The following is a 72,089-nucleotide window of genomic DNA, read 5'->3' as shown; positions in this document are numbered from 1 at the left end:
GTTACATTTTTTTTTAAGGATAAAGTTTTAAATAACATAAGATTGTTTAGTTTTGTTTGATGATGAGAGACGAAACACGACTTTGGGTTTATTATTGGAAAAATTATAGATTTTTTGGAAAATGGAAATGATTATTTTTTTAATGAAAAATTGTGTTTTATCTGATTGAAAACCACAAATCCAAAAAAAATTATAAATGCATTTTGAAATCAGCTTTTAAGAGTCTAGTTTATTTAAAACTTTTATTTGGTTTGCACATGTACTTGCTGAACTATTTCAAGAAATAAATTGCAATATTTTAGGAGTAATTAATTAAATGAATTAAAACCACAGTATTTCATTTATCAGAAACAAAAATAAAACATTACAATGAATTCATTATTGTAATGAATATTATACAAGATTTGGTGTGGCCTCAAATGGCCACCCCTAAGAAAGTTTTCTGGGGGCGCCACTGACCTCAAGACATAGGCGATTTATAAATGCAGCAAACTGTTTGGACGCAATAACTTTTACATGCAACAAAAGAGTATTTAGACTGCATGTCACTGATGAAAAGATGACTGATGTTTATGTATGATGGCAGAAATGGCCTTAAACAATAACTAAATGCACTACAGAATGTTACGTTTACACACACATCCACAAATTACATGTAAATGGATCAGTTTTTTACAGTATAATACTCACTACTAACTACTCTTTAGTACTTTTAAAAGGGCTACTTTTAACATACTATTTACATACTTTAAGTAATATTTACAGCAGATACTTTTACTCTACTTGGACTACATTTTTGGGTAAGTAATGGTTCTTTTACTTGAGCATGATTTTTCAGTACTCTTTCCACCCCTGATGCTCATTAGTTTACATGAACCTTCACCTATCATTTTCATTTGAAAAACATGCAATGTAAAATCAGTTGCTGCCTCATTTAATCAAATTAAGTAACATTTCACCATAAACTGATTTAAAACTCAAAGTCAAAGGGATAGTTTACCCAAGAATGTAAATTCTGTCATCATTTATTCTCCCTTCATTTGTCTCAACCTGAGTTGATTTCTTCTGTTGAACACAAAGGAAGATATTTTTTAAAAACCCTGATTGCTGGGACCCATTGACAAAAGTACTTTTTCCTTCTATGGAAGTCAATGGGTGCCAGTAACCAGCATTCTTCAAAACATCTTTATTTGTGTTCAATAGAAGAAAGTAACTAATAAAGGTTTAAAACCAAATGGTTTTTGGGTGAACCATCCCTTTAAATCTCTTTACATCTAAACTTAATATAAACTGGATTTAATTAGTTAATGTAACAAACACACAATATGTTATGACTTATTAATGACATCATTTTGTACAGTAAAAGTGTAAGCAAAACAAATGTAATGCATTGAGAAATCTGCATGCCATTGTTCATTTAAAATACTGTCCTCAAGACAAAATAATAAATGAAATGACACATATAATGCTGTTCAAAGGTTTAAATGCTGGTTAACTGATATCCTCAGGCACCAGTGATGGTTTTGATCTTTTATAATAGCTGATTATGAGTGTGCCTTAGTTGTTCTGAGCAGCAAATAACATAAAGTGGCTGCAAAATGAACTTAAATGTGCAAGATTAAACCACAGATCTCGTGAACAGTTTTTAATAGCGTGCAGATTTTCCACTTTAACATGCAAAATTGAGACTCGTTGGATGCTTAAGTTTAAACAGAATATTTAGTGTAATTGTTTTGTGTAATAGTTTTCCCAAGGATTTTTTTCCCATGATGATTATTTATTTATTAATGCAAACACATTCTAGAATGAATAAACTGAATAAAAGTTGAGTAAAAGTTTTTAGATAATCAAGTTATGATAATAAATAAAACAGAAATGAAACTATTTAAGAAGTGTCATCTATTTATACTAAATATATGTTTATTGTTTGTACAATATGGCAAAATTAAAATCAAAATACAATTATACTTAACCCTCTACCGCACGGTGTTACCATATGACAACATGATATTTATGTTCATTTCACTGAAAAGAGAGGACCTTAGTGTAGCAAATGATGTGCTTTGGTTAAGTCACATGACATGCTGTGTTTTTCTGTAGCGTGATCTCTGACTAACTGATGTTTATTGTGAGTAGATGTTGAATGCAATTGTAAACGTCAATAAAAACAAAGAATCAACTGATGTCAGATCCAAAAAAAATCTGAAACATCACCTTCAGTAAGTTATGATGACATATTCACAATTTTTTTGTGAATTTTTGTTATCAAATTAGTTTTTGTAAATCGATCACATGTGCAATATTGGAACGTGCAATATTGCAATGGGTAAGCTAGCAAGGTCAGCTGTGATCTTATAAGTTGTAACAATTACAACATGAATGCTAGCAATATAATGTTGATTAGTTGTGTGTTAATAGCATTTGCATTATGGATAAAATCTAGTTTTAATGGGAATATTACTTTTGAATAGATATGAATAGAGGGAACAGTGTATTAGTGAGCACCACCATGTTCTATGGTAAGTGAAAGAAGAAAATGACAGAACTGACTCTTCCTGCAGATGAAAGTGAGGATGAGATGGGTTTTAGTGACCATGAGAATGATGAAGAGTGGACATTTGACAGAGACAGTTCAGGCAAGTTAGCTCAGACGCAGATAAGACAGATAGTATAGAATAATATAGAAACATTGTTAGCTAGTAGCTACATTATTCTGATGCATCTGGATATACTAGACTTATTATTTATTTGTTATAATATTTACTGGAGAAAATATTTATATACACTTTATGTTGTATACATGATAATACAATATTATGAATGTTTTCAATAATATTCAGCAAAAAAGAATGGAATAAATGAGAGTTTTTGGAATATGAGTTGTTGGAAAGTATGTATAAGGTGTCATTTATAAGTTCTGTATTAAAGCTTATAATACTGCAACACCAATTAAATCATTTCAAACAACAAAATTATTAATTATTAATTATAAGGAAAGTTAATATTATAAATTTCTAAGTTAGATCCATTGTTGGACGTTGTTGCCATGTGGCAACACATCATAAATTACCTTAAAAAAAATTATATATTTTTTTTCTACAACACTTCAAGCTAAGCCATTTTGAGAAAAGAAAAAGTCAAATATATTATTTTATAGATTTATCATAATGCGTGCAGAAGAGGGTTAAATTAAATTCATAGTTTTATGCAAGGTTTATGTAAGTTCTAGAGTAAATTACAATTTTAATTACAAAATTACAAATTAAAATTGTGCTATCATTTACATACTCTTATGTCACTCCAAATCTATTACATTTGTAAAACCATGGCTTTTGAACTAACAAATTCTTTATACCGTTGCATTAATGTAATGTGATGATAAAACAGAAGGTCTTGTCGTTTACCAACATTAACCCTATGAATGCCAAAGCACAACAAACATTAAATGGCTTCATTCAGTTTTACTGCAGAGCTATACAGTATTATGCAAGAGAGAGAGAAAGAGATCGACAGAGAGAAGGTGATTTAATCTCTGTATTCATTTTTGAAGGCAAACTTATTTTCAGATCAATCTCATCTTAATACAGCACTGGTTTGTCTTTTCTGCAGTTAAAGGTCCCATGAAATTAAAATAAAGTTTTGTAGATGTTAGTATCAGTATTATTAGTTTTTCACATATCCATGCTAGTGTGCTCCAAAATAGTGACAAAATTCACATTTAGAAGACACAAAACTGATATAAACATGTAAAGCTTGTAGTTTGTCACTTCCACCTAAACGGATCAACAGTTTTATTCACGACACTTCATACTTCAGTTTTTCATCAAATCATGACCAATCAGATACTCTCTAGTATCTGACATGCCCCACCCCCTTCAAGATGCTTCACATTTGCTTTTCATTTGAAGCACCTGAGCTCAACCACTCTCTTTGGGTTTCGGTTGAGATTTCGTCAAACATTGAATAAAAATGCACAATTCAAAGCACTTCATGGGACCCTTAGAAGGATTTCCTATTATAATGCTTCTTTGGGTACCTTTTAGAACAAAAGTCTTTACTATTTAACAAAAAGGGGCCGTTAACACAGAATGTGCTTTACCTCTCCAATGTGTTACTTTTCTATTGTTTTTAATGTTAACACGTGCTTGATGGACGTGTGACCATTACACTCTGCTGCATTTTTTAGACCGATCCTCAACTTTCACATGCAGCAAAACTCATCACTGTCAGGTCCAAAAGCAGTGGACCAATCAATCAGAAGATCTCTGAGGCAGGGCAATCATTGCAAGCTTCTGTTTATAGAAGGTTGGCATGACAACACTTTTTATTTACCATTAAATTATGGCAGATTTGTTCTTCATCTGCTTATCATAATATTATTTTCATATTTGTAATGGGCCTGTTATTGTCATTATTACATTACATTCATTATATTGCATCCTGAGAACCTCTCATTCATTCCTGAGCTCCGTGTCAAACGTTTTTTATAAGCAAAGACACATTCAGAGTAAATGAGACCTAAGACAGTCACTGTCTCGATCTCATGGAAGAACAATGCTACATGAAGTGACTATCAACTTTATACAAACAAAATATTTTGCATTACAAAATGTGCTTATTCATTTAAAATATAATTTATCAAACAACAAACACTAATACCACTGCTAAGCAAATTAGTCAGAACCATTTATATTTAATTTCAAGATAAACCACTGTAGAGACATACAAGCAGAATCCAGAATAAGTGTCTGTGGTAAAGCAGCTTTCAACAGGTTCATGAGAAGCCACTGACACACTGAAACTACAACATCTGCAAAATCCCCATGAACCGGAAGCTGCGACTGTTATTTTTTACGTATGGTGACAGTTCCTAGAGAAACAGAATATTAAATGGCACAACAGTGGGCGTGGCTTGTTTTTTCTACTGCAAGCTGATTGGATGTATTAATGTAGGCATTTCATTCAGAAAGATGGGCAAAAGGGTTTGGGGAGTTATCGCAACCGAACAGACTCCTCCTGCTCACTATTTATTTGTTGTCAAAACTGACAGCCGGAGGGGGGTGGTTATGTATGTTAGCCACGCCCAATCCTAAAATATACGTTATCTGACAATTTAACTGAAATAAACAGGAAGTGCATTTTCAGATTTCAATATTAGATTACAGGGGCAAACTGTTTATTTTTTTCTCAATGACATACACAGATGAATTGTTCACCACAAAACTAGCAATGTGAGTTAACAAAATCATATGGTTAGTTTTGTTTTTTAAATCAATATATTAAACCACTATTCTTATAAACAAACAACATATTTACAGTCTAAACAACTATTCTCATGTAGAAAACTGTTTTACATTGTACGAATACATAGTATATGTTTAGTCCTTCTTCATCACGCACGCTTGCACTGTAAAACCCAGTGTAGTTAACTCAAAATTTACTGAAAGTTAATTCTACTCATTTGAAAAGAGTTTCGAACTAAGTGTTGAAGGTAATAAGTTCACTAAATACCTCATTACTTCAATGTAAATGGAATAAGTTCACAGTACAGTAGATTAGTGTTTTAAACTCAAATGGCTTGTTGCAATCGGTTTCCTCAAACAATTTGAGTTGCCTTAACTTTTTGGGTTTTACAGTGTAGTAAATAATGAATGCTGCAGCCAGAGTGAAAGGTTTTGTATGAGATGTGTAAGAACTAGTACGATACACAATTAGTTAAAACGTAATGCACAACACATCTTCAGTACACATTACCACCTTGGGTGTTTATTATTTTTCTAATAATTCAGTAGACTGTTGTCAATTAGTCCTTCCATATAAAGTTACATCTTAATATACCAAGGTATCTTTTCTAAAGTGACCGTAAAAGCTCACATTTTTCCTCATTTGCTTTTCTTTCATTCAACCTAGCTATAAAACCGCAAATCTGTATAAAAATAGACACAATTTTGAAGCTGATAGCTTATGAGTGAACCACATCCAAAGGCAGCTGAAGAGTGTCCAGAGGGAAACATGATCCGGACAGAGAGGAAAGGCACTACGTATGCAGTTTGTCAGAGATCTCTGTGGTCTTTATCAGACCGCTAGTGTGTGTGTGTGTGTGTGTGTGTGTGTGTGTGTGTGTGTGCGTGTGTGTGTGTGTGTGCGTGTGTGTGTGTGTGTGTTTCTCTCTCTCCTGATCTATTCTAGGGCACCAACTTAGTAAGCACAACTGAGTCTGTAGAGACACATCACACAAGCACTAAGTGTCTCTCAAACACGCACACACAGAAACACACATCACATCCTACAGTTTGAATCACTGCTAAACTTGAACACCTGCCAGTTGGGAAAATACTTGCTTTTTCATTTACACTTAAGCAACAAATCATTTTAAAGTATAGGGGCTTCCATTATTTTCTTTAAATTCAGTCTGGTAAACAACATTCAGTTAGTTTGTGACCGAGAGGTATGATGAAGAGGCCATTGACTTCACTGAGGATCACAGAACTGAACCCTCTCACTCATACATGTGACACATAGCCACCGTGCTACAATACTAATGATGTTTTTCAGAAATCAGCTAGTTTCAAAAGCAGTACAATCTTGTTTGCCGTCAGACAGGAGTATAAAATAAGTGGACTGGGCATTTCCTGGAAGAAGTCATAAAATAATCAATGCATGTCCGTGTTTGATCAGGGTAATGAAAGCTTTCTTGAGCGACACTGAAGAGTATTAATAAAACTGTTCCTTCACAGATATGTTTGCATTGGTCTGTAAATGTGTATAAACTATATTTAAAAGGTGCTATATTCACTGTATGATCAATATATTACTATGTGCTGCTTTTAAATAATATAATATTTTTGTGCCACAGGGCATATATATGAGGCACACCGTAAAATTTTTTGTCTCAACACAATTCGATTAAGCTAACTTTATTGTTTTTACAAATTTAAGTGGATTTAACATATAACAATTAAGTTGCCCCCCAAAGAACTCAAGAATTGTGTTGATTCAACTCATTTTAAATAAGTAGTTTGAACAAAAAGCATTTTTTGTGTGTGTTTGCATGTAAGGGATATCTCCTACCTACTTTTACATTGGTCAGTTATGTTCATGACCAGTGTTGGGGGAAACGTATTATAAATAATGTGCGTTACGTAATAATATTACTTTTCCAAAGAAACGAGTGAAGTAAGGCATTACTTTAAAAAAATAAGTAATATTATTTGTTACTTTAAAAAAATGTAACCTTGTTTAATTGGCTTTTACAAAATATATTGCGAAATAAAAATGACCTTAGTCAGGTTGAACCACACACTCAATGAGAGAGCGAAAGAACAGACAGTCAGCTCGCACTCATCATCATCAGGTCTCTTTTTTTTTTACAGCAGATGAGTCGGTGTACTAACTGAATCTACTAACTGAAATGGGTTTATTTTGAGTCAGAGGGGGTATCCGCTATGTTAGTACTTACTGAAGACACAAAACATTTCACGACAACTCAATTTAATGAACTGGTTGGACCGGCTCACTGGATCTGGTTAAAACAAATGATTCATTCGTGAATCACTCGTCATCACTACAGACAGTCAGAAACAGAAACAATGGAAGGCCGGAGACTTAATTTTTTTGCAATGGATTCAATGGAGTGTACATTATGTGTAAGTAAAACTCTTGACAACTGCAAGAAACTCGACATCGAAAAAAAACAAAAAACAAAACTGGTTGTGAAGCACTACATCTGCACCCCACCTTCAGCTATGATTGACATCAGTTCACGTAAAAACAATTATTTGACTTAACAAAAAAAAAATTATTGCTTTTATTGTAAAGGAGGTGCAGCCACTGTCTAACGTTACTGAGGATGCGACTACATTTTGTAATATAGTACGATTTTTTCACTTTTGGGAAAGATTTACACATTTATTAAGGCCACGTGTATAAAACTCAAGGATGTATTTTGATTTGGGGATGTTTTTTATCGTCTTACTGTTTATTTTGTTATTAAACATTTTAAAAGTTTAAAATCTGTTTTAGCCTTTATAAATGATTTCATGTTAGTACTCATTGCAGGCTTTATCTCAATGGACAGTGAATTTACTAAACTAGTAACACAAAGGTACATAAGTAGCAAACACATTACTTTACATGCTTTCATTAATCTGTATATAAAGCATGCATAGCTGTGAGCTCAGAAAGTTCTCAAAATATAATTTCATCCTACATTTTTTAAGTAAAATGAATGTGTAGGTTATATAGGTGTTAAATGCAGAGCTTCTCTATAAAAAAGGTGAAAAAAACACCTGCAAGTTCTGAAAGAGATCCAATCTCAGCCAGGTATGGAACACAAAAGTAACACATAACACATTACTTTCCATAAAAAGTAACTAAGTAAAGCAATTAGTTACTTTTTGGGGGGAGTAACTCAATATTGTAATGCACTACTTTCAAAAGTAACTTTCCCCAGCACTGCTCACAACATGTTGAGTTCTTTTCAGAGCAAATGCAAAATGGCTTAGAATTCAAAAAGACATTATGGTCTATTGACTTTATTCTTCATGTAAGTGTAAACTGCAATTATATTACTTTTTATGTGTGGTCATAAAGGAAATGGCATGTTGAGCAAGTAGTTTGACTGTTTTTCTGCCTTGTGTTATACTATGTTATACATTTCTCCCATAGGCAACTGAATTGGAAGTTTTAAAACAAATAAGAAACTGCGGTAACATTTTAGAATAATGCTCCATTAGTTAATGTCAGTTAATGTATTTACTAACATTAACAGAGTATGAATAATCTTGTAAAGCATTTATTAATCATACTTTTATAGCAACGTTTATTAATGCATTAGTTAATGCACCGTGAGTTAACATGAACTAATGTTATTTAACTTAAATAACATTAACAAATATGTAATAAATGTATTACTAATAGTTTGTTCATGCTGGTAAATACATTAACGAACATTAACTAATGGACCATTATTTTAAAGTGTTACCGAAAGTGCTTATACTTTTACATTGCAGATTAAGGTCAACACATGACACTGAGGTTTCCATGGCAATCAGTTACTCACTTGTCAGTCAGGCCTTGTATACGCTGTACATTTTCATAGAAGTACATTAGATATGAGTTTAAAGCAAAAAAAAATCTTCACTCCTTTACAAAATAGACAAGGAGCGTATGCTGGCATGTGGTTTTAATGACTTTTTAATTAGATTTCTCAATAATGCACTGTAGGCTATTATAGAACAGAATAAAGTATGAATGTGTAAGTATTCATTATGCAATGTACCGTATATACAAAAAATCTATTAAAAAAAACATAAACAATGCAATAAAAAAACTAATGATGTGAAACAAAAACAAATTAAGCAAAAGGGTATTAGGGTCCAGGGTCTGTGTGTCTCGCTGGCACATCTGTGACCAAAGTCTTTGTGATGTATCAAGAGCCAAGAGATCCAGGCTAATGTCAGCATACCACCAAGAAAGATGAACCACATGTAACAGGAGTAAATGTGGATGCAAGAGGAAGCTGTCTGAAACCCAGCAGGCACAAGATGTCTACATGATGTCAGGTTGACACTGTACCCCAACGTTGTGGGATGTTGAATTTTATTTGGTAATGAAAATCAGGTTGACGTCAGGCCGACGTCAATGTTCACTGTCGCACAGATGTTGAATTTTGGTTACTTTTTAATGCAACCTAAAAACAACCAATGAACATCTAATGATGTTACAGCTTGACGTTGTGTGGACTTTACCAATATGACATGTATCAGACATCGGATTTTGGCTGCCATACCTGACGAGTAAATGTCAGTATTTGACATCAATTTGATGTTGGTTTAAGATGTTGGCTCGACGTTGGATTTTGGTCACTTTCCAACACAACCTAAAATCAACCTAATATCAAAGTCATTTCACGTCATTATTGGACATCAAAATAACATTGTCCTTAGACGCTGGTGACCTAAATCTAATCTAATAGTAACATCTGATAACATTATGTGTCTGCTGAGAAGGGATGTTCAGGTGCTTGCCAGACCGGGTGCAGCTGCAAACTGAGCTGCATGCAATGCTAATATGTGCACCTAACCCTGCCCCTAACAGTGATGTCACTAGTTCCATTAAGTGCATTCTGGCTGACATTGCATATCTGAGACTGTGTGGCTCAGCTAGCATATTCAAGTATGCATCCATAAACTATCAAATAAACGTAAAACCAAAGAACAACTCAATGCAGAATTTAAATGTGGTCTAAATCCAGGTGTTTCAGTGTCTAACCCCTGTATATTCCCTGATTTATTATGAGTTTTGCATCACCGTTTGGTTATTTTAAACACTAAATATTGATGAAATATGATATGAACACCAAGCCTCGATGCTAATAAAAAAGGCTGTTTAGTGGTCACTTTCATCATATTATCACTGTCAGTGACGCGATACTTCATGATTGTGTCGATAGTTAAGAATCAGCGTGTTGAGTCGGTGCGTGGGCGAGTGGACTGACAGAAGGGCGAGGTTTGTCTGATAAACTCGCTGCTGTCTCTATAATGAACGCTACAGTTGAATGAAGAAGTGCTCTTGGTCCCAGCGGCCCGTGAAATGAGCGCGGGTGCGGGTGCGAGGTGACGGCCGAGTGGCAGTGCGCGCAGTAAGCACATTTTCCTGCGAGGCTAATTAAACCTCCACAGAATAAGTGGCGTCCTATTAGCGCTTCAGAAGCCCGTCCCGTTAATAAAGCAGGCCGGATCGATGCCCTTCATTACCTTGTATGCGGTTCCTCTCTAAATAAATGCTTAAAATACAGGATAGCCCAAAGCTGTTGCTGGTGTATTGGCCTCCTGCGAAGATATCCAAGAGCGCAGAGCTGTTCATTCCGTTTACGTTCAATTTTAATAATTGATGACACAGCACGTGCTGATATGAGGTGTGAGCAGTCAGAAAAATGTTCTCCAGTAAGGTTTTAACTGGACCTTTCCTCTTATAAAATATGAAAACTGTGAAATCACTGTTAGGCTATAAAATAGTTAGTCATATAGTCAGTTATTAAACATCAAATTAACAATTTACAAAATTAATCACATTACAAACTTAAATATATATATAGTAGTGTGGCAGGTCAGGAGAAAAGGGTGACAGAGTGCATATATGGCAAGTTAAGGGCATGATGGGCAGCATGTACTCACATACATACATAAAGAAAATTGTATAAGTATAGGCTACAAGTCAGAAAAACATGTAATTTTTTTGTGTAGCTGTAATTACGCTTAGAGTAGATTTATTAAGAGTTTGTTGTAATTATATTTTTAATAAGATTTAATTTTAAAAGATTTAGTATTTGTATGTCTGTCATTTTTATTTTTAGAAACATGTTATAAATATATATATATATATATATATATATATATATATATATATATATATATATATATATATATATATATAACATGTTTCTAAAAATATAAATGACAGACATACAAATACTAAATCTTTTAAAATTAAATATATATATATTAAATATATATTTAATATATATATATATATATATATATATATATATATATATATATATATATATATATATAAAATTAATGTTAATGTATAAACATGTTATATACTATTTAAAAAAAGAAAGATAATTCAAAGGGGGGCTAATAACTCTGACTTTAACTGTATGTATGTGTGTATATATACATAGTTTTTATTTGATTTATTTAGTTTAAGTGTTTAAAAATAAGCTAAATTAAAATAGGACATATTTCTTTGGCATCTAAGTTTAATATTTGTATTTCAGTTAATGTTTATATTATTTCCCACCAAAAATGATTTTAGCTTTGTGTGTTCACTTTTAATTTAAAAGTAAATGACACAAAAGAAACAAAAAAGAACACAAAAAATAATATTAGGCTTAATAATAATACTAATATATTTAAAAATATCAATATATAAAAGAATATACAGTAGTTGAAAAAAAGCTGATGTAGACACATAGCCACACAAGGAGGGCTTGGACCTTTCTTTATAAACATGCGTATGACCCTCTCGTGGGTAATATCTTGCACTAAAGCCTTTCTAAGAAGGACTGTAAGCAAAAACGTATGGAGGAAATTAATAACACACAGTGTCATCAGGGGATAACATTGTGTTAACACATGCAGGCACTGCGCGCATTTTCTTTTTAATGCCCTCCACATCAAAAGAATAATTTATTCATTGAGAACGAATTTACCAGAGTACAGGCAAGAACCTTATTTTCCTATCCTCCCCTGAGGCCGTCACGGCTGACTTGTGTCATATTTACTGTGTAATTGATTTTTAAATGCATTCTTCATCTCGTTTGCCTCCTGTTTCCCCACCCAGAGCAATTGATCTCCCTGCACAAGTCTCCCTCGCTGCTTTCTTCTTCATAAAGGAGAGGAGTTTGATAAAGAGCAATTTTTGCTCTCCTTTTCATTATCACCCGTTCTCTATACCTCATTTGCCACCGTGGAGAGGACACTCTTAGGGGTCCGAGCTGGAACCAGAGAAGGAGAGGTCAGTAGGAAAGCAGGCAAAGGCTTCTCATTCCCGGGAGGAATGGCAGCGGATCAGAAAATGCCGGCATGTACAGGACTTCCAGTAGGAGGTGGAGGCTGCGCAGAGAGAGAGGCATTGCTAATCAATCCATGGATGCATTGTAAAATCAATGCACTGTATAATTAGGGCAATCCAAGGGTAAAAAAAAATTGCTGCTTTGCAGTTTAGTCTCTCTGCAGTCGCAGGCCTCTCTTTCAAGGTGGACGGCACAGTTTACCCAGAGCGTGCAATGCTATATCTCTCTTTATTTCAGGTATTTTTCCTATGGTCCATGATGCTTTGCGTGGGTTATGGGAGTAAATTCTGGTAAACTGTAAACAATCAGTGAAGTGTTTTAAAAACTGGAAAGAATTAACAAATTACTTTCAGCAGCCCTGAACCACACCCCCACCCCCCACGCCCCCAAACTCTAAGCAAGTCTTTCCCTCAGCAATATTATAACATACAATTGAAGGTAAACTTATTAGCCCTACTGTGAAATTTGTATTTTTTCTAAATTATTTCCCAAGCTATATTTACCAAAGCAGGGACATTTTCACAGTATTTCCTAATTTTTTTTTTCTTCTGCAGAAAGTCTTGTTAGTTTTTGGTAGAATAACAGTATTTCAAATTTTTTAAATTCGAAGGTCAATATTATTAGCCCCCTTGGGAATTATCCCCCCCAATTGGCTACAGAATAAACTGCTATCCAATGACTTGCCTAATAATCCAACCTGCCTAGTTATCGGTATTCACCTAGTTAAACCTTGCACTTTATGCTGAATACTAGTATCTTTCAAACTAACTACAAAAGTATTATGTACTTTTCCTAGTGTTGGGTTGCAGCTAGAAGGGAATTCACTGCATAGAACATTCAATTCAATTCATTTTTATTTGTATAGCGCTTTTACAATGTAGATTGTGTCAAAGCAGAAGATTATAGAAGATTATAGTGAATTGAAACAGTGTAGTTCAGTTTTCAGAGTTCAGTTCAGTTTAGTTCAGTTCAGTTCAGTTCAGTGTGTTTTAATATTCACTGCTGAGAGTCCAAACACTGAAGAGTAGTCAATCGATGCGCAGCTCTACAAGTCCCGAGCTATGCAAGCCAGTGGCGACAGCAGCGAGAAAAAAAAAACTTCACCAATGGGCGAAAGTAAAGACAAAAAAAAAAAAAAATCTCGAGAGAAACCTGGCACGACCATTTCTCACATGGTGGAGAGCTGCAGTCTAGGCACCGGAGGCTGGAGAACGCTGGACGTCAGCGAAGACTCCTCTGTCCCTGGAGTCCCACAGGAGTCAGGCGCATGCTCTCTACTTCATCCATGACCACCACAGCAGCTGCTCAGGATACAGCCTGGTCCGGGAGTGTGGAAACCTTGGGATCATCTCTTCACAGGTCTTGGACCGCTTCAGTGGCACTGCATAACCTCTGGGGGCCTCGGGAAGAGTATCCCCAGGTGGAATTAGAGAATAAAGAGAATAATTAGCGTAGCTGCGGTTCATAGGGTATAGAAACGAGATGCAAAAACCTGCATGGGGCACGTTCATGCATCATACATCTATGTGATGCATTGAGTGTCTGCCTTGCTAAAAAGATTGTGAGTGTGTCTGAGCCTCGGACATTATTAGGAAGGCTATTCTAGAGTTTAGGAGCCATAAATGAGAAGGCTTGACCTCCTTTACTCAACTTTGCTATTCTAGGTACTACTTGAGTTTTGAGATCTTAAAGAGCGAGTGAGATTGTAGCAAGACAGGGGGTTGGTTAGATAAACAGGAGCTAGATTATTTAAAACTTTATAGGTAAGAAGCAATATTTTAAAATCAATACGAAACTTAACAGGAAACCAGTGTAAGGAGGATAACTGGCTGCTTGTTATTATAGGTAATCGGGTAATGGCCTACCGAAGCTTTCAATATGCTGAATATGCTGGCAACTCCGGATTAATAAAAGGACTAAGCCGAAAAGAAAATGAATGAATGAATGAATGAATATTATGTACTGTCATCATGAAAAATACAAAACAAATGAGTTACTAAAACTATTACGTTTGAAAATGTGCCAAAACCATCTTGTCTTTTTTAAACAGTGCCTGGAAAATATTTTTTAAAACACCTTACATTTTACAGGAGAGCTAATAATTTTTGACTTTAGTTGTATATTCAATTATTTAAATTAGAAGTTTCCTAAACCTGAAGTGCAAAAAGACACAAAAGACATATATACTCCATCTACTGCCCTATAATGTGATCATTGTGAGGCATGTTGTGAGAAAATGTATCATACTTCACTATGTTTAACCAGAACACACATATTATGATAAAAATGAAAACATTTTGTTGGTATTTTAGTTTATCCCAATAATATTTATGTTATTTTTGTAAAATAACGTGCAGATTTTAGAGAAACACTTTATTTATGTGTCTTCATATTTGCTATTGCTATTAACAATACATGTAATGTGAATGAGATGGCATGGTAATACAGACCCACTATAATATTGAAAGCTTCAGTAGGCCATTACCCGATTTCCTACAATAACACGAGAGGGGACAACTTATTTACGGTTACTGTTAAGACCTTGATATACTTCAAACTAAATCGTAAAATGATCTGATATTATGTAATTTCATAGTAAATCCAGACAAAAGGCAAATATGCACTTATTACTGAATCGTTGAGTGTGTATCGTTACTCAGCCTTTTCAAACTAAGTTTTATCTTCAAATGAAAAACAGCATTGTTTAAAGTAGACCAGGGCCTTTGGAGTGTAGCTGCTTCTAGAGTTGAGCTAATAGATAAAGGAGAACACTTAAAAGTTTAAGAAACCCTTGAGTACTTTTTTGAAATTTTAACAGATTGAGCATCAGTTAAGACAACATTAGCACCTGTCAGCTTTATTTGTGGATAAACCTGGATCATTTTGAGCTTGTGAGACCTGACAAGCTGTGACCGAAGCTGTTCATGAAGGGTTGTATGTGTTTGTTTCCGTGATCCACGTTTCCATGATTCTATGATCCACGTTGTTTGTTGCACGTTTTTTTTCCAGCAATGTTGTCAGGGCCGATAGAGCAAAGCTGTTTGTGTGCAGCAAGCATTATTGCCAAGAGAACGGTATGAGATTTGGAGAATAGCGGACTTTGTCTTTTATCGGTTGAGTTCTTTACCATTCAGACACATCGCCTATCCGTGCTGCTGTGTTTGTTCATGTTTAAAATCATCCAGATTGCCGGCAAGGTTAATGGTCAGATTAGTTATGGCAAGAGACCTGCTGTACTGCTATCCACTGTGTCTGCATTCAGACCTGGGCATTCAGCAGTAAAAAGTCCTCCTCATTTATAGTGTTTATATTTTAACATGATTATCTTTATAATGGTATAACAACTTGTGGTTAAGTGTATATATTATATGAAACTATGAAGAACCTATCATATACAGTAGAGGTCAGACTTATTAGCCCCCCTGAATTATAAGCCCCCCTGTTTATTGTTTCCCCAATTTCTGTTTAATGGAGAGAAGGTTTTTTTTTCCAACACATTTCTAAACATAATAGTTTTAATAACTCATTTCTAATAACTGATTTCTTTTATCTTTGCCATGATGACAGTAAATAATCTTTTACTAGATAGTTTTCAAAACACTTCTATACAGCTAGGCTAATTAGGTTAGCTAGGCAGGTTAGGGTAAAGTTATTGCAAAATGATGGCTTGTTCTTTAGACTATTTAAAAAAAAAAAAAAAAAAAAAAAAAAAAAAAAAAAAAAATATATATATATATATATATATATATATAGCTTAAAGGGGCTAATAATATTGACTTTAAAATGGTTTCTAAAAAATTAAAAGCTACTTTTACTCTTGCTGAAATAAAACAAATACAAAGAAAGAAAAATATTATCAGACATTCTGTGAAAATTTCCTTGCTCTGTTACATAATTTGGGAAATATTTAAAAAAGAAAAACAGTTTCAAAGGGGGGTTAATAATTCTGAATTCAACTGTATGTAGCAGGGCATTAAATTACTTACTGTTTATTTCTTTGCATTTTAACTTTGTAAACCATAAAACCATGGGTCTCCTTACGGTTTGTGTCTCATTTTGTGAGCTAACAGATGATTGTTCACCCCCCTCTTTTTCCCCTGCTCTGCCAGCCACGCCCACCCCTCCCTCTGCTCTCAGCGCTCCACGCCCATAATGAAGCATTTTTTTTTATTCTGAGGTAGACTTGAACTGAAAGAGGGGGGTTTCATAACCCTTTAATAAACAACACAAGCTTAATATTTAATTGCATTAATAAAATCTTTGAAAACAAATCAAACCACGTGAATACCAAAAACTACAGCCATGACATTATTTTAAGACACTTTGTTTGCTGCAGCCAACACAATCTCACAGCCATTTGTACTTTTTTTAAATTTAGTGGCTAATTTGTGTTCGAATGATCTCATTCTTACAATTTAGTATGATTTGCTCATCCCCCAATGAAAATTGGATTTAGGGCCGGGGTTGGGTGCCACACCTCCTTTTAAAAATCGTCCATTTTGTACCACTGAACTCATAGGAATTAGCCACTTAACTGACAAAACGTAAAACAGTTACGCTTCCTTGTGCGATCAGGCTACAGCAATAATTCAGTTTTTATTTTATAGCAAATTCTAAAAGTTTCTTTCTGTTTCTTGCTCTTTCTTTCTTACTTTTACTGTCTTTCCAGGTGATGTTTGGTCAGGTAGGATGTAAGGTATCTAATGTTTGCATAAATTTTACTCTCGTTCAGTCTAGTGTTAAGAAATGTGCTGACTCTGATGACGTGTGATTATTTGTGTGAGCAGTGTGCACAGAGCTATGCAAACACATAGGTTGAAACTGACAGGCAGTGAGAACTCCTATCATTGCATTTGTATCAGAATTCACACAGAAAATTCTTACACATTATCATCGTCAAGGGTGGGTTACAATTTGCAAAGGCTCCTGGGCAACTTGTTCTAATTAGCTTTGAAAACAGGAGACAAGGCTGCACCTCAGCCCTCTTCCTGCACCCCTGGCATCGCGCAAAATAAATGAATAAATAAAATTAACCAATTAAGAAAATGCAACACACATTTATGAAAATAATTACCAAAAAAATAAACATCTGCAGGGTGTTGCTTGACATTGGTAAGCCTCTAAAAATGTGGATTTTCTTTTTAGAAAAAATAAACTTTTCATGTATTGAAGTGCATTTTTGCTGTTTCACAGAAATGTAGGCTGAAGTGTGTATTTCCAATATAGCCTTTACTGCAGTGTGTTGTAATTTGATTTGCACATAATAGCTAAACAAAACTACTAAATAAAGCTATGTTTACACTTGGTGTCTTTTTTAAGCTGGCAGCATCTGTTTTATATTGTAAGTCAATGAATTAAACGCCCACCACTGGAATCAAATTCTGCAGATCAGTCTTCATTCATTCATTTTCTTTTGGCTTAGTCCCTTATTTATGAGGGGTTGCCACAGTGGAATGTAACGCCAACTATTCTGGCATACTGTATGTTTTATGCATCAGATGCCCTTCCAGCTGCAACCCAGTACAGAAAAACACCCATGCACTTTCACATACACTACGGTTGTTAATATTCAATTCACCTATGTCTTTGGATGGGGCAAACTGGAGCACCCGAAGGAAACCCACTCGAACATGGGGAGAACATGCAAAATCTACACAGAAATGCCTGACCCAGCTTGGACTTGAACCAGCGACCTTCTTGCTGTGAGGTCTTTTCAAGTTGAAAAAAGTTTTTTTTTTTTGAGAAAAATGTCAAGTGTTTTTTAATGGCTTCCCAGCAGGCACTTAATGCCAAAATAAACCCAAAACTGTTCAATAAAATAAAAAATCTATTTGTTGTTGGAGAAGGCGTGGCTTTGGACAGTGATTATGGATGGAAAGCAGAATGTTTAGCTTTAGCAATTTCAGCCTTCTGAAATCAATCGCCCTACACTCTGGGGCAGTAGGAAGATGCTGAGACTTTTATTTCAGTATGTTGATATACAGTAGAGCTGAAGGTTTTAATTTCTATAATTTTAGACGGGGTCAGGTCGAGCCGGGCTTGGCTTGCGCAGTAAATGAATAGTGATGCATTTCAATAAGCATGAGAAAGTAATCAAATCGTTTGTTAAGACATTAAAATCCCTCCCTGCAAAGGTAAAACAAATGATGATGGAGAAGTTAAAAAAAGCGGATATTGACTGTGATCAGGCCAGCCGCCAGTTCAGAGAGAACGGTCATTCTTGCCACCAAGGTATTTCAACAGTCACTCATACACTGCGTATTACGGTAGAGCGCTAAACAGCAATGTACAGATGTTACTACTTCAATGTGTTCCTTATGGCGCCATTCATACCGCGGCGACAGCGGTACTTGGTGCGCCAGCAGCTTTTGACCGCTGGGTGGCAGTTTAACCACAGATATTCAGCTTTGCCTTTCCACAACACTAAACAGACTTTTCTGTGCGTACCTTATGTGATCAGATGTGTTCAATTAAAATATAATTTTGATTTAGTTTTTCTTAGTAATAAACATGATCTTACCAGGGCTTAAAGTATTCCGGCACCATGCCGGATCTCCGGCGTGCGGCCGTGAGAGAAAAAAAAAAATAGAGCTTGCACATGCGGTTTAGTTGGGATGCTCAAAATAACCGATTAAGCAATAACCGAAAGGGCACGTTTGTAACCGATGAATGGTATCAGTTAAACGATTAAATATGCTTTATACATTTTTAAAGTTTGGCTGCAGACGGGGCATCTGTTAAATTGTTTACTGACTGCAGCCAGTGTTTTACGCTCTGCTTATGCTCGCTCAGCGCCAATCTGGAAACATTTTGGCGAACGAGAAAGGCGAATCAATAATTAGGATGAAGCTATTTGTTGGGCTTGTTTAGAAAAATAAGTGTTAATGGACAAACACGTCGAACCTCCAGAGCTGCGGTCATGTCACCCAGCCCATGGAATGCGGAGCCAGCTCCGGTGTCATCTACTGAACGCAAATGCCCAGCTAGTCCAGCCAGGTATGGCAGAGAGGCCTTTTCAAAAATGGCCAAATACAAAAGAGAAACTGATAAATAGTAGACGTTGATGAGAAATGGAGCAGCATATTTGGTAGTTGAGAACGCGCCGCTCCGCGATGTAGAGCTGGTTTCCGAGAAATGCAGGCGGCGGAGCAAGATACCCTCTTTGCCACAGTATCTGCATGCGCTACAGGAACACGTCTCAGTGCTGCTGGAAACATTGTAATCTCAAATAATCTCCGTTTAAACCGAACAAAGTCAACATGTTAGTTTTTCTGGCAAAGAATTTAAATATGAATAGAAAACAAAAGGCGGAGAGACGCAGTTTTTTTTTCAACATCTGACTTATGTTGTTACAAGCCTAGGCTAATATTTTTGTTCTACGTTACTATTTATATTATTATTGATTAGTATTTGTGAAGTTTCTAAAATGTAACGTTTACTGTTTCAAGCAGTTAAAGTTATTTCTATTTAACTAGCCTTCATTATTATAGGCTGTATTGTGTTGTTTTATCAACGAAAGTTAAACAACAAACATGTTCGTTTGTACGGATATTTAGCATAATACTTTGGTCTTTTTTGATTTCTTAATTTTTACATGAAATGTAAATTAACTTAGGTAGGCTACTTGGGTACAGGGGCGTAATTTGTTGGTAGTATACCGAGGAATGCTTAGACAGTGAATATTGTCATCATTATTTAAAAAATTATAAATAAATAAATAAATAAATAATAAATAAATAAATAAATAAATAAATAAAACACCTTACGAAAGGATGAAATAAAGGAAAAGCATGCTCTTAATCATTCTTCATAATCTGATTCGTAGCTATACATGCAATAAACTTATATTGCGCCGACAAGAACAAGCTCTAAAAGGTAAAGTCTAAAGCCAGAGGAGTTATTGATATTAATGTTAGTTGTTAATATGATCGTAAACACTGCGTTGTATAATTAACGCCGTCATTGTGTCGTGTCTGCGATTTTTTTTTCTCGTTGAAGAACAGAAAATTCATGTTATCGCCGTCTTCCCAGCCAGGTTTTTCAACATCTGACTTATGTTGTTACAAGCCTAGGCTAATATTTTTGTTCTACGTTACTATTATTATTATTATTGATTAGTATTTGTGAAGTTTCTAAAATGTAACGTTACTGTTTCAAGCAGTTAAAGCTATTTCTATTTAACTAGCCTACATTATTATAGGCTGTATTGTGTTGTTTTCAACGAAAGTTAAACAACAAACATGTTCGTTTGTACGGATATTTAGCATAATACTTTGGTCTTTTTTGATTTCTTATTTTTTACATGAAATGTAAATTAACTTAGGTAGGCTACTTGGGTATAGGGGCGTAATTTGTTGGTAGTATACCGAGGAATGCTTAGACAGTGAATATTGTCATCATTATTTAAAAAATTATAAATAAATAAATAATAATAAATAAATAAAACACCTTACGGAAAGGATGAAATAAAGGAAAAGCATGCTCTTAATCATTCTTCATAATCTGATTCGTAGCTATACATGCAATAAACTTATATTGCGCCGACAAGAACAAGCTCTAAAAGGTAAAGTCTAAAGCCAGAGGAGTTATTGATATTAATGTTAGTTGTTAATATGATCGTAAACACTGCGTTGTATAATTAACGCCGTCATTGTGTCGTGTCTGCGATTTTTTTTTCTCGTTGAAGAACAGAAAATTCATGTTATCGCCGTCTTCCCAGCCAGGTTTTTCAACATCTGACTTATGTTTTACAAGCCTAGGCTAATATTTTTGTTCTACGTTACTATTTATATTATTATTGATTAGTATTTGTGAAGTTTCTAAAATGTAACGTTTACTGTTTCAAGCAGTTAAAGCTATTTCTATTTAACTAGCCTTCATTATTACCCACCAAACACTAGACGTTGTGCGGACGTGCAGATCACGTATATTTTGCGTCGGTCCGTCCGAGACCATATCTGCACGTCGGTTCGACGTGCAAATCTGGTCGACATATTGACGTCGGACTACGACCACTTTTGGACATGAATTCAACGTTCAAATCTGACCTGTTTTGGACGTATACGGTTGATTTAAAAAAAAAAAAAATTAATGCATTATTGTATTGAGTGAAAGTCCGATTCCCTTATTTAAGTCAGCACAAGGTCTAAGCGCAGAATACATTTTGTTGAGGAAATTATATATATATATATTATATATATATATATATATGTGTGTGTGTGTGTGTGTGTGTATGTATGTATACATACATATTTATAAAATAATGCATATGAAATAATATATAAAATAATGTTTTTTTTTTTTTTGCAAACTCTTTATTCAAATGTATTAGAAAAGTAAAGACCAAAATAGAGATCAAAATAGTGAAAGTATTAAAACACTTACTCAGATCACAGCAGCAGCAAATCAGACGAAAAACTATATAAATATATTGCCAACTCTCAAAAGATTTTTTAAATAGCCAAATGTAATAAAGAGAAAATTTCACTGGTAATAGGTTTTGCATTAATGATCAAATGCAATTTATGCTGCATTATCTTTTATGACAGATTTAAAGAGCACAATTTAGACAGTTCTTTTTAGATTGTGCATATAGAAAACGTTGAAATAATGCAAGCATAGATCGCTATTGAACAAAATAACGAATTAATGAAAAAACAGTAGCCTATAGGGCCTCCACACACAAATATATGCAAAATGCAAAGCAGCATTTTTATCTGCATATTACTGGTTGATGCTTATTGCCTGCTATTTTGGTGAAAGAATAGCTTAACATGTTTACTGCTAAATTATTTTAAGCCTGATTTACAAGCTTGACAATTAGTAATTCCGTTTATAATGAGGGGTGATCCAAGGTTTTGACATTTAGATCTGACCCCAAGTCACTGATTGAAGTGTACTACACATCTAACTATTTTTATATTTTAAAACAAATTAAATCTCCAATAAACGTGGCGAAAGTGACAATTGCTTAAATTACAAATAAATAAATGAATAAATAAATAAATAAATACCTGATAAATGTAATCGAATTGAGTAAAATAAAAACATTACACTATACAAATGGTACAACTCAATGCACTTTATTACTAACTCTACACATATATAACCAACTTTATATGTTGTTGCAAAAGAAAACGATTCACTGAATAAATAATCACATTTTAAAGCATTATTCACAATATTAGTCTCATTAAAAATAAAGTGTAGCAAAACAATTATTGCAACAAAACATTTAGCAACTTGCACACAATGCTGTCAAGGTATTGGTGTTTTTATTGTACAGATTGCACAGCCAAAGAAATCAGACACATGTACATGACTTATTTTAATGAAGCTTCTAGAAAATAAAGAATAAATTTGTTTGACCACTATTTTAAACAAAACAATTGCACACTGTGAACGTATTGCATTTACTCATTTGAATATAATAAATTGCTATTCAAATTTGTTTTATATGTAACAATTATAGTAATTATGTATATAACTTTTACAATTTATGTTTTCATAATTTCAAAATAGAATATTAAAATCTAAAGATTATAGCAAAATTGCTATTTTAGTTAGGATTATGGTGCTCCATTCTCTGATGCTCCTCTCAAGATAAGAGCACACAGTCTCAAGTCCACATATAACTGTTGAAGCATCAGACAGGCAAAACCTCAATTTATATGCTTGGTTATTTGATAGCTTTTCTATGCTCCTTTCAAGTTCAAATTCAAATAAAAAAAACAAGACAAATTAAAGAGATTGAATAAAATAATCCTATTTACTCTAAATGCTGTTGTTGATAGAATTTTGACATGGTTACACCTCAACTGCACTCATCATCAATTGTTTAGACTTTTGCAGTAAGGATGTTGCCAGCTTTGATGTTTGATGTTGTTTAGTTGGCCATCATAATAGTTAGTCAAGTTCTAAATGACTTCACATTAAATACTTACTGGAAATGGTGTTGTAAGTGTAACCTAATCATAATACATAAAATAAAATAAGGCATTTGATCTAATTACATTTTTAAATGTGAAATGACCTGACATGTGGCCAAGTATGGTGACCCATACCAAAACATCATTTGTTCTCTGCATTTAACCCGTCCAAGTGCACACACAGCAGTGAACATACTAACCACACACCCGGAGCAGGTATAAAAAACTAAATAAAAATAAAATAAATTTAACTGCATATCCCCAATGTGACACTTACAGTAGTATTAAAATAATACTCTGCAAATTAACTACAAATCAGTGTGCAAAAATAAAGCACTTAAGAACAAGATGTAAGTGTATTTATATATGTATTTTAATTCACTTTTTGGTTAGTAGTAGTCTAGTGTTGATGTTGTTAATTCTTTTTTGCAAAGTTGGCTATTTATTTTATTTCTTGGATTTGATAAAAATGTAATCATTGCCTCATAACTGGTAATGTCATATGTATTTAATTACTTTTAAAGAATACATTGTTAAAAATATAGTAGATTTCTTTTATTTTGTAATTGTGGAGTTGAATTCAAGTGTGCTTGAATGGCACTATTCACAATAAACTGAAGCAAAGTATGCAGAAGGAGCCCTGCCCAATTCTGTGATGCACTGAGGCAATTTTGAGTCAAAAACGCAGCGCTGTGAGGGGTCAGCTATCACGGTCTAATCGTCAAAATAAAGAGAATACATCCAATAACAAATTCTCCTTGGAAGACAGAACTTCAGAAGCCGAGGATTTTGAAATCAGAACGACCTAGGACTGACCTTCCAGGTAACCAAATTGCATTTATGTACAAACATTACTGTTGATATTAGCCTGTTGTCTAATAATTTATTTGAATGTCAGCATATTTCTGTCAATCATCAGAAGCCAGAAAAAAAAAAGATAAGCTAATGATGGCATAAAGACTGCCTTTTGATGACTGATAGCCACCCCTCTTGTTATCATGTTGAGCTAAAGAAAAAGTAAATACGGAACTAATGTTCAAAAATGAATAAATGTTGAACGAAGAAAAAACATTCATTTTCATATTTTATCTATATTAAAATGGATTTATTTACTTAGTTATGGTTTTTACAGGTTTTGTCCTCCATGCATATGATAGGTGTGTAAATTCAATTTATCTGACTTGTTTCTCAATCTCCTTGTCACAGAGATGCCCAACACTGATCATGACTTCTGTGTGGAGCCCATGAGAACAGAGGAGCAGCTTGTGGATTATGTACAGGTGTATGTAGATTATACTGTTTACAGAGTCGGACAATAACAAAAAATTACTAACAAATTAAAATTAAATTCTGTCTTAAATTTTACTCTAGAAAAAAATCAGATTTTACTTTAGCCTGTGGAACTATTGGTGTCATAATCTGTATGCAAGTATGTGACTTAATTTGTGAAATTCTATGTTTTAACTTTTGTGTCTTCATAGTTCAATTGTTTTGGACCAGGTGTGTCCAAAATAAGGTGAGATTAAAAAAAAAAGTTCTAGCATATTTTGTTTGTATGTTAATTTTATACTGTGAATGAATAACAAGTGTATTTTTGTACCGGTAAAATTTTTTAAAAGTTTAAAAGTGCATAGAAGACTTTGAATTGTACTAAAATGCTAAAAAAAATATTTTGTAGCATATTTTAGTTTTTTAAAAAAACAGCACAGTTGAGTACACTTGATCTTGAGCTTAACTACTATGAACTACAAGTATATTATAAAGTGCTCTAAGTGGACATGTAAAGGCAAACTTGTAAATATTTTAAATAATTTATAAGTATATTTTATTTGTAAAGATAGTATATTTAAAAGTGCAATAAAGATGGTTAGCATTCTATAAAAAGTGTTATCAAATATATTTTTCGAAATAGGTAGTGCATTAAAAGTATATTTTAATTCAATTCAATGGTGTGTCGAGTAAACTTAGGGTGTACTCACACTAGGCACGCTTCACTAAAATCGTGCCAGGACGCGCTTCTCCCCCCCTCCCCTCAGCTCGCACTCACATTGCAATTTTACTTTCCAAGCCAGAACACGCTTATGTCATCGATGATGGTACTGTTTAGTTAGGAAGAGAAGCACTGTTGCTCACAGGAGGTTGGGAGGGTTGCTATTAGGAGGTTGCTGAAGGTGCAGCTGACGTGCAGTGAGGGGTTTGCGTCTTTAATAAACTATGACAGTTCACATTCATTGAAAAGTAACAATGATTAATTAATCCACATGAAACTGACATCCCTTAAAAATTATGTCACGTTTTAAATTTCGCAATTTGCAGTCACACTACAACCTTAGTGTGTCCGAGCCTAACCGAACAACAGTTTGGTGAAGTGATGCCATGTGATGGCAGTATTGCAAGCGGTAAAGTTAGTCTAATTCTGGAACACACTCTCGGATATTAAAATGCACTTAACCGTCAATGACTGAAAATGAGTCAGGCAAAAATAAGAAAAATTGACTCTGTATGTTGTGTGTTTAAGGAAAAATGAACAACAAAATACTTCACCAATATCGGACAGAAAGCAGTAGGTCTACTATGCCAAGAAAGTATTGCTGTTTTTAAAGACTACAATCTAAAAGGATGATCACACGGAAAGCGATTTATGCGTTAAGAGGTGCCTATTTTGAACGGTTTACTATCGGCTGCGACGGTTTTGCACGCTGCTTATGTGCTCTACACACCTCGCGTTTTAACCACCGGCTGCGCCTCACGTTTTTAATCGTAGCCGACTCCAGACTTTGACACCCTTGCGAAGAGAGGGGACCAGGCTCATTGTTCACATTAACACACTCATAATAACTTGACTTAGAATAAAAAAAGACTAAGATTCTTCCTTCATTTTATCTCATAGTTTTATGATTGATATGAGCATATTAACACAAGCTCAAATCAGATTGTTGTAAATTTGACTCAAATTATATAATAATAGCTGGTTAAATGAGTTTTTTGTCAAAGAATATATTTTCCATGCACAAATCCACTTTAAAAAGTTATTTTATCAAAGTTTTATGGTTTTATCAAGTTTTATTATGATTGATATATTCTAAAAGCAGTGCAAATTAGATTATTGTAAACTTGACTGAATAGTAAACTTTAAGAATTATTTATAATGTGTTAATATGAGATTTGTTTTCTATCAGACAATATCTTTTCTATTTTCCACAGTAAAAATTATTACATTATTATATTATTATACTTTATAATGGATATTTTATTGTTTTATGATAATTGATAAGTAATATAAATATCAGTGCAAATTAATTTGACTTGTAAATTTGACTTAATAATATAAAAAGTCTGTTTTGTGTTAATGTGACATGTTGCTGTCTGATATTACAGGTTTCATGCATACTGCCACTATAAATAAAGTTATTTTTTGAAGAATTTGACAAGTGGCCCTTCACTTAGTTTGCAAAACTTAATGTGGTCCTCAGGTCTAAAAAGTTGCCCACCACTGGTATAGAGTGTGTTGAGAGTGCTGGTTATTCAATCCCAACATGTACAATCCCTGCTAGTACTGAGACTGAATCTTCATCCATCTGAACACAAGTCCACTTCTTTAACCATTAGTGACCCTAAACAATAGACAGGAGGTTTAAACCCATAATATCCAATGCTGATGCACCCAGGGGTTGGGGTGAGATGGTTGCAGTCAATCCTTCCCTGAGCCAATCCTTCTCAAGAAGTCTAATGGTCCTCATTGAAAGTTTGCAGAGACCCCCTAGTAGTCACTGGACCCTAGTAAAGATGAACACAAAAAACTATCATAGTGTTGGGCTGTAATACCATTCTGGTTATGACAAGATTGTCTACACAATCTTGCTGTATTGTTTACTCACAAGTAATGATTGGTCGCCAACATAAACAAAAAACAATTAAAGGTGCCGTATGTAAGTTTTTGATTCTTCTAAAGCATAAAAATTCCATAACATAATAAACATGTCAAGTAAACATACATGTTTATGTGAATAATAATGTGGTTATTTTAATAATAATTTCAACGTGTTGTCAAGCCTAAGTAAAGCAAAAGCATAATTCTCTTGAACAGCTCTTGCAATTATAGCACATTTGTAATCGGCCCATTGATACTTTCACTTTTCATAGAAAGATTAGAAATAGGGGAAATACTTAAACGGAATGATCGCTGGACAAAATTGTAAAATCCAGGAGAATCCTGGTAAAAAAACGGGAGGGCTGACAGGTATGAATTAAACGCATCAATACAGTGCTTGACCAATTCATAGGCTACGTGATTTATCCATTCATACGAGTGGCAATAGCCTACCGTGATTAGGTGCGATTAAGATCACATCTTAATAAGTTCACAGTGGAGTTTGCATTAACCGCACACAGAGACTAACTTTAATTATATTCTAGCTCCAAACTTCAAGCATGGAAAGTCTCGTGACAAATTAGCCTAAATCTGAGGTAACAAACGAAAATGAAAGCCACGCAGCTTTACAAAACAAATAACTATATATATCGAAAACACACTTTAAACACACATTATTTTTAGCATCTGATGACCCGATGCACTAAATTTTCTAAGCATAGCAGTGTGCTTGTACACTTCAGAGAACAGCCGGAGCTGGTCACATTGGTGTTATTGTACACGTCAAAGGTTTAAACATTTTTTCTTTTATTATTTAGTAATTGTTCTGCGTACCACTAGACGGAAGTCCGCATACCACTAGTAGTAAACGTACCACAGTTTGAAGAAAAAAAAGGCTCCTACATCTTGAATGGGCTGTGCGTGAAAAAAATTAAGAGAATTAAAATTTTTAGATGAATTTCACATTGTACATGGCAATGAGATATCGCATAATACTGCATAATCAAAAACAACGTAAACATTGTTGCCAGAAAATAATACTAAAAAGTACCTGATAGTCTGTGGGAAAAGAGACAACTTTACCTCTATACAGTAGATCACGGTGGACTCCATACAAAGACTGGCTGCCAAGGAGTATCTAGATGAAAGAACAGAACAGAACTCTGCATGAGTCAGGTGAGCAGAACATAATTTGCTGTAAATAAACATAATATTCAATTAAACAAGCACATAGCCTCTCATGAATTAATGTATACATAAATGAAATTTAGGGACTTAATACACTCAGGTGTTTTCATAACATTGCCAAACAATGGGGACAATTGCTATACTATGAGAAACAACCAAAGACATGTGAAATTAAATTTTTTTTAATAATAATAAATTATATTCTTCCTGACATCAGAAAGTTTAGCCTTTGTATTATTGAATCAATTTACTAATAAACATAAAATATAAAAAAAATCTCATAAAACAACATTTTAAATTACACACAAATAAATAATTAATATTGCTTTGGATGATTTTCCACTTAATATTAAAATACATTAGCATACTGATACTGATATTATGTACAGTAAGTGTCTTTCCTCAAATTTCCCAAAGATGTGACAGAACAGTTGTAGATTTAAAGGGATAGTTCTCCCAAAAATTTAATCTACCATTAATTAGGGAAATTGAACATTATTTACAATATTAATGGCTTTTGATCAAAAGCTTCCTCAAACAATACTCACGAATGTCTGCATTGCATTTGTAGTATTGTCACGTTTCTGCAAGGGCACACTCCTTGCTAAAAAAAAGCTACACACTCAACGGCAGACATTTATGAGTACTGTTTGAGGAGACTTTAAATTAAAGCTAATAATATAGGAAATAATGTTCAATTTCTTACACAGACCAGTAGTTTTACTTCACAAGACTTTGGTGTCACCAGGTGCAATGGCTATTGATTTCGACTTGTTTGTATGTGTATTTTAAATCTAAAAAGCAAAAATCACTATTGGCTGCCATTTATATGAATCAGCATTGAGAACAGATTCAGCCAAAACCCTTCTTTAATATTCTACAGAAGAAAAAGGGTAACTACATCTTTGATGAGCTGTGCATGAGTAAATTAATGGGAAATTTAGATTTTTGTCTGAACAGTCCCTTTAACAGTTGTAATGAAATTATTTACGAATATGTATGGTGTGTTGCTGTAATGTTTTAATAGTACAATTTATTTTTAAGTTGAACAGAATATCCATCAGTGGAGGACACCATGGAAAAACCTGTATGATGTATGTATTCAGCATTTCACATTTAGTTCAACATGCAGTATATACAATTCAAACATGAAAAGCAAGAAAAAAGGACTGACTTCAGATTCCACAACACACAAAAAAACTGTTAAGTGCTAAAATCAATGATGACATGCTGGGATATGCATGTATAAAAATAAATGCATTACACCAAAATCAATCATTATTAAAGCAAAAATCATAAATACTGTACTCTGTTGCATTAATATAAAAATATGCTAGACATATTTATCATTTATTATTTTTAAAATTAATTTTACAATAATTGATTGTAAGACAACCAGTTTTCCAGTAAGTTATGTGCTGTAGTCTTTTTTTATTATTTGTTTTAATGCTTTAAACAACATACACGAGAAAACAAACATTATAATACTGTATAAATATAAATAAAAGTAGTAAATGTACAAAATGTAATGTATTGTAATTCTTTTATTAAATTAATAAAAAAATATTCTTACAATTATGGACAAACCTGTAAATAAAAGTATTATTATAGGTACAATTTTTTTGCGTTTAGAGAATAGATTTAAATCGCAAACTATTATATAATGTTGAGGGTGCACTATCATCATCTGTTTACAAACAGCCGTTGGTCATGTTGACACGTCACATGACCACCGGCTGTTTGTACACAGATGATGATAGTGCACCCTCAACGTCATTTTTTTTTATAATAGTTTGCGATTTAACTCAATATTAATCTGTAAATACCAAAAATATTGTACATAACAACCCTGTACATTTCTTACACTTGTTATTATACGTCTGTTTACATATTTACTTGTTTTGCTCGGTTTTAAGCTCAAGGTTCATTTGTCAGTTGTTGGTAAGTATCATTTATTGACGCTAACGTTAGCCTTTCGACGTCGTTAGAATTAATTTATTTATTTTTACGCATGTGCCATCTCTTTAAGGATTTTTTAACGTAAAACCCTAACTTTTTGGCGCATTACCAAATGTTACGTTACAAATGTTTAAACTGTATTTTTTATGACCAAAAACCGTTAATCTGTGTCGACCGTGGCTTAATTACATTAACCGAATGTTATTAAATATTTATGTACTTATGTTACTGTAGTAAACCATGGTTAATTATCGAAAAAGTTAACTGACGTGGTCTATCAGCTGTTGGAGCGGGAAAAAATTTAATGTGTCTGATTGGTTTGGGCCATCAGCGCTGAGAAAAGTAACACGTTACGTTAAATGAGTTATTAAATTAAGTTTAATAAGCATTACAGCAAGAAACAGACTTTACATGATATAATCATAAGACTCACTCCATCCCTGAGGACTAACGTTAACTGCATTAGTTAGTTAGTAACCAGTTTCAAAATGCTATTATAAGTTAAATTGAGTGTTTGTGCGTGTGAGAGAGAGCGAGAAGTAATGGTCAGCATTAAATACTAAAACGGGCTATAATCGCGTCCCCCCCCGCCGCAATTTACTATGTGATAAAATAATGCTATGAATGAAAAGAAATAAAGCACCTTGTCGAAAAAGTAACTCGTATTACCTATAAACCCATGAAGCTCGTGGTCGTCGTCGTCCTCCTTCTCTTCTTCGCATTGTAATTCGCACAGTTAGGCTATTTTACTATAGGTGTATTACTGCCACCTATTGATTAGGAATATGGGTCAAAAACAGGAGCACAAACTACCCTTGAGCCCACAAAATTTTGCACAAGCTTTGTCTTTTTACAGTTATGCAGCTATTGTTTTTATATATGGTACTTAATCCATAATTTTGCAGAGCTGTGGCCCTCCAGGAACTGAGTTTGACACCTGTGATCTAAATGAATGAAAACTTCCCAAATAGAGCTTTGGTGAACTTAAATCTCAATGTCAGATAGCTTTATTTTTCCAATATCGTGCAGCCCTAAATGTCATAACTGTAAAAAAAAAAAAGGGTTTGTGTATTACAGTTAATAATATTGTGAATATTTTGCTACCTTTATCTCAGTTGGTGTTGTTTAATTGATTTGTATTATTTTATAAAAGGAATAAAAACAATATAATAAAATACATAATGAGTCTTGTACACAAAAGCAATGCTTATCTGAATAATTTGCTACTGCTATTGGATAAGTTGATATAGTTAATTTTTTTAATTCATTCAAAGGGTTAATTTATTTCAAGACGTTAGGGCTTGTGCAGAATAATGGGTACCCATTTCTGTCTATTTGCCATATTTTGAACTCAAAATATAACAGTCGCAAAGAGATTTATTGAATTGAAACCGATAAAATATCAAACATCAAAATAACTTTACAGCATGCACTGTTTTTTTTAATATTGTAGGAAAGAACACTAATTATTATTTTAGCATAATTATTTTTGTGGAATTTTAAAGAGACTCTGAGTTTGTTTAAAGACTTTGTATAAACTTTCAACAGGTGCTGCAATTGGCTCGAATCGGAGGAAAGGATGTGAGGGACTGCGTATATAAAGTCCTTGACAGGTAAGCTTTAAAGTATTAGCGGTACACGGACCATGTAATAACACAATCAAAATTACTCATTCATTCATTAATTTATTCATTCATTTTCTCCACATATAGTGTACTTAAAGTGTTCACACAGAACATGAAAAAAGTAATTAATTAATCACTTACCCTCGTGTCGTTCCAATTCCCTGAGACAGCAAGGTAGCCCAACTCAAAGTCCAGAGGTTCACCAAAAATATCTTCAAAGTAGTTCACGTGTCTTTCGTTTAGAATATTTTTAGGCTACGAGAATGTTTTTTTTCTGGACGTTAAACAAAAACAACGACTTCATTTAACAGTTTTATCTTCTCAGTGCCACTGTAGGCGTTCACATATCTTGCTTGGTCGCATGGCCGGCGCCTCTGACGTATCACCTTGGATGTTTGTGCACGCTTATCCAGGGTCGGAGGGTACCTCAAACTCATATTGTATGCTAGCCTCACCTTGAACATTTCTTAACATTAGGCCTGAGTAACACAAGTAGTATTTGCAAAATGCCCCTTGTACTGTAATGGTGACAAACTATACTGTTGTAAAACAACTCCTCCAGGAAAAATAGTTTTGAACAAGACTTGACTGTTTAAGATGAAAGAACGAATTGTTTATTTTTCTGTGCTAGTGTTGTAAGGAATAAGGGATAGTTTAAAAAATCATATGTATTCATCTCTTGCTGTTGTCTGTGGGCCAGAATTGACTGAAAATCTGCAACTGTTGGTTTAGGCCTATATTATTTTCATAACGTTCATTACTCCAATAAGGCAAGCAGCAAAAATTAAATTACAATGTACAAACACTGGCCCAACTTGGTGTAAATTAGTATGAAAAACTCCCAAATATTAAGATGCATAATTCATTGCTTTCCTTAAAAACGTTGTTATCAGTGTGAGAAAGGGAACTCCAACTCCAAACAATTCACCAATGCAATTTCATTATTTACTTATTATTATTTATTCATTTATTTACTAATTTACTATATAAGGACCACAAGAATCGCTTAACACCATAATCAGTGAATAATACAAATTTGTACTCATCTCTACAGGCTCTTCAGTAATCGTCTCATGTCCCATTTCAACATGAAGGGAAAGGGGGACAAGGTGGCCCTTGAGACCTCCAACATTTACAGAGCAATGAAAGGTATGCACACATTGGTAGTTTGCAAAAAATTATACAAAATATACACAAACAAATATGTTGCTTCAAATCATTATGGACATTAAAACAAATAAAATAAATACAATTAAAAAATAAGGTTTTAAATAATTAAACTAATAATGTGTCCTCCTGTGAAACACATGGCTGATTATTCTATAAGGTTGTTATTATTTGATAAGTTATTTATTTTACATTTCAAGTAAAAAATATTAGCCCTCCTGTGAGAATTTAATTATTCAAAAAATATTTCCCAAGATGCTCAACAGAGAATTTTTTCAAAGCATTTTAAAAATAATTGTTTTAATAACAAATTTCTTTTGTCGTTTCCACAGTGACAGTGCGTAGTATTTTACTATAGATTATGCCATTTTTACAGGACTTTATTACTGTGTGTGTGTATATCAGAGGTGGCATTAGACTTCCTCATTGGGGTTGTAATAATTTATAATATATTCATTCATTCATTCATTCATTCATTCATTCATTTATTCATTCATTCATTATTTTCTTAATGGCTTATTCCCTTTATTAATCTGGGGTTGCCACAGCGGAATGAAACGCCAACTCTTCCAGCATACTGATTTGCCTGTGATATCAGGCATTTGTCGCCGATTTCTCAAAACCTGTCAGCGAGTCAAAATCGGGGCTAAAATCATGCAGTCTGAACTAGGCATTATCTGCAGTGATCTTTTGTCTGACCTGTCTATACTGTTTATGTTGTTTTGCTGCCTGCCCCGACCTCTTTGACTGTGACTTTTACTATTCTTTTGGATACCTTCATGCTACCATTTGCACCTGTTTTGACCATTGCCTGCCTGACTAATCTTTAATTAACTGCATTTGGATCCGCACCTCTGTTAACATTAGTTTTATTTCAGCTGATTTCATCCAGCTATGACTGAATCAGATGTAGTTTTGCGTTTCTTCTCAGTTATTCTGCTTGTTAACAGCAGACTGTAATTGTATTGCTAAATTGTTTTATGCATGTTGATTTTCAATAATAAAAAAAATCCAATCTTTGTATCTTGTGTTTTTAGGAGAACATAATAAGACAAATTTCTGATTAAAGAATTGAGATTAAGTTCAACAGCAAATAAAAAAGTTTTTGTTTAACAAAATAAATTAATCACTGAATAAACAAATATTTTTAGCTTTTTTATTTTTTATTTTATTTAACTTTTATTTAAATTTTTACAGTGATCATTTACTTAATTTTAAGACAATATGTGTCCTCACTTTTTAAAGTTAACGTTAACTAAATGCTTTAAAAGCAAAGTGGTCTTAAAACTAACTTTTCAAAAGTAACTTCAACTAATCTTTTTTGAAGCAAATTTATTCATTTTTAACTTACTTACAACTTACTGATCGCCAAATATCCTAAAGAAAAAGTGTACTTGCTGCTTTATAGAAACCACAGTAGGCCTTTCACTTCGTTTAATTCTCAAAGAATGTGTTGACGATTTCGAAACTCGCCAATTAAAACCCCTATATCAGCAGCTCTCTGACACTCAGATCGTGGGATCAGGAGTGAATAAACGATTTTTTTTTTTTCGATTAATTCTGCCTACCAGAACCAGCCGTTCAGCACCGCCGCCAGTTTGATGATGCGCCTGGTGTTTATCAAGTGTTTATGTTGTAGCTTATTTCTTTGAATATTTATTTTGAAGCAGTATAGCCTACATTTATTTACATTTAATTTAAAATAAAAAAAATTAAGTTGTCATTTTTTTTTTTTTTGCCTGAGCACTGTCTTTTTATTTACCACGCGTCTATAAATAACGTATTTATGCGTCTATAAATAACAAGTTGGACAAAATACAGGCAAGCAACATTCAAACTAAATAAAAATACACTATTTAAAAAATGGCTAAAACAGTTTGTCTTCAGATGGAGCAAATATGGTGCGCTTTGAGGCAAGTCTGTCAACCTATTTTTATTTTAAATTTGGTTTGGTTTTAATGAATTGTTAAAGCTATCCTATAAAGGATTTAATGGATTATAGTACTATAATGTTTGTATTGGTCATTTAAATCAAATTGAACAATATATTAATTAGGTTAATGGTCGAATTTAAACAATTTACAAATAACCCAAATTGTTTAGGCTGTGCTCAGTGGCAAGCCAAAATGAGTTTAGTTTATTATTTATTATCTTTATTCTTCCAGCAATTTTCTGAATAAATTTCACTAATTAAAATGACCACTGGACACGCGATTTTAGTGCTGAAATTAAGTTTAGAAAGCGTTCCTGGCATATTGTGGTAAAATGACTTGAATAAATTAATCAGAATGAAACTGTAATGGCATGATGGATGATTTTGACAATTAATTTCTCCTTAAATGGTATTCGTTCTTGTTTATTTTGAAGATAACTGACGACAAAAAACGTAATAAAATTAATATACAAATTATAGTAAACGAAATTTGTTCTAATAAGAGAATTTTTTTCAATAGAAATATAAAATTATAAAAATTATTACCACCCCCGTATAGAAAAACAAACGAAAAACCAGTAAAAGCATATAAAGCATACACACGTATTATTAAACTAAATAAAAACAAGAAACAACAGTTACCCCTGCATAAGCAAGGGCTAGCTTTGATGCATCGCCTGTCACACTCTATTTATTTATTTATTTAAAAATATGGTTTTGAACCAGAATTCTAGAATGGCTAGTTCTGTTTTCAAATAAGACGTCATATTGTCACATCATATTTGTATTTAAAGCTTCTACTGAGATATAAGAATAAAGCATTGAATGTCTGTCATAATATTTTTTAAGTCATTTATTACCCTGAAAGTGTAATCTGTTTGGCAATGTAGCCTCTAAATGTGTGTATGAGTTACAAGACTGCCGGCGCACCTCACTTTCGATTTACAATCGGGAGAGCAAGTTACTTTTCGCGGAACTTATTACTGCAGACATATCTAAAGTAAAGTATTTTTTCCTATCATAAAGTTATGTTTATGTAAGCAGGAAGTTGTTGGGAACAGAGGCACGCATATTCAAATACATGGGGAAAGTAAGACACTGAAATGCATGCGGTAATTCTGACCGCGGTAGTTCAAGGTAGAAATAATCAGAACTCTTTTGTGTTTTGTAATTTTAATAAAATAACAATGTTAGAATTACATGTGTACATTTAGGGAAAATCAGGGTATTGATGTGTGGGTTTTTAATAAGTATACTTAATAATACATACTGTTATAATAAATATTTAGAAGCCACAGGGGATAGTTGGTTCGCAAAACCATTCCAACCATGTGTGCAAAATCTCGTTGTTAAAATAATTATAAACATTATTATATCCATTTAATATTTCTTGCTTTTCTGTTAAAATGACTAAGAACATTTAAATTTTTAGTAAATCATCACTTATTTAATCTTTTTATTGTCTTTGAGTATCTTAATTCAATTTAGTGTGGGTCTAAATAAAATTGTGCCAAGTAAATTTATATAGTAAATTTATATAATACATTTAGCTGTAATAAAGGATTTGGCTGTGTAGAGTATGGCCTGTCGCAATCTTGCAAAAAAAAACTTTTGTCATGGAACATTCAAATATAGTAAAAAAAAAAATAATAATAATAAAAAAAAATGCGAGTCAGGGAGCTGCAGTGCAGGGTTTTAATTCCTTTCCTTTCCAGTTTAGCTTTAGTTTCAATTTCGTCCTCACAAGTAGGTGTATACAGGGAGAATATTTACAACATACACCGAGCTCAGCATCTGTTGAGATTCAACCACGATCTCTTAATCAGTGAAATCTACACATTTTTACTTTCCTTCTTCAGATTCTTACTGTAAAAAAATAGAGCCCAATGAGTATATTCGGCGATTATGATGTAATGGTTATGCCAACAACAGATTCAAACAGTGCTATTGTCTATATGAAAACATGTACTTGATAAATGGCTTTAAGCTATTTTTTGTTGTTGTAACTTATTTATAAGTTTCTGTCTTTTAAATTACAGCTGCAGTAATGAAATGGAGCAAGGATGCTACAGAAGAAAATATAAAAAATCATGCATCCGAGCACCTGAAGCATGCACCAGCAAGAAAGGGAGGAGCCGGACACAGAAAATAATTTTTCTGTGCAATACTTCCAAAAAAATCCTTCATCTGAGAGTTTAAATATTAATTTTTCGGCTGAACTGTCCCTTTAATGCAAGTTTCTGGTCTTATTGTGAATTGGATTGTTTTTTATTTAAATAAATATGTTTCAATTTAATGTGCACTGTCTGTTTATTTGTCCTGTGGGTGTTAAAGTCATTCAAAAGAATCACAAAAATACATAATACAAATAAATAAAAGTAAATAGAGAAAAAAGACGTCAAAAATACTGCGAAAGGACGTCAAAAAGACGGCGAAAAGACGTCGAAAGGACGTAGAAAAAAGACGTCGAAAAGACGTCAATAAAAGACGTCATAAAAACTTTCATTCTGGCTCTTCAGAGGACGTAATTTCAACGTCAGACAGAGACGTAGAAAATACGTCTTTTGGACGTAACTTTGCTTGGTGGGTATAGGCTGTATTGTGTTGTTTTATCAACGAAAGTTAAACAACAAACATGTTCGTTTGTACGGATATTTAGCATAATACTTTGGTCTTTTTTGATTTCTTATTTTTTACATGAAATGTAAATTAACTTAGGTAGGCTACTTGGGTATAGGGGCGTAATTTGTTGGTAGTATACCGAGGAATGCTTAGACAGTGAATATTGTCATCATTATTTAAAAAAATTATAAATAAATAAATAAATAAATAAAACACCTTACGGAAAGGATGAAGTAAAGGATAAGCATGCTCTTAATCATTCTTCATAATCTGATTCATAGCTATAACTGCAATAAACTTATATTGCGCCGACAAGAACAAGCTCTAAAAGGTAAAGTCTAAAGCCAGAGGAGTTATTGATATTAATGTTAGTTGTTAATATGATCGTAAACACTGCGTTGTATAATTAACGCCGTCATTGTGTCGTGTCTGCGATTTTTTTTTTCTCGTTGAAGAACAGAAAATTCATTTTATCGCCGTCTTCCCAGCCAGGTTTTCATGCACAGTTTCCGTTTTTGTTTCTTCTCAAACAATAAAGTTTCGCTATAGCAGGCCCGGCGGCAGGATATCATAAATGAGGGCGCAAGGGCGATATTTTTATATGACGTGCTAAAATTGAAAAATGAAATTTACATGAAGAGCTTTATTAGTGAAAAGCTACGGAGCGCAACGAAATGGGCTATAAGCTATATTTGCTCTTATGTGCTGAAATACTTAACACTTTTCTTAAGACCACAGAATAATATGCAACATCTAAATGTCATATAGCCAATAAGGAAAAATTAACATGTTTCAGGTCTCTCCAGTGCATTTGGACTGAATATTTGACTGTCTCTTACTGGATGTCTCCAGTAACTCTATAAACATAGAGGCACAAGCAGACTGTAGAATTCATTCATTAATTCTTTCTTTTATTTATTTATTGTCAACCAAATATAAATATAAATTAATATGTGTGTGTGTGTGTGTGTGTGTGTGTGTGTGTGTGTGTGTGTGTGTGTGTGTGTGTGTGTGTGTGTGTGTGTGTGTGTGTGTGTGTGTGATTGCAGCAGACTGAAGAAGTTGTGCATTGGGTGGGTGGCATCTGCTGTTATGCAGAGGGCTCTACGGGTAAGACGTGTGCTGTAAATGTCCTGAAGGGAGGGGAGAGAGACACCAACGATCTTCTCAGCTGTTCTCACTATGCATTGAAGTGTTTTCCTGCAGAAAATCCAAGGTTCCATACCACACAGTGATGCAGCTGGTCAGGATGCTCTCAATAGTGCCTCTGTTTGAAGGTGTACATGATTGGGGCTGGTGCTCTTGCTCTTTTGAGTGGCAGCCTGTTTGAACATATCCCAGTCTGTGGTATTGAAGCAGTCTTGTAAAGCCTCTGAAGAACCTTCTGGCCACACTTGTATCTCCTTGCAAACCGGTTTGGTGACTTTAACAATCGGTCTGTAAGCAGGCATTAGCATGACAGTTAAGTGGTCCACCAAGGTGGGGGAGGGGGGAGGCTTTGTAAGCTCCTCTCTGTGTGGTGTAAAAGTCCAGTGTGTTATTGCCCCGTGTTGGAAAGTCTATGTGTTGTTGTATTTTGGAAACACACTCTTTAGGTCTGCATGGTTAAAGTCCCCTGCCAGGATGAGAAAAGCATCGGGGTGGGCTGTCTGCTGCTCACTAATGTGCAGTTTCCGTAAACACAAAAGCACAACAGTCCTTTACAGTCCTATGTGATGAACGAAGTAGACGGATGTAGTCCAGTTTGTTGTCTAGCGAGCGTACGTTCGCTAGAATGATGGAGGGGATTGCGGGTTTGTGGGGGTTAGCCGCTAGCCTTGTTCGGATACCCCCGCGCTTACCCCTCTTCTGCTTCCTCTCGCGCCGCTTGAAGCGCCTCCATTGTGGGCGAGGTGGTGAGGTGGGGGTCGGAGGATGGGTACGCATCCGGAGCAAGCCGAAATCTTGCAGCTCACCAGTGTCCGCGGAGTTTAACTTGTGAAGTTTGTTTCTACCGATGTCGAGCAGAAATGTTCGACTATATGCGCGCTTAAGGACAGATAAACGTGACGTTGACGCACAATAACACGGCGACGTACAAGACGAGGAACACAAAAACACATTAATAACATATTAATAAATAATACCAAGTTTTAACACATCTGCTACATTCCAGTGGAGCCTCCGTTGCGCTCTACCACAGCTGGCAAAACTTTCTGAAGGTGGTTTAAGCACCAAATAAGTGTTTTAAATTATGTTAGTCTCCTTATTTCTTTCCGTTTTATTTTAAATATTATAAATGTTTAAAGTTTTAGGTAAAGACGTCAAAATATGCCCACACATGCAAGCTAAACTAGATCATATCTGAGTCATCATGCTTTATTACCCAACCAAAATCAGCGAGGAAAAAATAAATGTTTTAAATTAAATTATATTTAAATGTTAAATTAAATAAAAAAATGAATTTAAAATTTAAATGCCATTTAAAAATAGTTGCTAAAATTAATGTGTTACTTACTTACATTTTTAGGCATTAGCCAAACAGAAAGCCTGTCTACGGTAAATCCACACGCACTAAATAGCCTACCTTTTTCTTTTATAACACTGTAAACATAACTTCGCAGGTCGATCACCTTCCAACGCAAAAGGCATTTTTAAGTGTCCTAACTTGACTGCTGCTGTAGAATGGGATGTTTTTTTACATAACTTTAAACGTGTGCTTTAGCTATGTCAAAATGAAAGCAAATTTTTTAAGGGCTCTGCGTTTTGTCAATTGTATAGCTTTAATAATAATAATAATAATAATGGATATAACAAATTATAATATTATAGTATAGACATTTTTACTAGGCTACTTTAATATTAATCCCTAACTGAAAAACGAATGTGAAAATGACTGGCAGCTGTGCTAAAATTAATATAATGGCAAATTTCTTCTGCGTTTTTTCCTTTTATAGCTCAATAGTTTTATTCAAAGAATATAGTTCTCTCTTCAACTTTCAGGTTTGAGGTGGGGGAAGAAATGGCAGAGGCAATTCAAATGTACCATCTCTAAATTAAAAAAGGCCACTTACGCGGCATCTGTGTGTAAAGATTATTACCTTATTTTTATTTTATTCTTATTATTTATTTATTCATTCATTCATTCGTCATTCATTTTCTTTTTGGCTTAGTCCCTTTATTAGTCTGTAATTGCCACAGCAGAATGAACCGTCAACTTATCCAGCATATGTTTTACGCAGAGGATGCCAGGAGGGCCAGCTGGGGCTTCGGGACGGAGTGAAAGGAGAGGCAGGACTTTGCCCCGAGTCTGGGAAAGATGGCTTGCCGTCATTACACTAGTTTTCCGATGGCACACGAGTTACATGCGCCAAACACATGAACAAATAAATTAACAAATAAGGGAAAGAAAACATCTAGCCTTATAGGCTGAGTTCTTTTTGATTATAATCGCCGTTAAGTTTCCATTTTAAATGTAAGGCTGTTGCAAAAAATAATAAAATTGCTTAAAATAATACAATTTTAATTTATAAGTGACTTTGCTGCGTCCCCCTTGATGTTTCAATAACGCATAATAATCTATACACCATATTAAAGACACTTAAATAGACATGATTTCGGCCTCACTGATGCCCATTAACTCCTGACAGACAAGCTTTTGGTTATGAGAAGGGGGAAGGGGTCTCCACTATTAAGTGTTTTTCACAAACATGAATACACAAAATCCAAAACTCCTATAGGACGGATGGCGTAACAAAACCCATGCGTTTAAAAACGAAACCGCATTAAATATGGGGCCTTATGAAAATGAATGTTTTTATCTTTTGAACGGTGACGGCATAATATCATGGTATTACTTTCAATAGCAAAATAAAAAACATCTCAAGGAAGAACGGACAAAAGAAAGTTTCACTTCTATCACTCTTTAAAAGTTTTGGTTTGGTTCATTGTAAATGCTCAGTCTCGTTATGAACTGATCTTCATTTCTCTGTGTTGGTGGAATAAAGCAGGCGAGTCAGCCGCACCAATTTATGAGCAGACAGAGCAGGATTCTCATGATGACCACCAGCGCAATTCCGCTCTTTGTTATGAGTCGTAGTTTCAGTGTAAACTTAGTAAAGGTGAGTTTCTTTGGCGATGATGTGTACAGTGTTAGATTTTATATTTAGCGGACATTTGCGCTGAACACGCGGTGAATGCAACGCATCAAGATTCGGGCACCTTCTCCGAAAACACTCGATTGATCTCAGCTGGTGGATCAACATTTACCTCATGTTATGATCGCTGTCATCTGCGCCATTATTATTATTATAACTTTAGGGGAGGTTTGCAAACCTGTGCACTTTTCACTCTTCAGCCGTTTGTATTTCCTGCAGTAACAAAAGCTCCCTGTTCATTATATTCAGACACACAAATGCTCCCAAATATATTATGAGGGCGCATAGATTAAATTTCGGGCGCTCATGCGACCAAAATGGTTGCAATTTCGAGCCCTGTAGTATAAGGACATGTATTCAGACCACAACTGAACGTTTGAAGAAAATTGAATGCCTTATTATTTAGAATTAGCTATTATTGATGTAAATGCAGCCGTTCAAGGCGCATAATTGATTTATTACGGTACTGACGGTATTAGAAAATCCATGTCGTGGCGCAATGTCACACCGGTGATGACTATGACACCGGTGTACCGCCCACCCCTACTACCTGTTATTTAAAATATCTATATTACGCTCCAAGCATTCGCCAAAAAGAAAATATTTCTAAGTAAAAACACAAAACATAGCTGAATAGAGTGTTGCCTGCTTTAGAGGATGGGTTAGTAATTATATTATAACTGGTTATGTTCAGGTCAATGAAATAATACCTTTAATAAATAAAATATGTTCGTAAGAACGTGGTGGGCCAGTGATTCCGTCGCTGTCATCAGTGGTTTAATGAGCTCAGGAGAATTCTGCTTTGCATTTTTCTATGCATTACTAACATCACTAAACCAGACATTTGTTTTATAAGTTAACCAAATATTCGCAGAGATTCAGCAGTTTTTTTTTCTGACGCGTTTGCCAGTCATGCCAGTCAGTGAAAAAAAAGTAACCGTGGCCCTGTTTGCAGGTATTAATATTCGTTTTTTCGTCAATCTGATGCAATTTTTATTATTTATACAGGACGTTAAAATGCAATTAAAAGTTTCAAATCAATTAAACTCAATTTATAAAAAGGCTAGCCTATTTTATGCATTAAATATAACTAATTTCCTTTATTTCTGATTAGACCATGCATTTTAGACTATTTTACAATTGTAATATGTGCATATGCTTTTTTTTTTTAAATAACATTCGTTTAACAAATATTTTAGCACATCGAAAGTAATTAAGTGACCTGTTTTTTTTTTTTATTAAAACCTTTATGCAAAAGGATCAGAGGATAAATTATCGTAGGATAAACGTATCTTATGGAAAAACACCAATTGACGGGCTCTGCTTTCGGTTTTAAAAGAATCAAGCAGCTTTAAAAAATATAATTTGCTGAAGAGAAATGACAGGAAAAAAAGAAAGAAAAAGATAAAATATATAGGGACTGTTAAAAGAACATTTTTCTTTAATATATTCTTTCGACTCCGAAACATCAGCTAAGATTATGATGAATGACGGAGTTTCTCTATTGCCTGCTTCAGCAGTTGTCCCGGTCCCGCTGGTTATGAACGAGGAGGCGGAGAGAATGCGCTGTTTAGTTTCGGCTTGATATATTTAAATAAAAACTAACACCGAACTGCTTTTAACGCTCAAAAAGTTAAACTAAAATGCACAATTCTTGTTGGTTGCACCCGCGGGATGCACAATGAACCAAACGCGGCATTATTTTAATTCTATATTCGTGAAGAATGAGCCATGAGATTGAGATTTTTGAAGGTGCTCTCTAGCGGCGAAGTTCCTGGCAGAGTAGCGAGTGAAAAAATGTGCATAAAGAAATTGGACAAGAGGAATAACATTTTAAATTATATAACAAGCATCGTATTCTTTCTAATCCTCGCCCAGTTTTAATACAAGTTGTGTTTTTTTAATATTTGTGGCTGGGAAGTTTATTAAGAATATATTTATAATTATATATAATTAAATAAATACATAATTATATATATATATATATATATATATATATATATATATATATATATATATATATATATATAGAGAGAGAGAGAGAGAGAGAGAGAGAGAGAGAGAGAGAGAGAGAGAGAGAGAGAGAGAGAGAGAGAGAGTGAGAGAGAGAGAGAGAGAGAGAGAGAGAGAGCTGCTGTAAAGGCTATTTCTTTCCGTTCGCATCCCGTCCCTTTGCGCCCCCTGGCGGCTTTTTCACAAACTGCGGTCTTACACTAAAAACAGAGCAGCATTTATTTCAAACGGCGGCGGTATAAGCCACGGCGGTAATAGCCACTTTGAACTCTCACCTACTGTATGTACAGCGAGCTGACAGGGAAGTGGATGAGGTCACTCGCTACGTTGAAACTGCTATTCTGGAAAATTAAATGGACGTTCTTGGCTGGTGGAAGATGAACGAACAATCCTACCCAAAACTTGCAAAATTAGCCAGATCAGAACTATGCATCTCGGCCTGTAGCAGCAGCAGTGAAAGGGTGTTCGGTGCTGCTGGAGGCACCATCCTGAACGCAGGACTGCGCTAAAGCCATTTACAGTGGATTCAATAATGTTCCTCCACAAAAATATGTAGCCTAATCTTGGTGAGTAAAGGGTTTTTGAATGATAAATAATTTTTAATTAAACATAAAATCGTAATGTAGACAGGCTAATGTTGACATTAGGCCATTCTTTTAATATTCGGCTTCACCGTCACCTTAAGGCCAGATTGTGAAGAGAAGTGGCGAAACAAATCCCGCAGAGCCTTTATCTTAATTTTGGTATTGCCAAATACCCATCATAATTTAGAATTTGTTTTAAGTTAATTTGTTAAGAAAGACTTCTTTTCATTGGTGTGTTGGCCAATTTAAAGGCTGAGTGTATGTACTTAGGCCTAGTGTTGAGATGTTATGATGTTACAGAGCATTTTATTTCTTTGTTCCAACTTTAAAGTGGCCTATGTTTGTTACGAATAAATTATGTTAAAACATATAAATGACTCATTCTCGAAAAAAGGCAAAAGAGCTGTATGCCTATGCATATTTGAATAATGTCAGGCTATAAAGGGGTTACAGAAGCACAGCAGCAAATGGTCAGATTTTGATTGAAGATTACTAAAACAAAGAGATTATTTGTTCACTTAAATGCAACACAGGCTCAATGTGGATACGTACTCCTGTCTACATTTCCGGAGAGTGTGAATTGTGTAGCCAGAGGTATGTATGCTGCATTTTGTCTTCAAAATTAACGCTACTGGGCGGTATGACGCTGCCGATGGGTTCTTTTCACTTTAATGCTACAGGCAGGCTGACAGCTTTACTGTCTTTTCCAGGTGATGTTGGGTCAGGTAGGATGTAAGGTACCTGCGTTTGCATAAATGGGGTGGTATGATGGTATGATGGGTCAGGTAGTATATAAGGTAGCATGCTGTTTGCATAAATAGGGCGGTATGACTCTGCCGATGGGTTCTATTCCTTTTAACGCTACCAGCTAAACACTTACCTCCAGACAGATGACTTTTCCGATGTTATCAGTTTGCCAAGTAGTTCAGCGCATACATCTGTGGCCTCAGAAAATTAATACACAGGACCAGCAAAGATCAGTGGGGTTTACATTTATTCCTTAGAATTCAGGTTAGGAGACTGTTTGTATTTTCAGCAAGGGCTGACACCCCGAACAAAATAAAACATACAAAATAAATAAAATTGCAGTGCTGAAAATGTCTTCTCAGTTATCAACAAACTGTTTACCAGTCAAAAATAAAGATATCACGTAATACAAAGTTCTTTTTGGCTTCTGTGCAATAAACAAATAAATGCAGACTGTGTCTCACTAATAGAAATAATAAGACAGTAGTGGCACTCTAAAAAGAAAACACAACATCTTAGAGCTGCATAAACATTTAGACAATAATATTAATTCTCAACACACATAAAAACTAAACATGTATGAACTAAGTTTTATTCACTTTTTTCCCCCTGGGTTTCCCACTGTGCACTCAAACACCAAAGTTGTAAACAGCTTCATCTGTACATGCAGTTTAACCACATGCAATAACACTCGTTCTCACAGACCAACGCAATCCTGCGTCAATATCCAACTGGATATCATACTTCACTCAAACAGGCGACGATCGCTCGTGCATACAGCAACGCAGTTACTTCTTCATTTTTTGCAGTAGCGCGCATGCTCACATACACATACGTGTGATGACGTCACCTGGGTTTTTTTAAAGTGTCTTGTCTTTATTTTCCTACACCCTTCATAATTTTTATAAATATTTTAACCCATAAATATGTCAACCATCACCTGGTTGCACATCGATGGATTTAGGATGCGGGGCTGAGTTGACCGCGATGACGGAGTTTGGGTCTGACAAAGTACCCAGGTGAAACAAAACAAAAATAAAGAAAGAAAGAAACAACTATATGAAAACATGGTGTATTCACATGTTTTTCTTTTTTTAGATTGCATTTAAAAACACTATCGGTTGGGTTTAGGGAGGGTGGGGGATCAGTTGGTCAGTCAGTCGACAGCAAGCTGGCTTAGTCGGCTTAAATGTATAGTGCAATGTGAGAAGAGGACACGTGAGAGACATTTGAGATCATAAAAAAGCATACACAGTGGCCTCTGGTGAATTAGCAAAAACAAAAACTGAGAGGTACCTCCATTTATGTATTTCGCTGTCCCCAGAAATGTAGACCGGTTACGTATCTGCTATAGGCCTAGGTTGCCTAAATAACAGCAATGTGCTCTAGCAAAATAAATAATGTAAATTTAGATTTCAGCTGCTATTTGTAACCAAAACACATTATTATTATTTTATTTATTTTATTTTTTAACTAAAAAAGCATCTTATTGTACTCTTCTTGTAAAAAAAAAACGTCAAAATGTGAACATGTGCACTAAAATGATATTCACAAAAAAAAAAAACATAAATAGAATCAGACAAATACATTTAATCTGACAAATATTCAGATAAAATGCAGACGAAGAGTAACAATTTTCACAAAAAACAGAGAAAGCAACTATTATGAGTATTGTGTGTTCAAGTCAAGTCAAGTCGAAAAGAAAAGTTTGAGAAAAGAGTTTCCTAGTCTAATATTGAAAAACCTGGCAGATGCAATGAAACTCATAGTTACCAAAAGAACTGTGCTGAAGTTTCTCATTTTTTTCAATGCCTCTGACTCTGCGATTTATGTTCAACATTGACTGTGAAATACAAAGGTGAATTGAGATCCCAGTGAGTGGTTCGTGAGCTGCCAGTGCCACCTTTATCATTCCAAACACACCTTCCCGCCGTCCTTCAGTCAAACCAGCTCAATGGCAGCCAAAAAATTGTCACTTGGCACTGGTGACCATAGGGACTGATGTCTTTCTCATTGAATTCCTATGAAGTCCTCTAGATGTCCATTAGCAAGAACTTCAGCTCATATTAAAAGCAGGGCCACCTGACAGCTAATCCAGCACCTCTAATCTTTTCTCCAAACCATCATCCGTCCCTTTCCTCGATCTCTAAAGCTTTCTTTCCTCCTCTTTTACCTTTGTCTGCTGTGGTCTAATTTCTATTTTCAGGTCTCCTCTGCTTCTCTGTAAGTAGGCCTGCTGTAGGGAGATTCATGTCTGCTCTACTGAGGTCTCAGGTCTATAATTCTCAGTTTAACCTCGTACAGGACAGTGCAAATTCACATTTCTACTGGGTCAAAGCTAAATTGGCATGACTGTTATACAAATTGCTTCTTGATGTTACAAAAGAAGTCATACTTCAATAGGAATCTATCCACTTTTTCTTACATATTTGTGGGTAAAGATGTGGGTCAAAGACAAAATGTTTTTTAAGCACCAAAAGAGTGGAAGTATTATATATTCACACCTTCTGAATATATTCTTGCATTTGGCAAAGCAAGGAAAGGCAAGGCAGAACGCTGTTGCCAGGATTCTGATCAGAGCTGAAAATCAGAGCACATCACAGCTGTCCTCAGCTCTTTACATTAGCTCACAGTTACATTCAGAACAGATTTTTAAATATTATTACTATAAATCACTAAATGGCCTAGGACCACAATACATTACATATATGCTCACTGAATACAAACCTAACAGATCACTCAGATCTTTAGGATCATATAACTAGAAATACCAAGAGTTCAATAAAAGCAGGGTGAATCCGCCCTCAGCTACTACACCCTTCGCTGCTGGAATCAGCTTCCAGAAATGATCAGATGTGCTCCAACATTAGGCACGTTCAAATCCAGACTGAAAACACATCTGTTTAGCTATGCTTTTACGCAATGAGCACTGTTCTACGTCTGACAGATCGCACTATTACAGTACGTCTTTCTTTTCTTTTTCATTCTTTTAAAACCAGTTTTTAACACATTTTAATCTGTTTTTAATAATTTTTATTCTTTGTTTTTTCTTATCCTTCTTTCTTTTATTCCTGTTTATGAAAAATACTTTGAATTACAATTGTGTATAAAATGTGCTATATAAATAAACTTGCCTTAAAATTCCCAGTGCAGCCCTAAAATATAAATTAATTATTATTTTCAATATTTTTATACATTGCTACTAATCTTCAAACTACAAGGTACTTTGCTCATTTGTCAGCAAATATATTTAAATAAATAAAATATAGCAACAATATGCATAATTACTATTTCTTTTATACTTTTTAATAGGTACAGTTTAAAATTAGTACGCTTTTTTAACACAAATATATCCCTTAATAAAAAATATAATCGATTTTGTCAATACTTTCAAAAAAGTTATTTAAAGTATTATTTCAGAAACTTGGATGCACAAATTTTGTGTGACTTTTTCAATTAAGCAGTATTTTTACTATGTCACCTTCTTGGTGTAAATCCAGCCTAATCTCATTAGTAAACGTAACTATTTTATGCTATGTCAGTTTAGTGGCTAATTTGTACAAATTCAGAGTTGAGTCATATGAAAATGTAAGAATTTTAAAAGGAGGTGTAGCACAAAACCCCTCCCCTAAACCCAACCTTCAATGGGGGATAAACAAATTGTACTTAAATTGTACAAATGTGATAATACAAATTCATACCAATTAGCTATTAAACTAAAAAATTACATTGATCGATCACATAACAGGCTAATATTTTAATTTTGTCATCATTTTAAAAAAAAGTAGGGTAAAACTTCCTATTATATGTACGTTTTACAGATAAAATGAGTGGTGTTAAAACACAAATAACTTTAATTCATTAAATGCACATTATTATTAAAGGGCACAATTTGACATATTTATGGCAGTGATTTGCAAAATAATACATTTTAATGTTTGCATCACATTTTTATCTCCATAGCTACTATATTTGTGTATTTTCTATAATAGTAAACTTGCTCGATAGCTCACCTGGTACAGTGTTGCACGTCTCGAGCATGGATCCAATGAAACACCATTCATCAGATGCCATATAAAACAAGGACAAAAGGCATGCTTGCTTTACCTTTTTATTAACACCAATCTAATGACACCAAGATGCAATGTAGGTACAGTGTACCATTTTCAAATGTGATAAAACATTAACCGTTTAGCAGAACTTATCAGCCATTTGATTTCCAAACTCCAAATTCCAAACACAAGAAGCACATGTATATACATTATGTACAAAAATATATAGTATTTCATTTTCTGTTTAAAACTGAGCATGTTTTGGCCAAAACTGAACAAACTGCCACAAAAAATGCAAGAAGTAATGTAATATCAAGCAAAAGATAAAGCAAAATCTCTGCTACACACTCTCAAAAATAAAGGCACAAAGGATATCACTGGCATGATTACCTGTTTAAAGAGACTTTCGGGTACTAATAAGTACACTTTGGGTACTAATATGTACTTTACAATACCAATAGAGACACTTTATGTATAAACATGCACCTTTTGAAGAGGTAGCACCCCAGTTACAGCTTTCATACTTTTATTTCTGAGATTGCAGGTCCATATTGCTTACTAAGGCACTTTTTAAAACAATTTCTTCTTAGTTCCACATGTAACATATTCATTATATTAAAAGCTTTCATTCTGAAGCTCGGACATATTCACTTGTTCTGTACAAGCCAACAGATCAAGCGATGCATGATGCATTGCACATGTAAAACAAAATGCAAGCTCAATCCGTACACTCCGGGCTGCATTAAACGACATTGAAAAGGGCCAATTTACTAGTTGTAATTTGCTTTAGAGTATATCAAAAGGACAGAGAAGGAGAAGTGACCACTATATGGTCAGCAAAGGCGTTTTGTCAATGTAAGCAGGTTAACAGTGTTTGCAAAGGCATGAGTGACATCATCATCTAGTGTGGTGTATTGCGGAGCTCCGGTGTAAAGGAGTTTTGCTGCAGTGTTCTCCATACTGTTGCGAAAAACGCCTTTAATGCAGGCGTTCCACTCCCAATGCAGCAAGATACAGCAGTTCACCTACTGGGATGTATGTATCGCCTCTGTCTAACAGCACACACTCATCCCCAATGCACAAAACGAATGAGGACCACAGTATATTCATACACGCATCTGCAAGGACACACATTACAGCTGCAGAAAGGATATTCAGGATATTAATATATATAGACTCATGCATCCCACTTCTTTCTCAGAATTTGTGTGTGTGTGTGTGTGTGTGTTTATTTCGCAGTCTGTTGCAGTCATAAGATACTACAACCTCACCAGATTTCCTTCTGAATGTGTTTCCCAATGACGCAAGACCTAAAGCATGTAATGCCAAGAACTGGCCAGCAGAGGGAGACTGGCATCAACTTCAAACCACCCTTTAAATAGCGCAGATTGAGTCGATTGCAATTATCTAGTCATGATGTAGTCTTACAGGTAAAACTGGATTTCCACACAATTGAAAATACACAAGAACAGGAGAAAAAGTCTCCTGAATGAATGTGGACGTCAATGCTGCTTCAACTAAAAAATGCAGGAAGTGTGATAAAGAGGGTGGAATTCAATAAGGTGTGCAAGCGACAAATGACATGAAAATGGAAGGAATTGGGAAAATGAGAGTGTTTCTGTGGGAAGAGAGTGCTGGTGTGGTGGATTATGGGAAAGAGAGGAATGCTGACTCTAGTGGAGTAAAGGCCTCCTCTCTCTCTCTCCCTCTTTCTTAATTACTGCATTGATTGCTGAAGCTCAAGGCTGAAGACTGTCGGAGAGAGAGGGAGAGAAAGAGAGACAGAGAGAGAGAGAGAAAGGTGGATATGAGGTTGGTTTGCAAATGTGTGTCAGTATGTCTTCATCCGTGCTTCTGTTGCTTCATTCCGTGCCTTTTCCCCCTGTATGGTCGCTAGAGGTTAATGTCCTGCCATTTTACAGTATAAATAAACTCCTTCTGCACCGTTAAACAATTACAATCAATACGTATCAACAAGAAAGCTAATTAGTTTTAAGAGACAAGCAATTAAATATTAGTGCCCTCTATAAACAGATTAACTGTCCTAATTCAATAACACTAAATATCAAAGGCAATACACGTTCAGACACTGTTTCTCTTGCACAGAGTCGGGAAGTTGCAACATAAGTATACTAAAACAAATATAAACATTGAACTGCAAGTTTGATCAATTACATTTCTCAAAAAAAGGTCCCACTTTTTATTAAGTGGCCTTAGCTAGTATACTGAAATTAAAGGGTGGTCCAGAGTGTATTTTAAGGCTTGGTTGTGTTTATAAGATGCAAAGCAATGTGTGCTCATGCATTTGTTAAAAAAAATTTATGATTTCATATATCTTACTTTATTTATATACAGCTACTCGGCTAACATGAAAACGACTATCATATTACCTAATTCCTCCGAAGGCCCGCACTCAAGAGGCTCTGATTGGTCAGCTAACATAATGTGCTATGATTCGCGGATTGGCACCACGTCACCTGGAAGCGTCATGCCACTACTAGCACACGCTGTGCCTCTGTTGTGTAAATAATGCCAATCAGTGTAGCCTTATCAGCTTGAGCTTGAATCAGACAGAAAATTAAGATACAGCTGAACCTCATGCCTGCTCTCTAAAATATATATTTGGGTTTTAGGCATAGTAATATGTAATATGAAACGTTCACATTTCTTTTGCGAGTTGGTTATTTGAGATGTAGAACTCAGGGAAAGTGGCTGTATAGCAGAGGTTGCACCGACTAGTTGACTTTAATGGTCTGCCGTGATGCTTTTTGATTAACGTCGAATAGTCGCGCTGCGCAGATCACATGGTTTGACCTGAAATACATGGCACCTTTTCACACAGCTCACTGAATAAAACTGTCCTCAGATTATTTACAGTAATTTTTTTAAATGTTATTTTTCTTATGTCAGCGTCAAAGAGTCACGTGAACTTTGAGTGAACTCTAATATTGTCAAACAGATCCAACTTAGATCGCTTCATGCTAAAACCCTAGAGCAGATGCTAGCCAATCACGTTTACGGAACCCTGGAAAAGTAATGTGATTGGCTGTTGCCCTCTGCAAAGTGTAGACACGGACATATTTTGTGAATGAACCTTGAAGCACGCAGAAACTGTGAAGTGCGCAGCCGCGGAGGTGTGACAAATTTCACAGCGTATGTAAACATTATACCCGGTAAACGCGGTGAAGATGTGCAGCGAGGAGACGTCTAATGACCAAGATGAGCCAGTAACGGCAAAAATGCCCGACATGAGCAGGATTTTGAGCAGCGTGCACGATCATAGCGGTAAATATGCATCTCAGCAAGTCTCTGACAGTGTAATATGGCTTAACGTAACATTATCGCCTTTGTCTTTCGTACGTCATGTTATGAATAACTTCACATCAATCTGTGTACTGACGACGTATGTTTTACTTCTGCACTAAAATATCTGTTATTGTTACATTCTTTCTAGAATGTGCAGTGATCAATGTGTTGACTGCATTCATTTAGAAGTAAAATTAGCCCGGGTGCTAATGTTGCATTTTTAACGAAATGAATGTGTTGACCGTGCATTTGTTTTGCACTAAAATCAGTAATTGGTAATGTTGCATTGTTTTGCATCGTGTTATGAGCTGTCAAAGAGCATGTGAAAATATTTTTCTGGCAAATAAATCACAAATTGTGGCGTGTTGCAAAACATTTGCATCTTGTGTTTTATTGATGACGTCAACAGCCACTAGTCGACGTCGACTCGACTTTGATAACATAGTTGACTATCAAAAATCTGAAGTAGTTCAACCTCTACTGTATAGAGAGACATTGCAGTGCTGGAGAAGATTATGGGTGTTCACAGCAGTTTGACTGATAAATATGAATTTGTAGATAAATTGTTAACGGTGTCAAACAGCATTGTTTACATCCTTGTTTACATCCTTGCTACAACATAACGTTAGCGCTAGACACTATGTACGTAATAGATCAATTTAACAAATTAAAATACTTACAGGTTGTGGCTCACAATCCAAAGCTTCGTCTATCATGGTTGGAGCTGCTCCTTCTTTGAGGAGTTTTTAGCCAAATCCAGCACTGATCTGGGAGAGATTCTAGAAGTTCTCCTTTTTCAAATGCTAGCTATATATTTTTTTAATTCTCTGGAACCTAATTAAAATTAAACTGTAAGCACTTCTCTCTTTGTGTCGTGTTCTTTGGAAGCCCAAATACAGAAACAGAACAAACTCTGTGGAAATAGCAGTGTTTGAACAGTATTATAGCGCTCTGCTATATTCTCTGCTATAACATTACAGTGCATCTGGCCACGCCCCTTTGCTGCGCGGAGTGTATGTACATAACCTCAAGGGTTTATGACATCATTAACCCCTATATATATTTTTTGTAGTCCCCAAACTTTGTTTGCTGAAGGCTTTGCTAAACTAACTCTGTAAAGGCCAATGTCTCCCTTTGCATTGAACTTTGAGCATATTACATTCAGAGATGTTGTTTGTTCACACAGCTACATTACACATCAACTAAAGTTTAAAATATGATATCGAAGTGGACCACTCCTTTAATCAATCGTTACACTGTACTTATTGTGTAAATGCATGTTTTTACATTGTACCTATGACTGATTAAATATGTGCATGTAATTACATCTGTAACACATTTCTGTGATTAAATCTTTAATTACACATCCCTTACACCTTTACCTACCCATATCACCAAACCTGTCCCTAAGCCTAACTGTATCCCACCTCAAGATAACATTATAATATATTATTTAAGTACACTGCATTTATATTTTGGTGCAAGTACATAGTTAAGGCCACGTAATATAAGGTGGGAGCAAAACCATTTATAGATTTACATTTCGTTTTCAGAGAGGGTGAAAGCGCATCAAGCTTTTTTCTTTATTTTATATATGCAACTTAAAATTCACATTTAAAATTCACAAATTAAAATTCAAATTTACATCCTACTCTTATTTCTAAGCGAAAAATAAAATTAACCATAATCCTATGTGTCCATGATTGCGCCGGGGCGTCTCATTAAACCTTACTCCTACGTATTTATTGTATATCTTGGGCTTAACCTATATTTAGTCTCTAAATATTTCTTTTTGAGTACTTTTTAGACCCTGCCTTTAAGTGTAACTCACTGGAAATTTTATATACACACTACTGTCCAGGGCTCGCAAAATCTGGTAGCAGGGGTAGTTACCCAAAAATGAAAATGCACTCACTATTTACTCCCATATTTGTTTCAACCGATTTTAGTTCTTTTTTTTTAACACAGACAAAGATATTTTAAAGGATTTTATGCTTTTAAAAAATATTTTCTTACATGTTCACCAAAAAAGAGAAAGAAACATTGTAAAGCATGAGTAAATAATGACAGAATTTTAAGCTCTGGGTGAACTATCTATGTAAGTGCTCAGAACTAAAATCATTCAGATGATATATTCAGATGATATATATATATATATATATATATATATATATATATATATATATATATATATATATATATATATATATATATATATATATAATAATCAAAAATAACCACGAGGGAACATTCTATATGTTCTTATATCATTTTTTTTATTTTAAAAATAACTATCCTGTAACATTCTGTACAGTTTTTTTATAGCTGCCAAATATTTTGTTTTTATTTACTATATACTATTTACTACTATTTACTAAAATTTATATTCAGGCTACCTGAAGAGTGCCTGACTGAGGGCTACCAGTGATTTTAAAATTTTGAGAGCCTTGCTGTCACACATACAACATCACAATAAAACATCGCCTGATTTCTTTTCATATACTTTGGATAAAACCAAGCTTTTAGCGTCTCTCGCAAGACATTTCAATTGAAGCAACTTGCAAGAAGTGACAATTTTGTAAAAATATCGCCACATGCATATTTTTCCAATGAGTAGATTGTAAAAAAGATGTATTTAAACCTTGACTTTCTAATAAATAGAGCTTATTTTCTGTTGACGTAAGGGTATTTGAACGAGCCTCGTGTTAGGTCATTAATTAGATGGCCCCTTTGGGTAGAAGATCAGGTTTGACGGTTTGACCTCTGACCTGTTCGATAGCCACCTGAATGATTAAACATCAAGCTCCCTGTCGCTATTCCCAGAGGGTTCCAAAAAAGCACAATCAATTCTGGGACACCCTAAATACACAACACGCATTTTATTTAAGTACACTAAATTTATAAGAACATAAAACTGGAAAAATTGTAAAACTGTACCATTCCCAGAGACATGAAATCTTTAGGATTAAGTAAAACTACAAAAAGCCTATCAGTAACATAGCTAAAATACCACTGCATGCTGAACTAAAACAAACGCTTGACATTTGACTGCAAGACAAAGTGGTGTACAGCTCTGAGAACTGAAAGTCAATAACTCATGCTTCAATGAGTTCATCTTACAGGCTGTTTTAGCATTCAATTGGGCTGCCCCTGACATTTGGGTTGCCCTACAGTCCCTCCCTGTGCTGGCCCTATATTCTCTCTGGTTTACATGAAGAGAATGCCTGACATGCTCCATCAAACAGGCATAAATTTAGCATGACCCCTAAATAAGCCCCCGGTTATGGGCCCTACACTGCCGCACGCATGATGCCATTGTTATTATAGAGACAACAGGAAGCTACAGGGCCAGGTCAAATGTATTCAGGGTATATATATAAGCAATTTAAGTTAAGTTACTTGCTTGATTCATACTTCAGAATCCCTTTGAGCTTGTGTCTGACCAGCAACAGCTCAACCAATAGAGTGAATTTGGGTGGGCTTCTTTTTCCACACCCTTTCTGACCACTGAATGAATATACTTTTTTGTGCGATTCTAATTCAAGCAACATATTAATACAACAGTGCACTGTGATAACAAAATAGCAATTGCTCACTGAATCAATCAAAAAAAAAAAAAGGCTCATTGTGGATATGTACCCCTGTCTACATTTCTGGAGAGCACAAATTATGTAGCCAAAGGTACTTATGGCTACATTTTATGTTTAAAATTAACGATACAGTGCAGTATGCTGCTGCCTATGGCTTCTGTTCCTTTTAGTGCAACCAGCTGACTGATTACTTCTGTATGGATGGTTTTTCCAGTGTTATCAGTTTTCCAAGTAGCTCGCCGCATACGCCAATGGACTTGGGATGCAGAGCAGAGTCCAGCAAACAATGGTTCCAAAAACCAGGTAAAACAAAAGCAAAAAATTTAAAAATTAAAACAACGGCTGAAAAAGTGGTGAAATCACACAGCCGCAATTGTTTTTCACACTATCGGTTGGGTTTAGGCATGGTTTAGTCAGTTGACAGCAAGCTGGCTTGGTCGGCTGAAGTGTATATAGCGCCCTCTGGAGGATTTATGTGAGATTCACAAGACAAATTTAAGCTCATCAAAAAGTGTAAACAGCACTCTCTGGTGAATTTGCAAAAACAAAAACTGTGAGCAGACCTACCTCCAGTTACGTATTTCGCGGTCTTAAAAAAAATGTAGACATGGGTACGTATCTGTAATGAGCCTGGGTTGGAATCAATATGTTTTCCTTGGTCTTGAGACATTTTCTCAGATTTCACAGTTCTACATGATAGATGGAATTTTAAGTAATGAAAAAATGTAAAATACATATTTAAATAATAATAATAAAAAATATCTGGCTCTATAAAGCAACACAATGAAACGAAATGAAACGAACAAGATATCCTTTAACTGCAGATTGTCAGCTTTAATTTGAGGGTATTTCCATCCAAATCAAGGAAACGCTGTAGGAATTACAACAGTTTGCATATGTGCCTCCTACTTGTTAAGGGTCTAAATAAACAGGTATTTACATTTTAAAAATTCCATTTGGTCACACTAAGTTTTATTTTAGACATTTCTTAGTGCACAAAGAAATGCGAGAAACTGTGAAACTTACAGAAAACTGCTATCCTTTTTTTTCAGTTCTTTTATAATGTCATTCATTTGAAATGTAATTTATTTCTCTGGTGATGAAGCTGAAGTTTCAGCATAGTTTCTCCAGATTTCTGTCACATGATTCTTCAGAAATCTCATTTTAACATGCTGATTTACAACTCAAAAAGCACATATTGTTACCATCAAAATGTAAACTATCAACTTTTTAAAGATGAACAAAATAGAACTGTCACAGCATTTATTTGAAATACAGTTTTTGTAAGAGGATAAACGTCTTTTCTTTAAACTGATCAAATGAATTCTTTCATCTGCAGCATTTTTGATGATTTTCAAAATAGTTTCTGTTAAGAATATGAGCATATTATATTACAAAATAAAGAACCAAGCTCTACCTTTAAATAAACAACTTTTTATTCTATCTACACGTTTACATTTTATCATGTGTGCATGTGTAAAACTCATCCAAATTAATGAGGGTAGATCATTCCCACCCTTTCAAAGAATGGACAATGCTGAAAGAAAGTGAAAGTAAGATTGACGAGTTATAGGTATATCCATCACACAGCTAGAACTTTCTGAAGGGGTCGCACACTGGATGCACCACTCGGTGACGTTATGAGGTGCGCACATGACACTTGGCAGTATCAGACGCGCACATTTGAATGTTATTTAATATGAAATTATTCAGATGGCGCTCTGTGTCATGGCAGAAATAGGAACAGTATCCCGAAGTGGGTCGCATACTGGATGCACAGCTCGGCGGCGCGATGTGGTCCCCATATAACAGTTTGGAAGTATCACACACCAGACATGCATATTCAAATGTTATTTACTATGAAACTATTCAGATGGAGCTCTGTGGAGAGGCAGAAATATGAACAGTGACATGGAGACAAAGACATGGCTATGGATTCCCTAAATGTAATATAACCAAAGCACATATTGCTGTAAAAACTCGTCAATGGCGGAAAAGCATTGCCTCCTAATTGACAAGATATTATGTCAGTTGCAGGAAACGAGTCAATGCATCCCTGCTGATTCATAAAAAATAAAAATAAAAAAACAGTGACCCTACTATGTCAAGTTACACTGAACCATGGTTTAACCTGATTATTTCTGACATCACAATATGTCAGAGCTGCAGGCAGAAATGTTTATTCAACAGAGCAGCACAATGAGTGTAAAAATGTGAGGGTACATGGGGACAAACAGAGAGCAGAGAGGAACAAAACACCATCTACAGGGACCGAGTGGCCTGAAAAACTCAACCAGAACTTCCAGGTAAAACTGCAGACTTGCACGCAAACTACAGAGGAAAAAGAAAAGAGGAAGCCAATGCAGAGAGGGACAAAACAGTGTTTTCTTTAATTGGAAAAAGGGAGACACACTGCAAACCTGTAAAAAAGATTGTCATGTTTAACTTGTGTAGCATCAGCTCTGTTGCGTTGCCATAATTGTTTTAAATACTTTAATGTGACGCTGGTAATAAAGCAATGTAGTTAAAATGGGAAGATAATGGTTGGGATTAGCGATTCTGTATCCTATTTGCAAAATTCAAGATTTGAACTTATTTTGGTGCAATTTTGAGGGATTGCTTTTGTTTTATTTTTCATAGCAATATCTGGGAACACTTTTACCACTTTTGTTGAGTATGATTTAACCTAAATGCCATCCATAACGCAACTCAGGAGTAAACTAGGTTTTTCTGATAACATAAAGATAGCTCACTTACCTCTCCGCCTTTTCAGTTAAAAAGATTGTCATTTAACAAGGAATATACTCAGTTGTGTAAGATATTTTTTGACATCTTAAGTATGATTGTTTTAGTTGTGTACATTTCGAAGTACATCACTCACAGTCAGGAAGGAAGCTCAACAAAAAGTATTAAATCTTATCTGTGAGAGAGTTAACATTTTGTATTAATGCACTCTATGGCCTTTAACACATTGCTGCATGAAACAAACTATACAGTGACCACCAGTAGGCCACAGTTGATAACAATTCAGTCATCTGCAATACTCTATTCCTTCCTGAAAATGAAATACTCTATTGCGATCAGGCTTTCATAATCAAATCTAACAGACTTTGTCTCTTTACTTAACATATGTGTGTAGCCATATACAGTCAGTCTGCTTCCTGACGAAATTGAAACACAGTTCCGTAAATAAAGCTAAACTGCAAGCTAATGAGAAAGCAGGAGAGACTGAGGGGTAATGAAAGTGTCCCATGCGCTGCTGTCCTGCTCATTTGTATTTCGCTGTCCTCTGGCCTGATGGGATGCAGTGATGGATCCATTCTGCATTGACTACAGTTCACAGCAAACAGCTGTGTCACAGGCAGATATCATCCTACTGTAATTTCCCTGGATTTAACATTGGGAGAACTCAATACACCCAAGAACCAGGCTTCAATTTTTAGCATTAGCATGCAGTGCTTATACTGTAGTAAAAACGAACGTTCGTTTCATCATCTACAGAAAATGTGACCGTCGCACCAATTACACAGCAAGCAAAAACACAACCAAACTAGAAGCCTAACTTTATGATTAATCAGTGAAGTGGAGCAGAGTTCATTACTGCTGGTAAGATTTTGTTGCAGTGCGCTGTTTGTTTTTCTTAGCATGGCTAAAACTAGACAATGTGATTGATACTAGAATTGAGATTTCAAAAGATTACAAGAAAATTTAAATCAGTAAATCAACCAATCAATCAACACAAATGTTCAAGATCATCAACTTAATTTTTGAACAAATGAAAATAAATCCGACAAATTAAACTGACAAAAATAGGAATCTATTTTAATTAACAATCAATACTGTACAATCTGACATTATTCCATGACAAGTATAAATGAATAAAACAAAAAGATTTCAAATCAATAAATTAGTGAAATTTCTGGCATGCGCACACAGGCCGACAGGTCACCTAATCTGCTCCTGTGTCATTATACATGGCACAGGAGATTGGTTGTTGTCACCTCAGCAGCCCATGAGCTTGCTCCTCATCAAAAACTGCACATTATTGTACGCTGTTTAAGCTGTGGTGCGTTTTCGGAGATCCTCCTCCACCCCAGTTCCACCTGTGTTTAGATCTGCTACGGGAGTTTACATATATATTATGTTTGCAGCAGCAGCGTGCTATATTCTCGGATAGCATGTCTGTGTATATACTGGCAGTAGCATGTCTCGGTACTTGCTCTGCCATAATAATCAAAGCAGCAGTAGCGTAGCAGATCTATTCCTTCAAGACTAAACACAACAAAATAAACACATTCATTACCATCCTAAATCCAGAGAGAGTTCATGACAGAAATTCCATACATTTTTTTTCTTTGAGAGAAGTATATGAAGTATGATATATTCCAATTGATTTTCTTTTGACAAATGAATTACTATGTTAATCTCAATGTATTAAAAACAAATTCAACATTGTTTAATAACCAATCAATCGATTGATCAATATAATTATTATGTGATTTCATATAACCTCAGGCCTTTGTGCTAACTCAAGTTTAGGATGCCAACATCCAATCATCATATTAATGATCAATAAAAAACTAAAATAGCTAAAAACAACTAAAATTAAAGTTGCATAAGTACCTAAATATATCAAACTCCTGAAGTATAACTGATGTTAAGGTATCGAATAATTAAAAGGTTACAGAGAGATTACATTAGATTAAAAATTATATTATTAGAACTATGATTTTAACACATTTTTAGGCATATACTAAGAAATTTACATCGCTTAAGATTACTAAAAGCTTTTGTATTTTCATTTAGTTAAGTTAGTTAGATTATTTATTGTTTGGAGCCTTATTACACATTGTTAACCTACAGTTTAAATAGTCATAGAATTTGCAGTCAATATTGCAGCATGTAGTAGGCCTAACATGTGAAAATGCTCATATTTACTACTATTAAGCAAACCAATTAAGTATCCAAGCATTTAATGCTGTTATGATCACCACTCCAAATACAATATAATTATTCTTAAAAATATAATTATTCTAAAAGTTGAACTCTTAAATAATTATTCACATTATTTTAAAGTGGGAACGATTTCAATATTTGAGCATGTTCATTATAACGATATTTTCAATTACTGAATACTGACTTGTCTTAAAACTAGCATAAAATAAAATAAAATAAACAAAAGAAAATAAAAAATGTAATTAATTTTTCATTTTACTTAGTCCCTCTATTCATCAGACATTGCCACAGTGGAATGAATCGGCAACTTATCCAGCATATGTTTTACACAGCGGATGCCCTTCCAGCTGCAACCCAGTACTGAGAATCATCCATTAGAGGTGTGAACCTATACTGCTCTCATGGTTCAATTCAGTTACGATTATCATGTCATCGATTCGGTTCAATCCGGTTACGATTATCATGTCATTGATTCGGTTCAATTCGATATTTTGGTGCATCACGGTGCATTGACGGTGCTTTCCATACAAAGTGTTGTATTTTGGAGGGTGGCTATAACAAGCTGTCTGTATAAACACACACACACACACACACACGGACACACAGCACCACACTGTCTCTCATTCACACACATACACAAACATAGACAGCACCAAACAAACACACACGCACACACACACACACACATGCCACGCTAGCTTGCTTGCTCGCTAGCTCGGGAGCGATATTGTGAGACCGCCCACTCCTGTTAAAATTACACCAGAGTTACCGACCGCTGCCGCGCTTTACTCTGAAATTTATTCCCGCGCCGCATGAAACCTGGTCATGTCCCGCGACAATGCACAGGTACAGCCGAGGGAATGCATACAGCCAAGAGGAAAAGTAGAGGGGAGGAAGAGTCACACCAGCTGCTGAGAGGAAAAGTTACGCCAGCAGGTGAAATGGGCCACAGTGAGAGAGAGAGAGAGAAATGGAGTACTTTCATTCCCTCAATTGCAGAGAAATAGGGGCTTCTGCTGTATTTGTCAGTGAAAGACTGTACAGAAATCACACACACGCAGTGAAATTGTGCACAGTTGGCACCAAGAGTGTTGTAAATACCCGCACTCACCTCCCTTGCGACAGAGAGCATATGAGATAAATGACACCACTACATAATAACCGGTTATGATTATTACTGAACCGATAGCGAATTGTGCGTGTCTGCATAGCGGTGCACCTAAGAAACAATTAATTTTAACACCCCTATCATTCATACACTCTCATTCACACACATGCAATATGGACAATTTAGTTTATTCAATTCACCTGTACCACATGTCCAATGTCTTTGGACTGTGGTGGAAACTGGAGCACCTGGAGGGAATCCATGCCAACAAGGGGAGAACATGCAAACTCCACACATAAATGCCAAAAGACCCAGCCAGGGCTTGAACCAGTGACTTTCTTGCTGTGAGGCGACAGTGCTAACCCGCTGCATGAAACATGTGCTGGATAATTGGAGGTTCATTCCGCTGTGGCGACCCCAGATTGATAAAGGGACTAAGCCGAAAAGAAAATGAATGAATTAATGAATGAAAATAAAATCTAATAAAATCACTGAGGCTCACACTCTGGAGTTGTGCTCTATTGTTTAAGTATTGTTCAATCTGGTTTCTATACTGCTGCTGTCCTGAATAGTGGCACTGCAGCAGGTCAGAGCTGTGCTGTATGTAGATCACAGAGGCCTCAGCGGAGCCACAGGCTGGATTTAGACACTTCTCCAGCCGGAGGCTTCCCTGCTCAGCAGTGCTGCCAGCCTTCAGGTAAACTGGTCCTCATGTCCTGCAACACTCCTCAAGGGCCTAGTTTGACCATGTTAAGTGCGACCTTGAAGTGCGACACGGAACAATAAACTATAAAATGGCATCCAGGCTTGTGGAATGAAGGAGGGGAAACTGGGTGACACCTGTCATTCTGTGTTTGTTTTATAGATGTCAGTGGGCAGTTGGGTCGCTGGCTTTCTCTTGCTTTTTTTTGTCTATGTCCACTTTGGTTGGAGTTTGGCAGACTCAGCAGAACAAGAGCAACGCTTCAGTCGCTGACCTTCAGGGCCGAGAGAAAGGGAGAGAGAGACAGAGAGACATTGGCAGCTGCAAGGAAATGCTTTACACGAATGCAAGGCCACAGGCCACAGAGGTTCAACAACAGATTATGTGATCTACTGCTGCTCTCACCTCTTCTGATTTCTTTTTATGTTTCTTCTCTCTCTCTACCACTGATTCTCTTTAACCTCTGCCTGTGTGTCTTAGACTGCATGAAAGAAAAATTACTTGTATAAATAAACCAAAGACATGCCATGCGCAAGGCACTCACACAAACACACACGATTGAAATGTGTATTTGAATGAAGGATTAGTGGCATAATTACATAATTTCTATCAGATATTAAAATTACAAAACACAAAAGAGTTCTAGGACGGCGCAGTGAGTAGCGATGTCATTTCACAGCCAGAAGGTCACTGGTTTGAGCCTTGGCTGGGTCAGTTGGCATTTCTGTGTGGAGTTTGCATGTTCTCCCCGTGTTTGCGTGAGTTTCCTCTGGGTGCTCTGGTTCACCCCCCCACCCCCAAGTCAAAAGATATCCGCTAGGTGAACTGAATAAGCGAAATTGTCCGTAGTGTATATGTGTGAATGTGAGTGTATGGGTGTTTGGGCAGCCAGAGCAAACTTTGACGCTCTCGGCGCCTTCAGTGTGAACGCACAGTCTATTATGTATTGATTTATGTTTCTCTGATGGTTTTTTCACTGGCACAAGTTCAAGATGTCAATCAGAAGAGATTCAACACAATCATTCAACATCCAATCAAGATCCAACCAATCATTCAATTCCTGACTTACTTTTTTTTCACCACTAAGCCATCTTATTCAGATATATGTTACAACAATAAGGGAAAGAAAGTATATTAAAACTTCCATTTTATGCCAACTTTAAATGACTATTGACTAGAACTTTAAATTGTGTTCTAGTTACATGTGTGCACATACTCATTTTGAGATGGTATCATAAGGGACTTACAGAATATGGATTATTGGGGTAATGAAACAAACCGAGAATTCATTTGTAAATGAAATATTACCTGGGACTTGGCCCATGGGTAGCTAATTACCAACACTAACATCCATAAGGCATTAAACTAATGAATGCATGCACAAACATGTACACACTGGTTTCCACAGTTGTCTAAAATTTCATTTACATTTAATCATTTATCCAAGTGACTTAAAAATGAGGAAAAGGACTAGCAATTCATCATACAAGAGTTTCCAAAATAAGCAGAGCTGCAGGACCAGAAACCAGAGCAATACAAGATGGAGAAATATAAAAGTAAAAAAGTACAGGAATGAGTGGTGATAAAAGATTACAGAACATTCCTGAAAGAAGAATCCAAAATCTGAATTTGGGAAAACTGTATGATAAAATGGCTTTGTCAAGAAAATGTCCCTAAAACAAACAACAAAAAAAAAAAAAAAACAGATGGATACAATTTTCAATTTGTGCATTAAAAATAGATATAATTGTTTTTGTAATATTTATTTATTTGTGCAGCTATTCTGCTGAAATGTTCATGACTATTTGACTAAAATATCTACATTTAATGAAATTTGTGACAGCTTCAGAAACTTACATATGTTTTTTTGTAAAAATGTGTGTATATACAGTGGGGGAAATAAGTATTCAATATGTCACCGTTTTTCTCAGAAAACATATTTCTAAAGGTGCTGTTGACTTGAATTTTCCACCAGATGTTGGTAACAACCAAAGAAATCCATATATGCAAATAACACAATATTAATTACTTTACAAATTAAGTTATGTGTAATCAGATGAAACTACACAGGAAAAAAGTACTGAACATATGAAGAAAGGGAGGTGTAGAAAGGCAATGAACGCCCAGACAGCAGCTGAAATTTCTCAGTAGTTCTTTAGCAACCCTCTACCCTTTGTCAGTGTAAATTAAAATTAGCTGCTTCAGTTCAACATCTACATTACCAGGATGATGAGTATAAGACCTGAATGGACATTTCAGCAAGACAATGATCCAAAACACAGCTAAGGAAACTCTCAAATGCTTTCAGAGAAAGAAAATCAAGCTGTAGAACAACCCAGCCAATCTTATGACTTGAATCCAATAGAAAAAACATAATAAAGATCAGATTTTATAGACGAGACCCACAGAACCATCAAGATTTTCACACTCATTTGAAGTCATTTCAAAAGTCATTTATATAAAGTTTTAAATACATTTCAGTTCAGTAGTTTGGTTCAGTAGTTTCTCCTTGTGTCATTCCATTTTTTAAATATTTGCATTGCATGGGTTTTTACCAAAATCTGGTTTAATTCCATGTCCTTTAGAACAGCTCCTTTAGAAATATTATTCCCAGAAGAAAAACATGACGAGTTGAAGATTCCCATCCGTATATATAAAATAATACTAATAAAAAAAATACTAATGTAACCGAGCATTTGTATAGGGGCTGCCTAAACACTGAAACATACAAAACAACAAACGGAGGCTACTGAACTCTTCCAAACTTTCACTTATTCTGCCCAGTTTACTCTCACACTTCTCAGTACCTGCAGTTCCTGTGCGCATGACCATAAAACCCAGCTACGGCAAACCCCTAGGGGCAAAATGCATTGCTCACACTTACGCACTCTACATCAGAAATGTACATATCACAGAGTAAAATTTAAATATTAGAATAAATATTAGTCTGTTACACTAAAAAATATTAAAGAATATTTAAGAATTATTTAGAGAGTTACAACTATTGTGAAATATTGGATTTACACTCAATTCAAACTCACAATGTTTTATGTTTAGTCATGAGTATTCAGAAAGATCCTAAAAGACATGGTGAAGGTCAGATGTGAATATGATGAGTCTACAAGTGTCTGAAGAGCTTATGGACATGTAGAAACAGAGGAAAGGGGTGTATAAGTTGTGTTTTTAGGGCCTTCAATGAGGGGTCTAAGGAAAGTAAGTGTGTGTGTGTGTGTGTTGAAGTGAGAGAGGTGGACGTGATAAATCTCCAACAGGAACAAGCATGTAAGAAGCTGCCATGTTTTATGAAACGCAGTCATAAGCAACACTAAGTGAAATGCATTAAAGTGGCTTGGGTTTGCCACTGCAGCCATTAATAAGCAGAAATACACGCATGGCTAATTTATTAACGCTCCATGCCTGACATTCATTATGAGCCTCAGCGCTCTCTCTGGGCATATAAAAAGAGAGGGAGATTAAAAAATGAAAGCGAGCATTTGGAATGGGAGAGATTTGGCAGAGGGACATGCAAGGGTGTCAGCGATCTTGTCTGATTCACGCACGGTTATGGCGGAGCTTAAATCAATGCCAGACCCCTGAAAAAGACAAATTGGACAGTGGCCAAATTACAGATAGTGCGCTCTTAAAAAACGTGGACGTTTTTAGGCGCTTAAACATAAATTAGCACTGATGGGAGGAGAAAGGGGGAGGGAAAGCTGGGGCAAAATTAGCTGACGGAACAAAAAGTTGAGAAGTGTTACAGATCAGGGGTCAGAGAGCATGCGGTTTTGCTTGACTGATCGCCGGCCGCATAGTTATGGTTTCATTTGGGAAGATGGAGCTGGAAACTCGCAGAGCCCATTTGATGTCTAAAGTGGAGTTATGAAAGGTGCTTCAGTTAGGGTAAATGCCTGAGGATTTATCGAAGAAAGTGTCTTCTATTTTTTATATATACAGTATATATCCTGTTGCAGTGTGCGTCTTCTTGCTGAAAATGCGTTAATATCAATCAGCGGAAAGTGTATTCAGGGGCTTTACTCTTTCCAGCCACTCAAGCAGATCTGTTCAAAGCTTAACGAATAGCCTGACTAAACTGCTGACAGCTCAACAGATAGCATCACGTCATGCTAAACCCACACACACTCACACGCACGCACACTAACACAGACTGAATAGACAAACCTGTGGAGTTTACTCCTGTGCTTGTTTTTGCTAACAGTTAAACTAGCAAACAAAATCTTTTTCTGTAACACTTTATTTTGAGGGTCCCTATCTCACATTTTGTTGACTAATAGTTGCAATGCAACTACATGTTAATTACTTCTCATTTGAGTATTAATAGACTCTTTGCTTAATATCTGCTGATACTGCTCCTTTAGCAGACATTATAAAAACTTTGCAAGTACATGTCAATTTACACTAACCGTAACCATCTAACCCCAACCCTAACAGTCTACTTATTATCTATTGAGAATTAGTTGGCATGTAGATGCAATGTAGCTTAAAGTGACCATCAAATCATTTTCTCCTAGCTACTTTAGATGGTCTTTCCAATAATGGTAATTAGTAATGAACAAAATCTCCTTCTTAAAACTACTTTAGATTGTCTTTTTGTGAATGCTAATTAGAGATACTTTCATGTGTCCATACAATACTGCTGAATAAGGAGAGCTGTCTCTAGGATGGTACCTCTTCAAATGGTACACTTTTGAGGCACTAATATCTAAATTTAAGATACCAATATTAATTCATTCATTCATTTATTTTTATTCGGCTTAGTCTCTTATTTATCAGGGTTTGCCACAGCGGAACAAACCGCCAACTATTCCAGCATATGTTTTACGCAACGGATACCCTTCCAGCGCCAACCCAGTACTCAAAAACACCCATGGACACTCTCTCACGCGTATACACTACAGACAATTTAGTTTCTTCAATTTATTTATAACCCACACAAACACAGGGAGTTTGATTAAACTGTAAGTACAAAAAATCTCACTATAGACTTGTACTGGTTTTTGTTGTTAAGACAAAATGCATAACACAACATTTAAGTAGTGTTAAATATGCTAAACAATGGTTATTCTTCCAATGGATATTGCCTCCAAACCTTGTCTCTTTTTTTGTTTAGGGCAAAAAACACAAAGAGCCCTATCGTACACCCTGCGCAATAAGGCACAAGATGCGTTTGCCCCGGCGTGTTGCTATTTTCAGACCAACGCAACCTTTTTCCGTTTTCTGGCACATTGTTTAAATAGCAAATCCATTTGCACCACATTGTGGACCCATGGGTGTTCCGGTCTAAAAAAGAGGTGTGTTAAGGTGCATTGTTGGCACGTTGCTATTTTGAGGAACTAAAATAGACTGTGCAATAGACCAGCTGAATGCAGGTCTAAAGTCCAGCGAAGAGCGCATTAGTTATGCGCCCCGCTTACACATTGCTTAAAACGCAGGATGTGCAGCGATACGCAAATATCTTTACAATTAAAAAAGAATTAAAGGAATAAAATATTGCAAAAATTAGTACTTTCTACATAAATATTAAAACCACTGCCTCCAAGCCTTCTTCATCTCGGGGGGCTTTTATTATTGTCGGGGGGAGTGTATTCATGACTACTTAATTCATTCATTCATTTTCGGTTTAGTCCCTTTAATAATCCGGGGTCATCACAGCGGAATGAACCGCCAACTTATGTTTTACACAGTGGATGCCCTTCCAGCTGCAAACCATCCCTGGGAAACATCCATCCACACTCATTCACACACATACACTACGGACAATTTAGCCTACCCAATTCATCTGTACCGCATGTGTTATGAAGCGGACAGGAGACAGAGGTAAGGAAACGTTAGGGTGTTTATTGAATGACAACAAGGAGCACATGAAGGATAGCCAGGAGGATCAGGAATGATGTTGGGGTCTTCTCCTCCGTGGCTGGGTAACAGGAATACACGAGGATGGACAGCACACACCAGATACAGCTGACAGAGGATGACACAGACTTGGAAGGACTGGAAGACAGGACGATACGGGAGGACCAGGAAGACTAGGGAGGAATACAAAGAGAACAGGTAAGTAAATCGTTTGTTTAGCTGAGGATGACTACGCTGAGTGGTCGCTCAGTTGTCCGCTTTCGTCGAGACGAGCCCGGACAATGAGCGACTGGAGTGCTGTGCTTTTATCTGGTGCTCGTGAATGTGATGCAGCTGTGTGCTCATTAGAAGTCAGGTGATGGTGATCTTCGTGAGTGGGGATCGTGAGAGCCTGACCAATCCGTGACAGTACCCCCCTCCCCAGGGCCCGCTCCTGAGGGCCGACACCTCCGACGCCGTGGTGGTCTCCCTCTGCCTCTAGGCGCTGGGAACTCAGGGTGGCTCTCATGAAACTCCACCATGAGACTAGGATCGAGAATATCAGCTCTGGGAACCCATGTCCTTTCTTCGGGGCCGTACCCTTCCCAGTCCACCAGGTACTCCAACTGGCCACCACGACGTCGGGAACGCAAGATCTCCTTCACTGCGTAGACGGCTCCTTCTTCTAGGAGCAGTGGAGGAGGGGGTTCCTCTTCGTGGTCAGGCTCTGTGGAGGGAAGAACAGGATCGTGATAGGGTTTCAGGAGTGATACGTGGAATGTAGGGTGAATACGGTAGTGAGAGGGTAATTGTAGTTTGTAGGTGACGGGGTTAACCTGTTCCACGATGGTGAAGGGACCAACAAATCGGGGACTTAACTTGCGAGAGGGCAGTCGCATGCGTATGTCCCGGGTGGATAGCCACACCTTTTGTCCGGGTGTGTATCTGGGTTCTTCAGACCTTCTCCTATCGGCGGTTACCTTGCTTCGACGGACTGCCCTCTGCAGATGTTGATGAGCCTCGTCCCAGACTCTCTCGCTCTCCCGGAACCAGTGATCCACTGCGGGGACATCAGATGGTTCGCCATCCCAGGGAAAGAGCGGTGGTTGGAAGCCCAGGACGCACTGGAATGGCGTGAGTCCGGTGGAGGGTTGCCGCAGTGAATTTTGGGCATATTCTGCCCAGCCCAAATACTGGCTCCAGGAGTTCTGGTGACCACTGCAGAAGGTCCTCAGGAACCGTCCCACCTCCTGAATCTTCCTCTCTGTCTGCCCGTTGGTTTGGGGATGATATCCAGAAGAGAGGCTGACGGCCACACCTAGGAGCTTGAAGAAGGCTTTCCATAGACGTGAGATGAACTGTGGACCTCTGTCCGACACAATATCTTCTGGAATACCAAATGACCTGAAGACTTGATTAAAGATATTGTCGGCAGTTTCAAAGGCTGTGGGAAGACCTTTCAGAGGGATTAGTTTGACAAACTTTGAGAATCTATCTACTATGACTAGAATACAGGTATTACCTTCTGACGAAGGGAGGTCAGTGATAAAGTCCACTCCTAGGTGTGACCAGGGACGGTTCGGAATCGGCAAGGGATGGAGCTTTCCAGCGGGTAGATGACGTGGGCTCTTGGATTGGGCACAGTCCTTACAGCCCTGAACATATTGCCTCACATCCCTTGCCATGTTTGGCCACCAGAATCGTTGGGATACTAGCGAGAGAGTATTGTTGATCCCTGGATGTCCAGTGCCTAGCGAGGTATGTAAGGAGTGGATCAGATCTACCCGGTGTTCAGGTGGTATGAACTGCCGATGAGGAGGGCATCCCGGCGGAGCAGGAGCTTCCGGAGTGGCAACGACTGGAGGAGCGTTCCAGGTGATCGGACAAATGGAGATGTGTTCGGGAAGAATCTTCGTTGGGAGTTCTTCATGATCGTGATGCTCGTGTAAGCGAGAGAGAGCGTCTGCTCTTAGATTCTTGGGTCCTGGACGATAGGAAATGGAGAAATCAAAACGTGAGAAGAAAAGTGACCATCTGGCTTGACGTGGACATAGTCTCTTGGCCTCTTTGATGTACTGGAGGTTTTTGTGATCTGTGATCACCTGGAACGGATGTTTGGCTCCCTCCAACCAGTGACGCCACTCCTCCAAGGCTAGCTTGATTGCTAGAAGCTCCCTGTCTCCTATGCTGTAATTCTGCTCCGCCGGGCTCAACTTCCGAGAGAAATAGGCACAGGGATGCAGTCGGGGCGGTGTATCATGATGTTGAGATAATACTGCCCCGACGCCGGTGGTGGATGCGTCCACTTCCACCACGAAAGGAAGATTTGGGTCAGGATGAGTCAGGAGTGGGGCCCTTGTGAACTCCTTCTTAAGAAGGCGGAAGGCTGCGGCTGCTTCTTTGGTCCACTCCAGTCCTTTGGGTTTACCCTTGAGGAGATTAGTGAGAGGTGATGTAATCCTGCTGTAGTCCTTGATAAATCGTCTATAAAAGTTAGCAAACCCAAGAAACCTCTGGAGCTCCTTAATGGAAGTGGGTTCTGACCAGGATAGAACAGCCTCAATTTTCTTCCCATCCATACGTATACCGGTTTGGTCAATGATGTATCCCAGGAAATGAATCGACTTCTGGTGGAATGAGCATTTCTCCGCTTTGAGGTAGAGGTGATGTTCTCTCAATGTGTGTAGGACCTCCGCAACGTGTTGGCGATGTTCGGCCTCACTCCGGGAGTAAATGAGGATGTCATCTATGTACACTATTACACAGTGGTGAAGAAACTCCCGGAGGACTTCATGAATGAAGTTTTGGAATACGGAGGGGGCGTTGACCAGACCGTAAGGCATGACCTCATATTCATAGTGGCCAGTAGGGGTCACGAATGCTGTCTTCCATTGGTCCCCCTCACGTATTCTTATCAGATTATACGCGCTGCGGAGGTCCAATTTAGTGAAGACTTTAGCTTCTCGGAGCTGTTCCAAAGCGGCTGGTACCAGAGGAAGGGGATATCGGTATTTTACTGTACCGTTATTTAGGACCCTGTAGTCGATGCATGGACGCAGCCCTCCGTCCTTCTTGGCCACAAAGAAGAAGCTTGAGGCGGCTGGTGATTTTGAGTGACGTATGTACCCCTGACTCAGAGCCTCCCTTATGTAATCTTCCATTGCCTGA

The 72,089-nt window shown here is 35.9% G+C and overlaps 2 long non-coding RNA genes across 2 annotated transcripts; one reads left to right on the top strand and one right to left on the bottom strand.

Annotated features, from left to right (window-relative positions):
• Positions 1-27,157: 27,157 nt before the first annotated feature.
• On the bottom strand, positions 27,158-31,240 carry LOC130217670 (uncharacterized). Its single transcript, XR_008835893.1, has 4 exons — positions 31,199-31,240; positions 28,466-28,520; positions 28,257-28,297; positions 27,158-27,288 (listed from the first exon to the last, which is right to left on the bottom strand). It is a non-coding gene; the product is annotated as an uncharacterized LOC130217670 (long non-coding RNA).
• A 732-nt stretch (positions 31,241-31,972) lies between these two features.
• On the top strand, positions 31,973-37,510 carry LOC130217600 (uncharacterized). Its single transcript, XR_008835878.1, has 3 exons — positions 31,973-32,142; positions 33,209-33,303; positions 37,294-37,510. It is a non-coding gene; the product is annotated as an uncharacterized LOC130217600 (long non-coding RNA).
• Positions 37,511-72,089: the final 34,579 nt, after the last annotated feature.

The sequence above is a fragment of the Danio aesculapii genome, chromosome 23, assembly GCF_903798145.1.
Source record: "Danio aesculapii chromosome 23, fDanAes4.1, whole genome shotgun sequence".
NCBI classification, from domain to species: Eukaryota; Metazoa; Chordata; class Actinopteri; order Cypriniformes; family Danionidae; genus Danio; species Danio aesculapii.
Note: the sequence above shows the minus strand (reverse complement) of the source record. Positions and strands in the feature narration are given on the sequence as shown.